This window comes from Hakea prostrata, chromosome 2 (genome assembly GCF_041222555.1).
Source record: "Hakea prostrata isolate BN-2017 chromosome 2, UWA_Hpros_2, whole genome shotgun sequence".
NCBI classification, from domain to species: Eukaryota; Viridiplantae; Streptophyta; class Magnoliopsida; order Proteales; family Proteaceae; genus Hakea; species Hakea prostrata.
Window position 1 is genome coordinate 37,033,401 of NC_142601.1, and position 72,089 is coordinate 37,105,489.

General features: G+C 39.2%; 1 protein-coding gene across 1 annotated transcript; it reads right to left on the reverse strand.

Annotated features, from left to right (window-relative positions):
• Nucleotides 1-2,080: 2,080 nt before the first annotated feature.
• Nucleotides 2,081-38,611, reverse strand: LOC149024287 (Prolyl oligopeptidase family protein). Its single transcript, XM_089144597.1, has 11 exons — nt 37,871-38,611; nt 36,540-36,823; nt 36,226-36,420; nt 35,515-35,861; nt 30,857-31,148; nt 25,923-26,081; nt 22,980-23,345; nt 22,407-22,472; nt 21,768-21,816; nt 14,620-14,743; nt 2,081-3,136 (listed from the first exon to the last, which is right to left on the reverse strand). The coding sequence occupies exons 1-11, from the start codon at nt 38,031-38,033 to the stop codon at nt 3,046-3,048; spliced, it is 2,136 nt and encodes a 711-aa protein (XP_089000723.1). The 5' UTR covers nt 38,034-38,611; the 3' UTR covers nt 2,081-3,045.
• Nucleotides 38,612-72,089: the final 33,478 nt, after the last annotated feature.

Below are 72,089 nucleotides of genomic sequence, written 5' to 3' on the forward strand. Positions count from 1 at the left end.
GCAAACGGAGTCTTTCGAATAACTGAATAAATATCATCATTTATCCTACCTCTTGCCAATTGCCCGAGCTTCTGATTGATACTAGCTAATTCCTGACCAATATGTGTCGATCGATCTTCAGCAACACGATCACGACCTCGAACAACACAATCATTATCACGAATAGCACGTCTAATAGTTGGTGAGTGAGTTCTTACTCCTGTAACCAACCTTGTATTTGAATCAGTAGTACTCCCTTGTGGTCTGTCGAACCGATCATCACACCTAGGGAGATTTTCAGTTCTCCTAGGTATTCGATCGCCTTCATGGAAGTTTTGACCGACACTTTGTTCATCAATCAGTCTCCGGTCCCATTGTGATGCGCGCCTTCCTGCATCACGACGATCGGGCTCTGGTGGTACCACCACTTGTCTGGTCAACGCACGAAGTGCCTGACTTACATCTAGCATCTGGAGTTTCAGTTGATCCAGTTGATGCTGGAGCGAATCTGGAAGATTATTACCTCATTGACCGCCATCTACTCCGAGCAGTCGACTTCCCTGAGGAATATCTGGATTGTTTACTCCAAGAATTTGGACGCCTTCGCAAAGATCAAGTCCTTAGTGGGTTCGCCTTGTATCTTGTTGTCCCTACTTCTTACAATGCTATGCCGCGATCTAGTCACCATAGCTTTCACCGCAAACGTTTCCCACGACGGCGCCAAATGATGCGTCCAAAATCTGCTCAGCCCTTAGATCTCCTGAGAATGACCTGCAAAACAAAGCGTCAGATGTGGCCCGACCACTGGGGTCAGGAGTCCACCTCCGAAGGCTAAGTCAGTTGATGAACTTAATCACAAACGGCTCTCCTAGAACATAGAGCTAAGGAATGAATAACTGAAATACGATTCAGATAGTAAGCATCTGGGTGTTTTCGTCCGTTCTCACCTTGTGAATAGGTGATGTCTTATATAGAGTGTACCTTCGAATCCTCTTCGTTGGACGTATTTGAGCCTTCTTCGGATAATCGTTGGATCTTAACAGATAGATCCGTTGAGTGATAGACTTCTACTAGTTTGGACTAGTAGAGGACTCCTAGGATAACCCGATCGTTACTTGATGGTTATCCATATGATAGCGATGATTGACAGCCGCCGAATTCTGCTAATTGTCATTAGGTTAATTAACCTGCTCCAAAGGTATCGGATTAGGGCGTGCTTGTGGCTGATTTAGTTTTCTTCCTCAGCAAGCTATCTCCTGAACCCGGCTCGCTCGGAAACGAGTCGATTCCCTTCATCTCAACCGGAGTCAAGGGTCGAACCAAGAATGAACCAAGTTCAATCATATTTTCTCCGTATCAACTAGGAAAGGAAATAATTTCCAAAACCCAAATACCGTGTAGGAAGAAGATGGAAGAGACCCGACCTCAACTTGCTCAGCTCGGATGAGTGGCATGGACAAGAGCCTTTCTTTATGAGAATGAATCGCATATGCTGGTTGAGAATTGCTGGGGAATTCATTGATAGTTTTGTTGCCAGGTTCTAGGGAGGCTACTCTTCTTTTTTGTCGATCGAGACGCTCTCCCTCATTCCACTCGTCCAGTAAAAAAAAAAAAGCAACACAACAGGGGATGACTTGAAGAAATTAGGGATTACCTTGGTGAAGAAATGCAAATTTCAAAGATTTTGCTCGTGTGATCTAAAGCAAAGGGAAGAAACCTCCAATGGGTTTCTCCTTGTGTTTCTTGGAGAAAGGGAGAGAGAGAGATGGAGCCACCTCTTTTCTGGAAAAACTCTTGTACGAATCAATCACTTACGTGATGCGGTGGTTACAAATATATATATACCTATAATCTGTAACCACCCTAATTGTGAGTTTCCAAATTTGTCCTTGGGCATTTAATTTATTAATTATATTAATAAATTCCAATACTTCAATATAAAACAAGCTCTCTATTAAAAGTTGAATGTCCAAGTCATGATTCATGCATGTAATATGAACACAATAGTGAGTCTTCTATGTAAAAACAGTAAGAGCAAGAGCAGAGCAAGGAAATTTAGGATTCGAACTCCTGTCCTTCCATTACTTCCCTTCCTCCTTTCCCAACCCTTGGCAAATGAACTTCCGGTTCTTGTTGTGACTGGTTTGATGAAAACCAAAAAAAATTAAAATAAAATTGTGACATACTTTGTTTGTGATTTCAGATTTGATTTCGAGTTAGTTTAGTGAAATAAGCAATAAATTGATTTTTAGTATGTGACCATAAAATAGTGGCATTGCAGTTGGTGGCTGTGATCATGGGGGTGGTGCTGGTGAGATTTATACATTGTGCCTATTAAAGAAGAGGAATACCAACAGAGACAACATTTCCTTTTTCACCCAAAACAACCCCAACTCTGAGATTCAAACTTTAGAGTCTGGTTCTATCTTGATTTGTACCCGCTTTTAGTCTGTCCACTGCACCAATATCGATCCATTTTGAGATAACAATTTTGCTGATCGTTTCATTCATTTTTTTAGCTTTCCAACAACATTGTTGGTCACAAAATACAATTTTAATGATTCTCTCCATTTTCCCCAGCTTTCAATTCCAAGCACTTGTGTAAAAACAGACACGACATTGATGATCTGAGAAAGGATTTCTACTTTTGGAACAGTACATACGTTTCTGTTTTGTTTCAGTGTCTGTCCAGTTCAACCCTAATTTCCTTGATACTGAACTTCCAACTGTTAAGTGCTTTGATTTATTCTACTCTTCTTGCAGAAAGCTATAGAGACTTCAAAACAGTCAACTGTTTGAGAAATTCAAAAAATATTTCCTCCTATCTCATGAGAAATTAATTTTATCAAAAGCGGAATACCAAGATCATTACCACAAAGCATGGGAATTGAACAATATTGGTCTGGTTAACAGTATACATACAATGACCTCATTCAAGAAGACATAGAGGATGAATCCCTGTAATTGCGTCCTCACCTTAAGGATAGGCCCCTGAATCCTTTTTCAACCTCAGCTGAGAACTAGAGGCTGTCATGCTGCAACCCCAAGCATTAAGAAAAACATTTGTCAATCCTGTCCATCTCCTGGGGCAGGAACCATGTCCAACATCTTAAGTATGAAAGTATAGGTGAAGGCATCTTCCTGGAGCTTCTCAAATCTAAAAGCAGAGCCAAGAGTAGTGTGTTAAAACAGTCTCACAGGAAAACAAAAGCGAGAAGACAAATGGTGCATGATCTTGACCACTTCTACAGCTTTGCCCACCCACTGGGTGGCATCACAGCTTATCAAACTTCTTTTTCATTTTTTTTTACTTTCAATAGCTCTGACATTCATGAGTTTGGGTATATCTAAGAGAGGTTGACCAACAAAGGAAGACACATGACACATAGCAATGGTTCTAAAGTGCCCTTTTTTTTCCGGGTGGGATGGGATGAGTAACAACAGCCAGATGAAAATGATGAAAATACAAAATTATATGTGGAAGATATTAACATTCACTGAGGTTCGTGGACTTTGTTTAGTTCACTAATTTCCCTGTGATGAGAAAGGTGACAGATTGGTCCATGTCACCAGTAATTTTCTGCCCATCAAATAAATTGGAAGGAATCATGGTTCTAACTTACAAACCACACTCTACACGAAAAAGAGCGATGAAGACTACAAGAATGCCATAAGGTCACTACCAGTGACTGTCCGTCCTGTACAGGGTCTTAGGAGGAGTGAGTTTGGTAATATTTGACATTTTTCCACAAAATGGCTACCACCAATACTGGAACCCAGCTATTTAACTTGGCAGCCTGAACCTTCTATCACTGTTCTAAACAGTGGACCCTTAGAAAGACAAGAATATTCTACACCTTCTGAATATACTTTTAACTGACAGAGCATGCTCATTTCTGGTTGAATTCAAGCAATGAGATGGGTTTACAGCCCCTTCTGACAGGAACCCACTTGCAATAAAATGCTTGCCAGTTGACAAGTTTGTAAGTTTAACCAACCCGTGAACATGATCTGGTCTATAAAAGAAGCATATTATAACTAAAATGCTGTTTTCCTACATAATCTGTGAAAATCATATTTACAGCCTTCATATTGAACCGAGCACTTAAGCAATCGTTCAAGGTTTCATAATTATTCTGGGTTGCACAAGCAGCCGAGTCAAAACCATTATCAAAATAGAAAATATCTATAGCTCAGGCCAAATGATACATAGCCGACACTTTAAATACCCAATCTTGACAAAACTAGGACAACATTTTGTTTTGGCTTTTGAAAAATTTCAACTAACCCCGTGATATAGCCTCATCTCAATGAGGGTCAATGCTGAGATCTCAAAATCAGAACCAACTCAAATAGGTAGAAAACTAGGGTTTCTAGGGATTTCTAGTTAGGGTGTATGGGATTGTATGATTTTGGTTTGGATGGAGGTCTTACAGTTGTGAGAGGTGGTTCGGGGGATTTACAAATTCTTGATTTTTAGGTTTTTGGGAACTCGAATTTCAAGAACCTGCTGGTTCCAGGGTTTAGGCTGAGGGCAGAGGTCTGGATCAAAGGTCAAGGGGAATATGTGTATGATGTTTGGTCCAAATCTGATTGAGGAATTGATGGGAATTAGGGTCTTTGTGATAAGGATTACAGTTAGAGTTGAGGAGGTTCTTGGTTCAATAAAATAGAAAGAATGAGGAAATAAAGAGGTCATGGGGGATGGGGGTGGGAGTTGGTTCTCCTTACTGTTGCAGTATTCAATGGCAGCAACTGTAGGGATGTAGACCAATTCCGGAGTCACAACAAGCCTTGCATGGTACCTTGCATGGAACTGGCAAATTGCTCGTGAATGGGGTACAAAAGGTAGAATACCTCGGGATAAAAGAGAAACAGCCAGAATGAGTGATGCTGGTCTCTACACTCATACTTGGGGGTAAGAAATGAATCTCTTCTGAAAAACTATATGTTTCACTTTCCACCTTCCTGAACTTCTTTACTCTTATTGCAGATGTTTTGGTGCTGCCTTCAATGCCTTTTCAGAGATTATTGAAAGAGAAAAAATTTTATCTATGGAAAATCAGGATTTTATCAACAAGAACATTGAATTGGCCACTAAGGTACAAGATCTCAGAAGTAACTTGAGACGTTCAACAAGAAAATTAGAAGCTGCTCAACTGAAAGAAAAAGAGTTGACTGATGAGATTGGTGATTTACAAGATGATTTTGCCACGTGTTCTGATTTTTGTCGTGATTTGCAGGAAGAGAATTCGAGTTTAAAATCTTCTTTAATGAAGTATAAGGAGGACTTGCTGCCAATGGAGATGTTGAAGAAGGATGCCCTGGAAAGAGCCAGGCTTGCCAAATTTGAGACAAAGGAATTACAAATGAAATTGGATAGGGCCTTCGCTTGGTCTAGGAGTGTTGAGAAAGAGAAAAATGAATCTCTGGTAAAGTTCCAAGGAATTGAAAAGGAAAACTAAACGACTTCAACAGATTGTTGATTCCCTTGCTCAGGACAAGTCTGACGTGGAATTTGAGAGAAACAACTTGAAGTTAAGTTTAGATGAAACTTCTCAAGAAAAGGCAGCTATGGTACAAGCTTACAAGAAAAAGGAAAAGCAGTTTGAGATTGAAAAGAAAAGAATGAATGATGATTATCAGCTTGCCTTTAATGTTGTTACTGCTGCTATAAACCAGGCGAAGGAGAATCCAACATTTCTAGAATTTTGCAAGGATGTGTTCAAGGTTTGCACTGATGAGATTTGGGGTGAAGTTCTCAAGGCGCATTCTGATTTCAACTTCAAAGTGGTTCCTTCCTGCTCTCTGCCTACCAAAATGTTCTTTGTTGCTCATAATTTGAAATACCCAATATCTGAAAGTTCTTCAGAAGAGATTGATGAAGAAGATTCCTCTAAGGAGTTAGCTTCAAGCTCTGCTGAATCTACTGAAGCCAGTGGTTCTGACAATGATCTTTCTGCTAACAGTGATAATGAAAATCCTCCCGTTTAGCTCTTCTTCTCTTTTACTTCTGACATTTTGACTTGTTGATCCTTTTGTGTTTGGATCACTTCTGACTTTAATATTTTGATCAATGAATCTCTTTTTACAAAAAAATTGTTGATTAGAAACTGGATTTCTATACAATTGATCAGAAACTTCTTTTGTCTCCAAAAAACAGCTGACGAGTGCCATAGCAATTTGATTAGGAACTTTATGTAACTTAGCTTGTTAAATATCTTTGATCAGTTTTAGAAAACATGATTAGGCCTCGGAAGGCTTGGCTTACAGCCTGACTTACAGAAAGTCTAGATCATCCTCGGAAGGTATGATCCTTGATCAGCTTCGGAAAGCATGATCAGGCCTCGGAAGGCTTGGCTCACTAAAAGCCTGACTTACGAAAAGTCTGGATCAACCTTGGAAGGCATGATCTTTGATCAGCTTCGGAAAGCGTGATCAGGCCTTAGAAGGCTTGGCTCACTGAAAGCCTAACTTACGGAAAGTCTGGATCATCCTCAAAAGGCATGATCCTGGATCATCCTCAAAAGGCATGATCCTTGATCAGCTTCGGAAAGCGTGATCAGGCCTCGGAAGACTTAATCTGTGATCAGCTTCGGAAAGCGTGATCAAGCCTCAGAAGGCTTGGCTTACTGAAAGCCTAACTTACGGAAAGTCTGGATTGTCCTCGGAAGGCATGATCCTTGATCAGCTTCGGAAAGCATGATCAAGCCTCGGAAGGCTTAGCTCACTGAAAGCTTGACTTACGGAAAGTCTGGATTGTCCTCGGAAGGCATGATCCTTGATCAGCTTCGGAAAGCATGATCAAGCCTCAGAAGGCTTAGCTCACTGAAAGCCTGACTTACGGAAAGTCTGGATTGTCCTCGGAAGGCTTAACTTGTGAAGAACCTCTTTTGTGGTGAAGAAAATCTTTTAGGCAGAATTTTGTTGATAGTAGACTTTCGGAAATAGTCAGAATCAATCTCTGCTTTTACTATTGATAATACTTTTTTAGGCGAATTACATTCCACAATCGCCTTAAACAGTTCCCATGTAAATCCTTAAGCCAATACGTGTTTTGAACTGACGACCATGATCACCACATATGGTCCTTCCCAATTTGCGACAACTTTCCCGCAGTTTCTTGGATCTAATGCTGACTTCTTCCTTAGAACCAAATCACCAACTCTGAAAGATCTCGGCCTAATACGAGCGTTGTAATACGCTATTGTTTTCTTTGATATTCAATATTTGATACAATGCATTTTCTCGAACTTCATCCAAAAATTCTAGATTAGCCCTCAATCCATCTTCATTTGTCATTGGAACGAATTCCTCTGATCTTTCAGATCTTGCCATTACCTCCACTGGGGCCAACGCTTCTGATCCATAGGCCAATTTAAAAGGTGTTTCCCCTGTTGGGATTCTAGTAGTAGTCCGATATGCCCATAATACGTAGGGCAACTCATCCACCCATAAACCATTTGCCTCGTCCAATCTCCTTTTGATCCCTTGCAACAGAGTTTTATTTGTTATCTAGATTTGACCATTGCATTGGGGGTAAGCAACAGAGGAATTTTTATACTCAATATGATAATGGGAAGAGAAAGTCAATCAATGTTGTGGTTGACAGGGCTAGAAGGGTCAATAATTTTATTTATAACCATGGTTATGTGCTGAAGATGATGAAGAACCACTGTAAGGATGATCTGATGACTAGATTCACCACCAACTATGTAGCTCTGGAAAGCTTCTAGAAGAAAGTGGTGGGTCTACGGCACATGTTTGCAAGTGTGGAATGGTTTAATTGGTGTGGATCTAGCCATCCTGATGCAGTACTAGTCCAACAAACCATTGCTAATGATTCCTTTTGGAGGTAGCTCAATAGGACAATGAGCATTTTAGAGCCTATTGTGTTTGTTTTTTCGGTGGATTTGGAGAAGAAGCCCACAATGCCCCCACATATATGTTGTCCTCCAGCAAATGAAAAAGTTGGTTAGAGTTGTTGCCCCTGGCTCCTTCAAATCCTACGAGAGGATCATCGATGATAGATCGGAGACGCATTTGACGCATCCTTTGCACTTGGCTAGTGAGTCACTTTTAAGTCTTTAAGTTTTTGTTGTACACTTTAATTTACATTGTTAATTTGTTATAACTTATAACTCATTATTAATAAACAAGTAAACAACCAAATCACTAACCAAATTTTTTATCTCCACAATACAAGCTTACTACCTCAACCCAAAGTACCATTACAAGAATGATTTGGGGCTTAATGTAAGGTTGATGAATGCGGTGCAAGACATGGTGGAGAAGCTTGTGCCAAATCCCATCATACAAGGGACAATTAATGGAGAGGTGATAACTTATTCAATTGTTTCTTCAACTACTTACATTAGTGCATATACAATAGTAAAAGTACAATAATTGAACAAACAGTGTACAGATCAAGGAGTTCAGGGATGCCTCTGGGAGTTTCGAAAAGCATTCTGCGGTTGCAACTAGGCAAAAAAATGATCCTGGTAAATAGTCCATTACTATAACTCTATAAGTGATAACTAATAAGTCCACAATACTATATAACCTATAAGTTATATAAGTATTAAGATTTACTTGCCTAATGCAGTCTTATATTTGGTTATGCAGCTGATTGGTGAGTGTGATATGGAACTAGTTCGCCAAATCTTAGGGACATAACAATTAAAGTACTCTCACAAACTTGCTCATCCTCTGGTTGCGAGAGGAACTGGAGCACCTTCTCGCTCATCCACAATAAGGTACAGAAGAGATTGGGGAGTAAAAGGCTCGAGGACTTAGTGTATGTGCATTACAACATGAGGTTGAGAGTAGGGCACATACAAGATGATATGGATGACAAAAATTAGGAACCAATTGAGTTAACTGATATATTCCATGAGCCCCCACAAAGGATGAGGAAGATGATGTTATATATCAATGGGTTAGGGATCGAAGTGAACTAGTGTTGGATGGGCTAGGAGGGCAGTCGGATCCTACCATTGCTACTGCCATTTGCCCAGAGGTTGTGGCTGACCACATGTCTTCTGATGATGGTTGGGCTGTTGTGGCAGCATCATTAGGGCCATGGGTACCGTGGTACCCTTTGTGGAGCCACCTGGTCGACTTGAAACAGCTAAGGTGATGTCTAGCAATGGGAGTTCAGTTGATGCCGATGATACCATCCCTCCAAGTCATCCATCGAGTCATGGAGGCAATCAGGCTGGTGGTGTTGCTGGTGGAAGTCGGGGTCAACAAAGGGAGTCACCTCCACCAAGTCCGAGTCCGACACATGCGAGCCACGGTTCTCCTATTGCCCGGACTTATCTAGGAGTAGGAAGAGCAGATCAAACCAGGGACAAACAAATCATGATGCGAGCATGCAAAATCTTGAATTGAACATGGGAAGTATGAGCCTAGATCATGGTCACAATGGTTCACAACAGCAAAGTTTAGGCCAGTTGGTAGCCATCGGAGTACCTATACAGGGATCATAGCACCGGGTCAGATTACACAGGGTATTCTTCTCATGGAGATCATATTATTCCTCAAGACCTTGCACCTGGAAAGTACACATATGGGAGTGAAGGTGGTCGTTGACTAACTGGTTTAGAAACCCTTACCCATATATTCAACAGCAACACGAACATCAAGAGCAACAATGGCTCTTTCAACCACCCACAATTGACGGTTACTACAGAGTGCTATTCTTCCAATATTCTGATATGGAGACGTATCAGTCCCACATAAACCGATATGTGACATACTACAGTGATGAGTTGACGTGGGAGTCATATGTGGCCACCGTTCACAATCAGTTGATGCAGAATGTTGAGTGATACTCTTACAGCCTTATCAACTTATGGATTATGATTTATGACTTACTAAAACTTCTTATGGTTGTAAATTTTGAAGACATTTAAGTTCTTTGATAGTTTGATGTATAATGTATTTGATACTTGATAGTTGATAACTTCAATCACTTAATATCTCTACATTACATGTTGTATAACCTTGCATTTCACAACATTTCGGTTTCATACATAAGGTCGACTTAGAAGACACACTCAGGGTAATTTTCTCACAAATCCAAGGCCACCAGTGTGTTCAAAAGGCCTTAAATTGGTCAGATACCAAGTTTCAGCCCAACCGGGATCCTAAAACCCACCAAGATGGGCCATTGAGTTTACGCTAGAAAATTGGTATATCTCAACCAAGATCTCGCCATCTCGGTATTTTGAAGTGGCGAGATCTCCCACCATGATTAAAATTGTGCACTATTGGAAGAAGGCTCTAGGGCAAGATATCTTATATCCGGATCATGGACATACTCATGTTGAAGAATTTTTTTTTATGCAGACAGGGTTGAGTCTCTAGTTGATAGGTCAACCACATGTTATTGCACTTCTATTGGTGGAAACCTTGTCCTCTTGGAAGGTTAAGAAATAGATAGTGGTGGCTAGATCGATGTTGAATTTGAGTATTGAACGTAGGCTGACATAAGGAAAAAATTTCAGTCGAAACCAAGATTTTGACCCAAGAAAAGGCAAAAAATTTAGGTTTCGGCCGAAATTTCGAACGAAATGTGATTTTTTTTTGAAATTTCGACCATAGGTTTCAAGCCTTATATGACGTCCATTTCATCTAATTTATTATCTCCTATCTATTTAAAGCACAATAAACACAATGGAACTAGTATTTTGCAAAAAAAAATAATAATAATAAAAAATAAAAACTAAAAATTGAGAATTTATCATTGAAGTATATTAACAAATGAATGGTTCTGACAAGTACAAACTATATTGCATACAGGCATAGAATCATCAACATAAATGAATTGTTTGGTAGAACCGTAGAATGGTTACATTATACAATAAGTCAACAAAATAAAATGACCAACTAGATCACGTGATGGTGTCTCATATTAAGATGAAGCCTATATATCATATATACATAAAATAAAAATACATAATTTTAGAAAAATAATTATAAAAATCAGAAAATAAAAAAAATGGTAGCAAATAATAAAAAAATAAGTTTAACAAAACACAATCATAGAACATAATACTAGGCTAAACATATATTAATTTCAAGGCAATACAAGATCATTTAAGGCATGAACAAAACAAAAATAAAAAAAGGGGAAAATTGTTGGGTATTGCTCATGCTTTACATTTTATTGCTACCGGTAGCTATTGTGGCTTAGGAGGTGTTTGGAGGCAAAAATTGAGCAAAAGATATGCTTAAAGGCAAAGGAGTTGTGAAAATTAGGTGAAGATATGATAGAAATTAACAAAAATTAAGGAAAAACAAGTTGAAATGGTCAAAATTTCGGTCAAAACCTCTGAAATGGTCGAAATCTGACACTTTTCCGAAATAATTGAAATTTTGTTTCATTTTTGAAAACTGCAGACATTTCAACCGAAATTTTCTATGGACTCACTTTGCTTTTGAACTCTTATGATTGAAACAACTCCTAACTGAAACTGGTGCTGATGAAATTGTTCTGATGGGGCTGTGGTGTGATAATAAAGCAACTGTCCATATTGCTTCTAATCCTATGGTTTCATGAGAGGACTAAACACATTGAAGTTGATTGTCACTCAAGGTTGAAAATCTCAATCTTGGGGCCCATCTCACCAACTCAATAAATGAGAGACGTCTTGAAATCTTGGCAAGGTTTCGTTAAGTCGGTGGAATTTCTTTCTCGAACTCGAGGGTCCAACTCGAGGGGCACTGGGGATCATTTGAGGTAGAAGCTTTTTGTCCAACCTATTTCAGCCATTTTGAACACATTGGTGACCTCAGCTTTATTGGGAAAAAAAGTGTAGATATGAGTTCTACTTTGGACTCCCAAGCAAGATGCATCTATGCTGAAGTGAAACCCTAAGATGGACCATTGTACACATCATATACTCATAGAGTAATACTCAAAGTTCAAAATTCAAAACAAGTGTAGTACGTTACAGATGTTAATAGTTCAAGTTACAAAGTTCAAATGATAATCTAATCATACAAAGTTACAACTTGCGAGTCAAGACGAGGTTTTATGTGCTAAGCACATCATCTATTCTCACTAAATGGAAAGAGAGAGAGATATCTCGCCAGATCTTGAGACTTCTCCTACCATGTTGTTGTTTTGTTTGAGAGAAGCTGCAACAAGGACTCATTTCTCCAAACATGTTCACACTAGAGTACAACTAGCAAATGTTTTTACTTTTAAGGTTTTGGGAAGTGGGAGGACTGATTATATTTGAAACAAGTTGGGCATGATTAACATCTATGCTCCAACTTGAAGGCTAGTGCTAAACTATATATTGAGATCCCTATGGAGTTTGGTGGTCAGCGGCAATATATAGATCGCTCTGGGAATCTCTTTGGGGCTTTATAGGCAAGTCCTTTTAGAGCTGTATTATTTTCTTCTTATTTGTTTCCTTTTGCACTACGTAGTTCTTCTATTCTATAGAATGAAAAATATTAGGGAGTTCAACTTATATGCTTGAACTCTGGAGTTGTAGTCTACACCTTTTTTCTCACTCTCTTCCTTTTTTTCTATTATCTGTTCTTTACACACAAAAAAGGAACAACCTGTATCTCAAATATTAAACCAGAAGTCATATCTCAGACACAAATAAGAGGGGGGGGGGAATGTGATTCCGTCTTGCAAGCCCAAACCAGCCTCAGAAAATATCAAAAATACAGCAAAGGGTGTAGTGTACTTTAACTGAAAACGCCAAAGAAGACAGAGACCAGTCCAATCAAAACTTTGTAGTAGTCCCCGATAGGCTGGCACATAAATTAGAGAAGAAAAGCAGAGAAGTATGAAGGAAGAGAATGTGAGAACCAAGGAAGGCTTCACAATAGATGTGAAGCACTCCAAAATTCATTAGGTAAGCATATAAATGATTGTGTAAAGTCGAAAAGATATACGGTAACAAGGGGGGCAAATAGCACTGGAAAGGCCTCTCGCGATTTCGTGCCTGATGCTAATCGTAGGAAGAGATTTCCTCACTTTTTATCCCACCACCACCCCACTTAAAAATCATATTGTAACAAATACCATTTGCTAATAGCGTCACCTATCATGATGTGATTTATGAAATTTCTCAGATTGAAGGAGGAAAAAACAAGTCTAACATTTGAAAGTTGTAAATCACCTCCACAACGAAAACACAGTTTAGGTTCTTGAAATGGGCGGGTGGGGGTTATTTTTATCTGAGTCTTAGTCTTATATATATACTAGTAATGAAGCACATGCACAAGCACATGTGATGTGTTCTCGAATGTTACTTTTTTATTTTGTACAATTTAATTTTTTTTTAATTGTAATTGACCATTGCTTCATGAATTGAACTTTAATGGATTGAACTTGTTATTGGTAATGGTTCAGCTTATTTATCAGGGAAACAAAAACAACTTACATGGGATTCTTAAATTGCAAAATCCCATGTAATTTTTGTGAGAGATTAAAAAATCTCATTGTTTTTAATGAAGTTTGTTTCCATCAATTAACATTTATTGAATAAATAATTTCTTTTAAATGATTGTAGCTATAATTGACCATTATAGACATCATTTATTATTAATGCAAAGATCTAATTGAGTGAACACAGAGGGGTATTGGAGGAAAACCAAATGTACAGTTTATTTACCAGGAAACGGAAAAAAAAACTTACATGGGATTCTTAAATTTACAGAATCCCATGTAATTTCTTTGGAGAGATTAAAAAATCTCATCATTTTTAATGAAGTTTGTTTTCATCAATTAATATTTTTTGAATAAATAATTTCTTTTAAATGATTGTAGTTGGAATTGACCATTATAGAAATCATTTATTATTAATGCAAAGATCTAATTGAGTGAATACAGAGGGGTATTGCTTACAAAAAAAAAAAATACAAAGGGGTATTGGAGGAAAACCAAATGTAGCCATGTCTCTTGAATTCATAATTTTATAATAGTAGTATGATATATATATATATATATAAACCAGAAGAAAAAGAAGAGGCTATTTTATTATATTCAAAAGACGTACTTGCTTATTAATGAATGATATCTTAAGTGATGTTTGATCACTTTGGAATCCCAACAACATCGAACTATGAATAGGGTCTGAGATAACACTTCGATTTTGAATGTGATCATAAACAATCTAATGGTTCTACCAATGTTTAAACGGCCTAAAATAGGTTCCAGCGCCAATTTCATGACCTACTTAAATCATATGGCCCTCAAAACCATAATTAGATATGTATTTATAAAGGGATGAATAAAAAATAAAAAACACAATATTGGCTGAAATCTCAATTATCAAGCATTACCAGAGCTGAGACCTTCAAGTATGCTTTAGCTTCATTTTCAGATAAGCTTTACACATATCCCTTATTAACCTTATCCTAACTAGTTTGGCTTAGCTACATAAATCCCATTCCACCTATTCCACAGTTTCCACTCTAAGGCCACATTCTCCTGTTATTTCATCTTCCTAGCAAAATTCCATCTCAGATTTCTCTAAAATTTTCTCGTCATCATAGTCAAACACTACTGCTAATTATGGTGCTGATCCAGTGTTGCTAATAGCTTTTAACACCAATGTAACACAGGTTGGTTCGAAGAATAAAAAATGCATCAAGTTAAATTGTTACCTTCCCGATTTTGAGAAGTGCCCAGCACCAAGTTCACATTTAAGCAAAAGTATGTTACCATCAGTCTTCATTTCCCTCAGCTTTGCCACAAATTTTGCAGGTTCAAAATAACCAACACGGGGATCTGTAGCAGCACAAAATATTCAGATGAACACTAAACAGGGATTTTTATGGATTCAGGGCCAAAAAAAAATGGAGCTGGATAAATTGCAGTGTCTAGCACATCAAGCTATAACAAAGACCTAAATTGGCATCTGATCTACCATGAAACAGACATCAAGGTTTGTGTACAAAACCTTACCTCCATCATAGATGGAGACATATGCCTATGCATTAGCACATATAAGTCAATATATGAAAAGGTGATGTGTATAACAGAAAAGGAAATGTCTTCGCTCTGATGCTACCAGACATGTGTCGTGCATTACTTTAAAGAAAGGTTTGAAATCTTGGTTTGGGGCATTTGTGCCAGCCTTGAAACCAAGATATGGCCGATATTTCAGCGAGATGGGCCAAAACCAGATACTTTAGACTAGAAATTTTGGTCCTTGGTTCCGGCCCTATGTCGGCTGTTTTTTGACATTGGTTTTGCAATACTCTATTTAAGGCCTAATAAACACAATGGGTGAGGTATTTTACATAAATAAAATTAATGAAAAGTACTCATTCATATCCTACTAATAAAGAGACATATAATATGTAAGCAAAGAGTTGTAAATTGTAATCAATGCATGGTAAGAACCCGTGAATCCAATCATAAAACTAATAGTATTTAACCATTTGAATGAAAACAAGAACAATAAACAATGATAAACCTGGTTAAAATGCTGCTAGTCATCCCCATAGCAAACAACGCTGCCCCCCAACCATAGGCTGCCCTAACACTCATATAAAACGTCTCATAATCTTCTCTCACACCTTCCTCTTATTATAACTCCCCATTCACTATTAATCCTCTTTTTCTCTCCTCCATGTTGTGAGATCTTGTGACCTAACACTACCAGCCACTCGAAATTCACCTTGTCCTCGAGGTGAAGGAAACTTGGGAACTAGGTCTTCACATGTTTACCACACAACCATGCAAGTTCAGCATCTTTAAGAACAAACCCCCTTGGAATCAAACGGATTTGGTGCCTGCAAAACTCCAAGCAGCCCGGTAAAGAAGAACCTTGGACACTTCAGCTGATGGAAGGAGCACACCAGGAATAGCCATTGGGACTGGATGCAGTTGAGAACCAATAACATATGGATCCATATAGAACACAACACCTGCTGCACAGATTTTTGCATCAATATGTGAATCAAGGAATTCCAGCAGAGTGGCAGCACTGATCTGCCAATTGTCATTGGAAACCATTTCCCATAGAGTAATGAAAATGATGCCTTTGTTTTCTTCAAATGTGCATAGTGTTTCCTTCTCAAGCAAAGGATTTGGTGGCCAGCGTTTGCTAGCAGAAGCCCAAAGAGAGGTTCCAATGACATAGAAGAGAAACTGCCTTGATGCAACTTCAAAATATCCAGCCTTCCCTAGCATATCAGTCTCGAAGAGTATCATCTTTCAGTTCTGCAATGCTGGCAGTCTCAAAAAAAAGAAGTCCCTCAAACACCACTCATACTTAAATAAGTAAATAATCCAATCAATGTCCTCCAAACGCTTTTTCTTATGCGAACTCAATGAATAAGATGTCTAATCCTCTTGCCTAGAGTTTCCTAATAGGCACATAGGAAAGAACTAAATGCCCAGCTACTCAATCCCAACTAGCACTTCATATTCAAAGGCAAGCCTTTATCTAGTCCTTTAAAATGAAAACAAACTGAACCAACTTACACAGTTGTCGATGGTGAATCTTTTCCCTTTCTGTAACATACCGAAGCACCCTCCTTTCCAATCACTAAGAAAAAAATCAATGCCAATCAAATCAAAGGCCAATATCTACTAATTAGGTATGAGTGGTATTTAATTATTCTTTTTATATTATCTAACTTTAAATCTCATATAAAGTTGTAGCTATAAAGGGATGTGACTTTAAATCTCAATATTGACAACTCAAGGTGATTCCTGTCTAAAGGGACGTGACATTGTGCCATGGCGCTTATTAGAGCATGTTACAAAACATTATAGATTTGCAAAATCCTGAGACAATGGGCTGAAGCAACCCCAATAGGTAGAAATCTCCAAAGACAAAATAAATTTCACACTATGTATGATTAGGCAAAATGTCGCAATCATTTTACAGTTTGGAAGACGATCTGAAAGCATTGTCTGTCCTGAAAAAATGAAGTCGAATGGGTTAGGATGCAAGGTGAGATGCACTTTGTCACCAACTATTGTGTTCAAAAGTCTTTCCACGTAACAACTTTTTCAACATTGAATTTTACCAACTAGTTTTTTTTTTTTTTTTTTTTTTTTTTGGGGGGGGGATAGATACGACTGAATTCTTTGTAAGATGCAACAAATATGACTAAAAATTGTGAAAATGACAATATATGACCAAAAGAGGAGCAAAGATGTTGGGGAGAACATAAAGTGATAGCCCTCCATGTTGAAGTAGTAATATGGCTTGGAAATGAAATTGTATGGGAAATGATGCAATGAATCCAATTGACATGTGGAAGGCCATGACAATTCCGACAATGTTGTGCAAGTTCAAAACATAGATGGGATCAAAAATAAAGATATTCAAGAAGGCACTGGAAAATCAACACTTGATGCAAATACTAGCCGTGTTCGTGGGAGGCCTCCATCAAATTCCACAAGTGGTAAAGGGGGAAAAAAAAGAAAAAGAAAGAAAGAGACAGAAAGACAGAAAGAAAGAGTTGTGATTTCTAACCCCTAAAAATGATTGCTAAGGCCACTAGTGAGATAGAAAAGAACCAATCAACATGAAATGATACCCAAAGTGCTATTGAAAAGAAGATTTGTGATGTTGTTAATGCACTTCCATCTCTTGATGTTGACACTCAATGCATGCCAAAACTCTATTGCTAAAGATGAGTCAAAGAATATATTTGTAAATGCAAGTATAGAACAGAAGCTGAAAGGACTATAGTTTATGTGAAAAGAACTAGAATTTAGCCAATGATTGTCGTATTGAGGGTACCGGTGCCGACATACTTTATGGGTTGGAACCTACTACAAGTCACAAGTTCTATTCTTATGGTAGAATGCTAATGGATTGTTTAGAACTTCTATTAATCGATTTTATTACAACTCAACGGTTAGAACATCTTTATTACTCTACTCATTATGTAAATCATATTCTATGCATTTTATCAAAAAAATATAATAATACTAACGTATAATAATGTACTTAGTGAAGGTTTGATTACTAAATTCTAAGATCATGTTGATGGAATCAGGGTAATCAAATAGCTTTTTTAGATAATTGAAACTCAAATCTAGAGTGATGAAAGACTTTTTCAAATAGATTCAAGTCCTAGACTCACAATAACCAAACAATTTTTCAAATAGATTTAATTCTCAGATTCAGACTAACAAAACAATTTTTATATTACAAATAGGATTCCACAAAACTAGATTGTACTGCACCAATATTACAAATCAAACCATGATTCTCCAGAACTACGCTTCCAAATGCTACCTTATATAAATCATCATACTTTTGGTCTTTGTGATTTGGATGATTACACCATTCGCCAAAACAGCGATTTTGGAACATACATAGAAAGCTTCTTGGTGTCAAAGTAAAGAAGCTTTAAAGAGGATGAAAGTAGGCATGGCACAAGGTCCTAATTAAATCCTAGAAGAAGTATGGAAGAACTTAGGAACCTATGGGCTAAATTGACTGACCAAGTTGTTTAATAATATTATGAGCAAATAGTAAATGCCAGATAAATGGAGGAGAAGTATTGTAGTCTTAATTTATAAAAATAAAGGAGATATTCAAAGCTATAAGAACTATAGAGCACAGTTGTCAAAGCTTCTGCCTAGGCACGCCTTGGCGCTGCCAGGTGCCTAGGCCCATCTTTAAGTCAAGGTGACTTGGTGTCGTCTAGGGGATACCTAATCGCCTTGCTTGGTGTCACCTTGATTTTCATTGCCTCATCTCGCCTTGTCGCCTTGACAACCATGCTATATATGCATAAAATTGATGAGTCATACTATGAAATTATTGGAGAAAGTAATTGAAACCCGTTTTAGATGAGTTACCACTGTTACAGGGAACCAATTTGGTTTATGCCAGGTAAATCCACGGTGGAAGCTATTTACCTTATTAAGAGACTTATTAAAAGCTGTAGAGAGTGGAATCCATGGAGCATTAATTTGGCAAGTACTATAGAAAAGAAATGTTGCAGTAATTTTATGGACATAGTTAAAGATATGTGTGATAGTTCAATGACAAGTATCAAAAAGATAAGGAATAAGGCGGCGAATTCCCGATTATATTGGGCTACATCAAGGATTAACTTAAAACCCACACTTATTTGCACTTATAGTGGACGATTTAACGAAAGGCATTCAAGATGAGGTTCCTTGGTGTATGTTTTTCTAATGAGCCACAAGTAAGGATTAATACCAAGTCAGAATCATAGAGAGCAGCTTTGGAATTAAAAGGCAATAAACTAAGTAGAACAAAGACTAAATATCTTTTGTGTAACTTTGGTCTTGATCGGAAAGAAGATGAGGTGGTGAAACCTAATAAGAAGAACATTCAGCAAAACAATTACTTTAGGTACCTTCTCTCAATCATAAATAAAAAAGGTGATATAGAGGATGATGTTTCCCAAAGAACTAAAATAGGGTGGATAAAGTGGAGAGGTGCGTTTAAAGAATTGTGTGATTGACGTATTCCTTTAAAGGTCAAAGGAAAATTCTATACGACCATTGTACGACCAACTATGATGTATGGTTCAAAGTGTTAGGATGTTAAAAAACATCATGTAGATAAACTCAATGTAGTAGAACCAACGATGCTGAGATGGATGAATGGCAAAACTATGAAGGATGAAGTAAGACATGATCATATTAGAGCTGGTCTAGGAATTGCTCCAATAAATGATAAGCTAATAGAAAGTTGATTGAGGTGGCACGGCCATATTCATTGGAGGCTTTTAAATGCCCTTATACAAGAAGCGATTTAATCCAGATTAAAGGAAGTTGAAGAACTACGAGTAGACCTAGGAAAGGCTACGCATAGCTTAGGCCTTCTATCTAGCGTAGTCTTAAATAGAGTTGATTGGAATGTAAGAATTCATGTAACTTGCCCAACTTAGTTGGAAGAAAGACTTATTAGTCACTATTGTTAAATGCTTTACATGGTGAGGCACAAAATACAAGCATTTTCTGACTGGCGCAAAGGATGATATTTTTTTTCTCACAAAAATTGTAATTAATGAGCATCGAACAGTTGAAATAGAGAAAGCCACAAACTATGGGAAGGAATCAGGACAGAAGGGGGGAAACTGTCACCTCCGTCTAGCATATGAATCAATACATTTAGTGAGCTTGAGACCCATGTGATATTGAATTCAAGAAAAAGGAATAACTAGGCTCAACCAGTGATTGATGTTGTCCTAATACAGGGCTGTAATGGAAGGAGAATTAGAGGAATAAGGAGGGGAAGAAGGGGGAAGGAAATCTCTTAACAACAAACAAAACTTTTCAATCTATTCAATTTGAAAATTCTATCCTAACACAATCTATATAATGGAAATAAAATGACCTAACCAAAGTCTAACTCACTCTTACGTAGGAATATTAGAACAAGTAAAAGACTAAAATTTAAAATTGAATTAGAATACCTAATTAAGTCCAACTCCAGTTGGACAAACCCCATACGACTGGTTCTTTTGGGGTTGGACTGGAAACAAAAAAACTGGTCGGCTACTGCTCTCCTCTGAGTTCTGACGAGTTCCTGTAAGGTCCAAGAATGCAGTTTGAGTCAAAACGCCATAGAAGTTATGTACCAGCAATCCTCTTAAGCTTTAATAGATGGACTGCAGTGATGGTTGGAGCTTCTAGATTCAGGTATGTCTTCTTTCTCTGCTTGATTTTTCTTCTTCTCTCTTATTCTGTCTCTCATTCTCTTTTCTATTTTTTCTTTCTTTTCTTTTCCTGCCTGTGCTCCTCTCTCAAATCTTTTCTCTCTGCTTGTTCTTTCTATTTTATTTTTTTCTTTTTCCTTGCTTATGTGCTTCTAGTTTCTCTGTTCTGCTCTGATTCTCTTTCCTTTCTGCGACTTCTTCTATTCTGCTTCTGCTTTTTTTTCCTTGAATTACTTCTCTCATTCTTTCACTTTCTCTTTTCTCTTTTCTAGTTGCTGCCAAAACACGGGACTTTTTGTTTCTTCTTCCAGTTGCTGCAGAAACACAGTGCTGGGGTCATGAGTTGTAGAAGAAAGAACAAAGGGAAGTGGGTTTTGTTAAGGGAATCGAAAGAGGTAGGATTGGGGTTATGCTGTACCTTTTTTTCCTTTTTGGTAACTGCTGTGTTGCACAGATAAAACAGTGGAGGAGAGTGAATAGAAGAAGATGATGGGGGTGGGAACCTTCAACTCTGATACCAACTGATGTTGTCTTAATATAGGGCAGCAATGGTGGGCTGTAATGGAGGGAGAATTAGAGGAATAGGGAGGAGAAGAAGGGGGAAGGAAACCTCTCAACAACAAACAGAACTCTTCAATCTATTCAATCTGAAAATTGTATCTTAATAAAATTCATTATAAGGAAATAAAATGCAAATCCTAATTGAAATCAAAATCTTAACCAAAGTCTAACTCACTCTTAAGTAGGAATATAAAAACAAGTAAAAGACTAGAATACTTAATTAAGTCCAGCTAAGGTTGGACCAAACCACCATAGGAACGCTTCTTTTGGGGTTGGACTGGAGCGATTAAACTGGTCTGATACCGTATCATTGATATGATGAGATTCTTCAATTTCACCTCAATTGCTCACCTATTTTTTACAGTCCAAGAAAACTTCTAGGCATTATATCAGTATACTACGACCATATATACGTTTCTGTAAAATATCCTTGGGGAGACAAATCAAGTGGTCAGAGGCATAGCAAACAAAAAGGGGTGCACAGGTGGCAGGAATACTTGTCTTCCCAAAATGAAACAAAGACTCACACTAAAATGAACAAACCATCATCTTAAACAGATTGTTACTATTATTATACTTACCATTTAAGCCAGCTGTAATGAGAATATGTGGATAGTTTTGTGCCTTAATCTACAAGAAAAGCAGATTGCAGAAGTTATGTTCCAAAAATATAATTTACCAAACAAACAAATTAAGAATATGTTGGATAGTTTTTTCTTGTCATACTCTGTGTGTGAAGGGGGATGGGGATGAGGGGAGGGGGAAGCGGGAATGCACAGAAGTGGGTAGGAGGATTAGGGGGTGGCGAGAAAAGGAATTCAGATGACCATTCAAGAGCTGGTTGACACAGCACAACCAGTTTCTGTTTAGCGTGAATAGTAACCAGTTGGGCTGCAGCACTGGTACTTTCAAGTTTCAATCAAATCCCCAAACTGAATAGTTTCTTTTCATTTTACTAATGCCAATTTCCATTTCACTTCACTTCTAAGCAGAACCCGTGTTTGGATGCATTTTGGTTTCGGCTTTATTCTTTGTGTGGGATATTCCCATGTTCTGTTGACATTCCTCTAGTGACCAGCTTGTACTTTTCATGATCTGGAATTTTTTTAGTGATCTCTTTATCCTTTTATATACCATTAATTAGTAAAATAGATTGTGATATTGCCTTTACCCCAAGATTGGCTTAATATTCAACAGCAGCAGAAGAAGTTGGTGCTTACATTATCAACAGGAGAATAGGACTTTATATAGAAATAGTATTCCTCCTTCCTTGGATCACCCCATTCCTGCAGATATAACAAAAGACTCAGCAAGTCATGTAACCATGTAAATATGACTTTTACATATTTTTCATAGTTTAATCAAAACATCACTTCAGAAAACATTAAGAATAAGTAATGAACTGAATACAATTTGTAAATGATCCAAGACCACTGTAGTCCTTTACTACCCTTTTAGTTCCTTTGCTTATCTAGGAATTCTACATCCAGATTCTTTTATTATTGATGACACTCTCACCTCTTAGAGCTTACTAAAGAAAATTGAAAGAAAAAAAGAGCCGCTTCCCGAAAAGCTCTGACAGAATTTTCTTGGCAAAAGCATGCAGAATCAAATTCAGAAAACAGTAATCATACAATTCCAAGCACATTGTATTGGAACCCAGACACCAGCTCTCATAAAAGGAACACAATAATAAATGGTCTGGATCCTGCTTCCAATGACTTTATTGGTAACACATTAACTTGAGTTGGATCAGGATTTTCAAGATGAAGAAAGGAAAGGAATTCATTCACCTCCCACTCTGAAGTTGTAAGAGGGATGGTTGGATCAAGCATTGTAGTCAGAACGTCAACAAATGGAACTCCTGCAACTGCTGCCCTGAACAAATCAGGCCGCATGTTGAGAACAGCACCCATAAGCAACCCTCCAGCACTTCGTCCGTTGATGCATAACTTATCCTTAGAGCAGTACTTGTTTTCTATCAAATATTCGGCACAAGTGATAAAGTCGGTAAAAGTATTTTTCTTCTGCAGCAGCTTGCCATTTTCATACCACTTCCTCCCCATTTCACCACCCCCACGAATGTGAGCTATTGCGTAAATAAAGCCCCGGTCCAACAAAGATAGCCTTGACGCCTTGAAACTGGGATCAATGTACATCTGTCATAAATATGGGTTATACTGGATTAACTTAGTAAAGAAAAATTATAAGACACGAAATAAACAAATAAAAAACAAGGATGTGGATCGTTATCATTATTCACACTGATTGATCAACACAGTCTTGCCTCTATAAACAAAACATTATTCCGAAAATACATAATGGACCTTCTTCAAATACTTCTAAATAGCTCCCTTAAAAGTGGTCAGGAAGTAATAATTGTCCATTCGGTGTAGCTATGAGCTAGAGAGATCCTCTTCTTTTTCTTTTTTATAGTAATTTTTCATTTTCTGTCCAGAAGAAAAAAAAATTACTAGGGAGAAATAAGCATTCTGTTTAATTCACATGCGAAGATCATAAACCCAAGGAAATGCAAGATCACAATCACCACTGGATCTGATTTGATCCTTTATTTTGCACCCTTGGTTAGTACCTTGTAAGCTGAAGGTATTGTAGTAGTGTGGGATGGATATGTTGGATAGTTTTTCCAAAGTTATCATGCTTCTTTTGTATTAGATGATATTGTGATATTGGGGGAAAGATAGTTTTAGTGTCTCACAGGGACCCATGTAGATCTTGTCTTCAATCATAGTATGTTGAGACATGGTTTCCTTATAACTAGTGTGGGGAGCTAACTGGATATTATCTTTCTTATTTTACTTAAATAGTTTGTTGGCCTAGACTAGGAAGAGGGTAGGGGTGAATGACTCTCTCAGCCTGGGTATCTCATTCACAGCTATCCCTTCTGTTGAAACAAGGATGCTCTCCCATAACTGATGGCATGCATGGCTGATGCAGTTCCCAGCAATAGAATAGGTGTAGAAGGTATAGGGATCCCAAGAAAAAAAAGAAAAAACCAGCACTAAAATCATGGGAGTGGTTTACAGTTATTTAATTTCTTTCATTTAGTTTAGTGAAGAATTGTAATTCCAATTGGAATTTGGCAGTGAATCATAGTACTATTTTGAGTCCTAGATTGAGTTTGAAAAATGCAATTACGGCAGGAAATCCCCTGAATCATCAAGAACTGGAAAGCATCCAGTCCTACCAAAGAACTTCTCTTCCCACCTTCAGCATTGCCTACAACTTATCTCTATCTCAGCCTGAACCTAGCCCTTGACATAACCCAGTTATCAAATCCTAGGTCGTACCAAATCCAGACCCAAATTTGACCTAAAACCACATTCTTAACCGAATTTACCAACATCTCACATACTGGTTGTTGGCTTCAAGTTGGATCTCTTGCAATCTAAAACTATAACATCAGCCAGAAATCCTGTTCTTCAAAAATCTGTTGATTCCTTGCAATAGGGAGATTAAAAGCTTAGGCAAGTTAAGAAATAGTAGATTCTAAAAGCCATAGTAACTTTGAATGGGGGAAAATCTTAATGCAAATAGAAACCAGGGTTTTTCTTAATTCAGCCAACACACAAGGGACAGTTAAAAAGGTAGTAAATTTCGTAACCACTACAGGCTGCACTTCTAATATTAAAAACCAAGGTGCAGAAATCCTACTTAACTAGTCAAGGAAAAGGCTGTGAAAATTGTAGAGCATCTTCGGCAGATTCTAGAAAGCCCCACCATGCTGGCTCAAGCTGGTCCAGTTTTGGCCCTAAGGTAACTGGCTTGATGGGGCTGGATTGGGTTCTTCCACTTCTTCTGGCCAGGATCTACGTCAAGACCAGGGTGATTAGTTCCATCAAACTTGATGGAGCTAGCTGCAAAAGGAAGTAACTTATTCCAAGTATGTCCCTCTTATCCGGGTGCAGCAGCAGCACTATCAGATGTGAAGATAGAACCAAATAATCAGTGGCAGTAAGTTGTGCAGATTGATGCAGGAAAAAACCCCGAAAGAAATCAGAGATCGATTTTCCCTAAAATCAACACTGAAACATGGATTGGGAGATCCTCAAAAATAAAACCCAGAAAAGGCTGAAACCAAGGTCCAGTTCTCCTCTAGGATGGGGTGGTGAATCAAAATTCCTTTAAAAATAAGAAAGGGGCTTACTATCTATTCCAAAGGGGGAACACATGTCCTAGTTGAAATATGAACCTCCAAAAATAAAGTACAATCTAACTTCATCCTACGTAGGTAACCCAAGATAAAGATAATACTTAATTAACTAGTTCCAACCCTTGTTGGACCACACACTCTTGGACCGGTTCTTGCTAGATTTGGGCTTCCAAAGTCTAGCATGCTGGTTCAACCAATAAGTGATCCAGCACCACTATGCCTCTTCCTATTAGTCTTGTAAAGGAATGCAGCTCACAATTAGGAGTACCATTTTTCAGAAGGTTAATAGCAGTGGAGGAATCAATTGATGGATAAGTAATAATGATTGAGAAGGCTATATTTCTGTTTATGATTTTGCCTACTTCAAGCTTCAGTAGAGGATATCTTTCTATTTGATTTCATTTCATTGCTAGAATTCTGCTCTAGTGAGGATTATTGGGGTACTCTATTCCAAGGACCCATGCAACATCAATATGTGTAACGCAAACTGAGCAGGTAAGAATTGCTTCATTGCAGTAATTGTTACTGTCACTGGTATATCCAAATTTACAAATTTCTTTACCTCATATGCACCATAGCCATAAAGTAGCAATGGATCAGATCCATCAAGCTTCACCAGACTCTTTCGATAGACAATTGATATTGGAACCTGAGTACCATCTGGAGCAGTGGCCCACTTTCTTTCAGTCGTATAATTTGATGCATCAAAGCCTCCTAAAACCTGAATAAAATGGTGAAAAACCAATGAGTAGCACAACATATTAACAAAGTCCCCATCAACCCACAAATACATAATACGACAAAGATACATCAATAAAAGGGCTTTGTCTGCTTGGAAGTAAATCTAAGGTTGGGTTGTATACATGCTGGGCCTATTGATCATGGGATTTTCAATGAAATAAACCATTTCAATGTCCTAAACCATGGCTATTAAGACTGTATACAGGATAAGGAAACCAATCACAATGATTAGATATAAATGCTTCCACATTTTTCCATTGTAGTTGTTCCATTGCATGACAAAGAATACTGCTATAATGTGCTATCTTGTCAAAGATTGATCTGATCTGGCTCTCCAGGTATAGTGTGTAAAAGTTAGTAGGTACACTGGAGTGTCCTGATTCCCTGTATATATGTTTAATGTGCTAATTATGCCTCTGCACTGTCATTTCATTTTTATAATATTCCCCATGATTAAGTAAAGTGGTAACTTCTGCCTTCTTTTTCTTTTCTTCTTGTTTCTTAACTCAACATTAGAGCTCTAAATCCTTTCTGGGAATGAACCTAGGAATGAACATCGTAGGACAAGTTTCCCTGCTAGGAATGAAGCTAGAAGTACAGCCTTGTTTTCTTTAGTTCATTCTGACATTTGGGAGCCTTGTTGCATTCCCATTCGGTTTGGTTTTAAGTAATTTATTATTTTTGTAGATGAATTCCCCAGATTTTACCCGGATATTTCTAATAAAGGATCAGAATAAAATTTTAAAAATAATTAATAGATTATTTTGCTGAAATTTCTACTCCATTCAATCTATCTGTCAAAGAAATTTGTACTAGTAATGCTTTAGAGTATATGCAAAATGCAATTTCTGATTTATGTTCTACTAAAGGCATTCTCCATCAATCTAGTTGTTCATACACACCACAGCAAAATGGTCTAGCCAAGCAGAAACATAGGCATTTGTTAGAAGTTACAAGGTCTCCTTATGCTCCATATGGATGTGTACCCACATAGTATTAGTGTGATGCAATACTTACGTGTACATTGATAATGATACGTCAAATGCCATCTTCAGTGTTGCAAAATGAGATACCGTTTCGAGTTGTTTATCCAGAGTCACCATTGTTCCCTATTTCACTCAAAGAATTTGGTTGTGGCTGTTATGCACATGTTTTACATCAACCAAAAGATAAGTTTTCAGCCAAGGCTTATAAGTGTATTTTTCTAGGCTATTCTTGGTTTTAAAAAGGATACAAAGTTTTTGCCCCTATAATTAAGCGCCAATTTATCACAGCTGATGTTACTTTCTTTGAAAATACTCCATATTATGATCCTAATCAGTTGTCTGAAGATGATAAATTTGACCCCCCCCCCCCCGTGGTGGTGCCATTTTCAACTAGGACACCTAGATCAATTGAGTTGCTTGAGGAAGAACTGGACTATTGTGACCCACAAGGAACCTCTTGTATTTCTAGGTCCAGACAAGGTGCTAGTTCAATTTCCATTGTTACAAGTCTATGAAAGAACAAAAATAGCTAGATGGTACAACAATCGATATCACTTGTTCTACACATCCTTCTCCAGCATCTAATAATCCTGATGATCTTTCCATTGCTTTGAGGAATGAGGAAAGGTAAGTGTTCTTGTTCTCAAAGGTCATATGTTATGTATCCTATCTCTTATTATATTACCACATCTCACTTGCATATTCATCTCCGTAGCCTTACCACGTCTCTATCTTCTATTACTATTCCATCTACATACTCAGAGGCTCTCTCTCTCTGATCCGGGCTGGAAAGCTATAATAGAGTCTGAAATTGAGGCCCTACATTCTAGGAATGCATGGACTCTTGGGGATCTGCCTCCAGCTAAGGACCTAGCTAAATGTCATTGGGTATTTGTGATTAAATATAATTCTCATGGTTCTATAGAGCGCCTTAAAGCATGGTTGGTTGCAAAATGGTATACCCGGACTTGTGGTAGAGATTTCTTTGAAACCTTCTCTCCAATAGCCCATTTAAATTCTATTTTGTTGTCCTTGGCGGCTAACTTAAGGTGGCCTCTTCATCAATTAGATGTCAAATGTTTTTCTATACAGATTGACTTCACAAGTCGATCTATGGAAGAAACAATCTCCAAAAGCATGGTTTGAAAAGTTTAGTTCAAAACTATCTGAAGGGGGTTTTCCCAATGCTATTTGGACCATTCTATCTAAAGTGTGACCAATTGTATGTGGATGACATTATTTTTTCTGGGAGTGATATTGCAAGCATTGATGAAGTGAAGAAACTTCTTAGTACTCGGTCTCAAATAAAAGACTTGAGACATTTGCAACATTTTCTTGGAATTGAGATTCTACAAAGTAGTCAAGGTATCAGTCTTTCCCAGCAAAAGTATGTGATGCACTTGTTGACAGAAACCGGCATGCGTGGGTGTAAGCTTGTTGCTACACCCATGGATCCTCATCTTAAATTAAGGATGGAGAGAGGATTTTTCGAATCCTCAAAGATACAAGCTGTTGATAGGTAAGCTTATATATCTCACAATGACTTGCCCAGACTTATCGTATGTTGTCGAAGTTGTTAGCCAGTACGCATTCTCCTAAGAAGCCACACTAGGATGTCGTGATTTCTATTTTATAGTCTTTAAAGAAGGCTCTAGGGAAAGGTCTTGTGTACAAAAGAAATGCACATCTGAAGTCATGTGCTTATTCAGATGCAAATTGGCAGGGTCACAAGATGATTGGAGATCCACATCTAGTTCCTGTACATTCCTAGGAGGGAATTTCGTCACTTGAAGGGGTAAGAAGCAGGTTATAATGGCTCGATCATGAGAAATTTTTGGGTCAAATCCTTCTTGAAAGAAATTGGCGTTGAGACTAACAGGCCTATTGAGATGTTTTTTGATAATCAAGCAGCAATCTACATCGCAAGTAATCCAGTGTTCCATGAGAGGACTAAACACGTTATGGTGCATTTGCATCTTATGCCTAATGCAAATAGGAGAGGAGTGATTATTACACCATGTTGCTTCTGCTGAACAAGTTGGAGATACCATTACGAAGTCCTTACCTGGTCCAGCCTTTGTAGAAGGCAAGCTGGGAGTTGGTGATCAATACTCTATAGCTTAAGGGGGGTGTTAACGGATTCATATTTTGCAATAAAGGAAAGATTAGGGAGAATATAACAAACTGATCAACGAGGAATTTGATTGGTCAAGCTGGCTGATTTGGTTGCATGTTGTCTTTCCTTTTTGGGTTTAATTAGATCTTTAGTTGATCGGATTTTATTCTGCTATGGAGGAAATCGATTAGAGGAATGGAAAAATGGATGTGTCTTTATAGGCCAGGCTAACTCACCAGTTCAGCCTACAGCCAACGTGATGAATAGCCAAAAACCAAAGACCTTGACCTAACTATCAAACAATGGAATTACGATGGGTAACTAATCCCGGTAGCGGGAAATCGTCTAATTAGCTTAGTACACCAGAAAGAAATTGGTGTTAGCTATGCCATAGAATCCCATCAAATAATGGGATCTGATTTTAGGCTTTTATCAAATTTAATGTAGTGTGAACTAACGGGGACGTGCTCTAGTTCTTGAATTGTCTCTCTCCCATGTCCTTCTCAATCTCTTCTCTCTCTCTCTCTCTCTCGTCTTCTTTCTTCTCCATCTGCGACTACAACTCAAAAGAGGTCCTGATTTCGTTACAATAAGAAAGCACCAATCAGCCGCTGGCTTCCTCCTTAGAAACCCATGACTCCAATTAATTCACCTTCAAATAATGTTTATTCAATAATCCAAACTGCCTTGGTACGAGTGTGGGGTTATATTTATAGCCTTAAATTGAAGGATTCCTACTAGGACTTCCACTTCACTTGGGACTCCTACTCCACTTTGGACTCGTACTTATATCATCCTAGAATGATTCAAATTACACAACAAGAGTAGGACTAGTCTCCTAGAAAAAATTGGACATCAACTAAAAGAAAATCCCACTTTAATGAGGACTTCTTCACAACAAATCAGAGTTGGACTCCTAGTAACATACCATATCCAACTAACCCTAATTGGGCTTGTTCAAGACTGCCCAAATTACCAAAATAGCCCTTACTTGTGTCTTTTTTCAGGCCGTAGGGTGCTGGGCAGCAACCCTAGGCCCTATTTTGGCCCTTGGTCCTATATTGAGATGACCCTATGTCCGGTACACATCACTCGTGGGATGGACCTACCGAGGAACTCATCATGGAATAAAGTTGAGATTTCTGCAAAAGTTTCTTTTTTCTTATTTAGTTTGTGGTTATAATGTTGCTTGTCATGAAATGTTGATTGTGTTTAACATTTAAAGTACACTGATTACATTTTGCAACTCTCTGTTTTTGTCATAATGGATTGTCTCCCAATTAGTAGGATATGAATGAGTACACTTTTTGATTGATTTTTTATACAAAATTGTTGTGTATATAAGGGTTTTAAATAAAGTGTATGCAAAAAGCCAAAAACCCAGGTCAAAAACTAGTAAAATTAAGTTCAAAACGAGATACCAAAATTTCCAGGGAAAATTCCCTGGTCCATCCCATCTCGCCAAGATTTCGAACCTTGATCAGCAGTCATTCTATGAATGGGTAGAACTTGTAATTCATAAACAGAAACGACGAAGAAAAAAAGGAAATAATTCTACAAGAAAACCACATACAGATCAAGTATACATAAGCAAAGTAGCAGCATCAGGAACCAAATTACAAGAAACAGAAGGGGGGAAAATAGAGAACTTACAGTCTCAATTTTCTTGAGAACAGAAATTCCTGTGCTCATATCATAATCATATGTGGAGGGAGGAGTCCTCATCGAGCTATAATCAAACCGTAAAATGCCAGATGAAAATTGTGATTCTGAAGGCTCCACTGAATATATAGGATCAATGAAATCAATAGTCTTGAAACCATGAAGGCTTCTAATCGGTTCTCCTTCAGCTGGAAGACTAAAAATTGTGACTTTAGGCAGACCACTTTCACGTTCATACACAACAAGATGATCTTTAAATGGTTGTATGTCCTGTATTTTCACACTGGATAAAATCTAAATCAGCACAAGTTGTCAGAAAACATAAAATACATGTATAAGAATCCAGCAGAAAAGTAAAGAAAAAAAATTCCATCAAATAATCTTTTGGCATAGACCACCACAATAAAGTTCAAAAAGATGAAACTAGACTGGCATTATATGTGGGCATTCCCAGACAGTCCCTACTACCTACCATGTGAACTGATGATTCAGACATTCTGACTGTTTGAGAGATTGCGACTTCTGTGGATAGCCACATATCAGAATTATTGGACTTATATCCGTGATCTTCAAAGATACTCAAGATTATTAGTTTCCTTTCTAAGACCTTTGAAACCCTTGAATTGAACATAAAATGGAAATCCATGTCTAATTCAAACTGACACCAAAACTGAGTCAAATATAAACATAAATAATTCAGCAACACAGAAGTGTTGGGGAATCCCGATCACCCTTATTAATTGGAACTTAAACCACTAAAGAAAGAAAATTGAAAAAGCTGTCTGGCCAACTTAACCTGACGCATCAGACGCAGTTTTCAACTCAAAAGAACCTACGTAAAGCCACAAACCCAGGCATATTGCAACTCAAGGAAGATCCCAGATGAGCCCAAACAGAAGGTCCACCCTCTTCAGTGGTGTGCCTAAAAATAAATTCCTGAATTTTCACTTCACATCATACTGCCAAAAGTAAGTGTCATGCACTTTGTTTACATGCCAGTGCCAAGAGGGAAGGAGGCTTATGTGCAAATTCCAACAAAATTGATTCTGGGGATCATCTGGAATGGCCACGTGTCGAGTTTCAAATTTAATCATTCACCTCCCATGTATGTCCATGCATCATCCTGATAGTTTCAGAGTCCAGGATTTTCAGTGCTTTGTATTTCCACATGGCCAGCTCCATTAGATGAAACTGATCGTGGGCAGGGGACCTTCAGGTCCACCTGATCACAAACTTTAATCCCACAGCCAATTTTCCATACAGCATGTATAATATAAAACTGCAAAGAAGAACAACAAATTCAGCCGTATCACCACTTAATGGGGTCGGCTACATGATCCAAACAAAATAAAAAATAAAAGAGGAATGTACAAATGGAAGAGATGGGTGGTACATGAAATGAATAAATGTAAAGGACAACTGCTCAATGGAAACTAAAGAATAAGAGGAAATAGGCAAAGCCTACTATGTCAAGAAAAGCTCAGCTCAACGGGGTCAACCACATAGATCTTTGCCTTGCTCAAGCTTTTTTAGCTTCTTAATCAAAATCACATCACTCCTAACTGCATTCCGGGATCCGATGAATATATACCACCTAAAATGACTTCCCATCGAACTTGTCATCAATCACAGCAACTCTCAAATACAAATTGCAAGGCGTATCGACGGAAAAGAAATTGCATGTGTCGAATGGACCAAAGAAGGTAGAGTTTCCCTACAAAGCATTCGAGCTAAAATTGATTATTGCGTCTATAAACGAGAATTGGATGGGCCCACTACCATATCTATAGAATAGCCCATTTATACAAAATGGTAAAGGGGGCCTAAGTTAGTTATAGGGCACTCCTTCCTTGCTTCCTAGTCTTTCCACATATCCATCTTAACATTATCATCTCTACTATATTTAGCATATCATCCTCGGATTCATCCGTTATTTGGCAAACATGATCATATCACTTGCTAAAGGTGATTGATCAGTTGTTAAATACCGAACTAGTCTCGTACTCAGATGGATAGGGGGGTTCAATCCCCCACCCCTGCTTTCACAAATGGTGCCAATCACAAATACTACCATTACAATATCTTACTCGATTGATCTTAGTGTTATCATTCCACGTTGGAATAAATTTTCACCTAAATGGTCAAAATTTTGGCCAAGATATCTACATTTTTCAAAATCGAAACGAAACTTCAGATATTTCGTTGCAGTACAATGTTTTGACTGAAACATACCAAAATTGGTCAATTATTCCTTAAAAAATCCAAGTTTCAACCTTTCTACACTAGTTTCGCAATTGAGGTTTCGACCTATATTTTGTTGCTTTCTCTTGTATTTGGTGATTTTTAACCCATTTCTACCCTATTTCCACAACTCCTTTGCCTTCAAACACCTTTTAAGCCACAACAGTTATTTATGGGCCCAAGACCAAACTACATAAGAAACTCCAAGGCCCAAAGTGATAAAAGGCTGCCACTGGATCCCCCATATCTGTCCACAATAGAATGTGAAGCATAAGCCATACCCAACAGTTCAAAACTTCCCTTTTTTTTACTTTTGTTTCATACACGCCTTTAATGAGCCATCAATTAATCTGGTTGGTCATTGAAATTTGTCGATTTGTCGATTTGTTGTATATGTAACCATTCTATCAAACAATTCATGTATGTTGATGATTCTACTATTTGTTGTATATGTAACCATTCTATCAAACAATTCATGTATGTTGATGATTTTATGACTGTTTACAATACGGTTTGTACTTCTAAGAACCAATCATTTGTTAGTATATTTGAATGATAACTTTTTTATTTTTTTTTTTGGGAAAATATTAGTTTCGTTTTATTTATTACGCTTTAAATAGGAAGGAGGCAAAAAATCAGATGAAATGGAGGTCATAAAAAAAAATTTTGACCAAAATTTTGGCGAAAACCTGGAGAATTCGGTTTTTGGCGACGTAGAATCCGGCCTAGAAACCGAAACCTCGATCCATGTCTACTACTACACATGGCTTATCAATAAGATCTTCGTAACTGCCCATACATTATAGCCAGCCATACAGCCTATACATTATAGCCAGCCATACAGTAGTTCAATAAAACTTCCCTTTGAGATTAAAGAAAAAAAGCAATTACAGAACTCCCGGATTGCACCTCACCATTCATTTCTCCCACTTTAATTTTTTCTAAACATATTCCTCGATTTCATCTTCTTTAGATATGAATATGTGATTGACCCCAAATATCTAAAAATGTCACTTTGTGATATCTCTCTATCCTCAGTCCACACCATGTCAATATCTCATAGTATGACAACATATTATAAATCATATACTACATCTTTGTTCTACTTATTCTTGAAGCCTCTTGTTTCCAGGGTTGATCTCCATAATTTAATGTTAATCCCCCTTCTGTCTTATCGACCAAAACAATATCATCAAAAAAGAGCATACACCATGGGATCTTCTCTTGAATGCTCTTGGTTAGGTCATCCATGATAAGCGCAACTAGATAAGGGCTCAGCATTGATCCCAGATGTAAACCAATCGTTTGAGATTCCTTGCCCTGACATCCTACAGATCTCACACCAGTCACCACACCTTCACACATACATCTAATCACATCTACATACACAATCCACACCCATCTCTTCACTAAACATGTTCAATCAGATCTCTATGGACATGGACTTAGGTTTTTCCTAGATCAACAAAGATCAAATAACTGGCCGCCAGAAATTTGACTGCACCAGCTGGACCATGAACCCCACCCTGATGCAGCACAACCAGTTAGTATTCATGCTATGGCAATGTGAACAGTAACCTAGAAGATTAGTCTTCCTATTTGGTTGGCTTCCCAAGTCCAGCTTGTGAGGAGACAAAATAGGAGGTGCTGTGTGGCATGGGAGTTCTAAGGATAATGTAGGATTTGTTATTTTTAATGGAATAATTATGTAATCAGATTTTTAACTCGGGTAGGATATTAGGATCAGTTTTAGTCAGTTTTAAATGCCAAGAGTCCTGCCACAGTTATCTGCTTATTGAAGTTTGTGTCTTCTTTTTTTTTTCCTGCTTTTTTCTTTTTTTTATTAAACACTCATAATCAGCTTATTGAGGATCGAATTGAAAAGATGAGTTAAATCTTGAGCTTTGTACGTTTGCAGCCCACACCCGTCTCTCTCCTCTTCTCTTCTCTCTCTTCTCCTGCTACAACTCTCAGTCTTCGCAGGTGTCTTTCTTGATTTCTTCTTCTCTATCCTATTCCCCATCACCGATGCTCCCTTATTTTCTATATCATTGCATACAGTAGCTTTAGGATAGGTTGTTAATTAAGATACTAGACTAGAGTCAATGGTTTTGCAACTTTAGTTTTATTTTTTCTCTTCAATTTCAATATTTCTGGGTTTCATTGCTTCTCAAGTTATAAAGCTATTTTTTATGATTTCCATATTAATATTAAAGGGGTAGAACCATAGAAGAAATGAATAGAGCTACAGCATACACAAAATAACTTGCAGCTGCAATGCATAATGATTAAGAGGAAAGACTACAAGAAAATGTGTCATCATCAATGCTGAAGATCCCATAAAGAATATTTTCATCAGAAAATCTGAGAAAAATGTGAACTTGTAATTGACAGAATGACTGTATTACCTTTCACGGTGTGGCAGCAAAACGTTTGTTTCAGATATGTTATCCAAAGGACAAGCAAGTAATTCTGAGTTAAAAAACTCATCACTCCTCCTCAGGATGAAAAAATGATTTCCACGATGGCTGACTGATGTGGCAATGTTATCTACACGAGGTGTCAAAACCTTAAGGCCATCTTCTTGCTTAAAAATGTCCAGATAGAAGACAAATTGTGTATTTTTACTAGAAGATGCGATAAACAAGAATCTCTTGCTCTCAGAAGCTTGAAGATCAAGAGAGAATGTATCATCCATTTCATGATAAAGGCAACAATCACTTGATTGATCAGAACCTAACTTATGTGACCAGACCTGTAAAATAAGACAAAATAGAATTTAAATCATCTCTACTGACACACCACTAGTGAGGTCTGGTTTCCTTTTTCCAAAATGAGTATGCCCCCACTAAAAAGAATGGCAAGTGAATGTAACCAATTACTAACAGTCATTCTGGGGATAAAATAGAAAAGCAATTCCTAATTACAATACAAATGCGACAACAATGGCAACTATGTGGTACTTAATGCAGGACAGATTATACTTGAAAGGAATTATGGGGTATAAAGCACCCTGCACCCAAGGCAGGTTGACCATTGGAAGAATACTTTTCACGTGGGCAATATAAGTTAGCATAAATTTCAAAACACAGGATTCAACTGGAAACAGCATGACCAACCTTGTCAGGTCTAAGAATCTCATCCATTGTGATGTAAACGAGTGTCTCATCACCAGCCCATTCAAGGGATGACGTCACACCTACCAAAGGCTTCCCAACAGGAGCTCGAGTCTCAGCATCAATTACAAAAACAGTGTAGATTTCATCACCTTTGGTATCTTCGGCATAGGCTACCAACTTATTGTTTGGACTGACCTAGAAGGCAATTTGAGGGGGGGGAAGGGCAAAAAGGATAAGCATACGTAAGGTACTACAAAAACAATAAAGAATAGCGTTTGAACTGATCGAATTTGACATGAAAGAGACAGGGTTACCTTGAAAGCACCAATGCTATAGTATTTGTGCTCCTGAGCCTTTATATTCTCATCTAAGATAATGTGCTCTTGAGGAGCATCAGGTCCAGTCGGCATTGTGTCATACACTGAAGGAGGGGCCTCAGCACTTGATATAAGGCGCCTACAGTACTGAACATACTCCTTTCCCTCTAAAGTCCTTTCATAGTAATAATAAGACCCTCTGCGTATAGGTGCAGATATGTCATCTTCCTTAATTCGTCCTCGTATCTCAGCATAAATCTGATCTTCAAAGTCCTTGGTCCCTATATGAATGAAACATCCATCTCAACAGCAAGACACACACGCTAAATGTAATCTGAAATGTCCAGTTCAGAGAACCGCCACAACAAGGAGGACATCAAAAGAATCATCTGAAAAAAAGAGTACAATCCAGCAACATGCAACTCAAATAAAGCTCGACAGTGTAGTTGACAAGGTGCTGCCTTGGTGTCCAGTAAGGTACGCAAACATGGTTCCCACCCTGGTTTCAACCAGTCAGAAACTAAGATATGGTCAAAATTGGTCGAAACCATGGCATTTCCAGCCAACTCATGGTAGTGGTTTTAAGGAAGTATGAATCAAATACCCTATACAGCTAATTTCTGAAATAAAATAAAATAAAATAACACTACTCCCGAAGGGTTGCTGATCTAATAGAAGTTCTGGATCGGGATCAGAACCCCTCCAAGTGAAATGGACCAAATATAACAACCACAGACTATAACGGCCAATCATGTTTGCAAACATCAGTACCTGATCAGTCAATATGGCCATATCTATACTTGCAGATCTATTACCGTAACCGTTCGTGGCAAGGGGCATATGTAGCACTACTGATATAATATTGGAAGAGATGGATACTGATTTCAATGTCGAAATTTAAAGCTATGCGATGTGCCAAAAACACGAGGATTGTTAAATAATTGACTGAGACAGTCAAGCCTTTATTGACATCTCGAACTCATGCCAGATATGCCTTCTATTTCCTTACCTTTAATTTTCAGTATCCAAATCTTGTGGTTCTAGATGTTTCATTTTTATTCTACAATGCTTGTAATTGTATTCGTTGGGTATAACTCACACTTCAGAACCATACCAATGCAGTACACTCAGCAAATTTTTTCTGGGTGTAGTATTGAGTACAAAATAATTCAACATTTCATGAAACAGATAAGGGGATACTAAAGTGGCTGCCGACCAATTAATAAACCGACAAAACCAAATCAAAACAAGAAAAGAAAAAAAAAGAAATTAAACATCCATGTGAGATCAATTAGAAGATCCAGAAAGACTGTGAAGCCAAAGACTACCTGTCATGACATAATCTGTATACGAATTTTCCTCCTCCAAGTGAGAAAGCACCTCCGGATTGGATCGAGAGTCGTCACGGAGCCAGTAATAGTTATCTATCCTCACATCACCGAACAATTCCATTTCGAGCTTCACTTTCTTGGCTACTGGAGGAGCCTTCATGGCTGCTTCTACGGAGAAGGATGAATAGCGCTTAGGGTTTACAAGGTAAAAGAAGAACAGATGACGAAATGAGCTTAGACCCGAACCGGAGAGCAGACGAGGGAGGAAAGCCAGTTCACTAAGAACAGATCAAACCATTTCTCTCATTGGTTGCCTTTTTATTTATGGCTGAAAGAAGCAGCGTGATACGATTCAGGCCACGTCACCAGAACAGCAGGTCACGCATGGGATACAACCGGAGGCGGATCGCACGAAAGTGGCGGGCATAACCACGTTCGAACCTCCAGAATTTGGAAACCACCTACATTTAAAGAATTAGCGTAACAAGGGAAGAGAAACAATTAGCGGAACAAGGGGAGAGAAACTTCAAACAAAAATGCTGGTGTTAGAATGAATTTCATTGGGTTGGGATGATTTCAATTCAGTCAAGACCCATAATGATCTTAGCACTAAGAATGCACAAAAGAGAAAATCATATTAATGATTTGAAACTCTCTTTTTTATCAATCAGAATAATGATTATTCTTCTGTTCATTAAGGTGTTTCTAAAAGAATTCATTTTTTTCCTTTTGAAATTTCAGACTTGGGAATCACGCAATAAAGGTGCGTGAGTTACAATCATCAAATTTATTTTGTCCTTGGTATCTCATCATACAACAAGTTTAACTTTATCTAGACAAAGCCATGTGTAAATCAAGGTTTGTTTCTGATACAGGAGAAATCGTAATAAAATCGGGTTCGCCCTTGATTCGACCGTCAACCCCAGGTCGGGAAGAAAGAAACCGACTCGCATCCAAGCGGGCCAGGTTTTAAAGCTAACTTGCTGAGGAAGTAAACTGACTCAGTCAATAAGCACGCCCGAATCCGTGATAATCGAAGTGGACGAATCGTCAAGTAGACGGTTAAACGGCACTTACGGGAGCAAACGATCGTGCTTACTTGGATAACTGCCACGCTATGATCGTGCAGTTATCCATTATCCTACCGCAAATAGATCTATCAGCAACGGATCTAATCGTTAAGATTGGACTACCACCCGAAGAAGGTTTGAGTAAATCCAATGAAGAAGATTCGAAGGTAAACACTATATAAACATAACCTACTTACAAGAGAGATATTTGAATCGTATTCTCAATATTAGTATTCATACTTTTGCTCTGTGCTCAAACAGAGCCGTTTATGATCAGTTCATCAACGGACTTAGCCTTTGAAGGTGGACTCCCGACCCCAGCGGTCGAGCCACATCTAACGATTGTTTTTGCAGGTCATCCATTGGAGATCTAAGGGCTGAGCAGATTTTGGACTCATCTTTTGGCGCCGTCTGTGGAAACACTTCAAAAAGCCATGGTGACCAGATCATTGGCTGTAGCGGCAACGGCTCAGCGAGAAGCTGACGCTCAACTTCCTGGAGGGAATAATCCAGAGGATATCCCTGAAGGAAGTCAACCCCATGAAGTTCGAGAAGATGTTGGTCTAGGGGGCAATGATCAGTTGCATTCTCCTAATCCACTCCAGCAGCAATTGGATCAACTAAAGCTCCAATTTCTGGAGATGAATCAAACCATCGTACGTTGGCTAGGCAAGAGGTGGCACCGCAGGCTCCTGATCAATGCGAAGTGGCAAGGTGTATAAGAGAAAGGGAGGAAATAATTACCTCTCTTCCACCAGGACGTTCCCCACAAAGGGAAAGAAGGCTTCTAGAGGACCAGAATGTTGGTCAAAATTTTTGAGAAGATGCCCGGAGACAAAACGGAGAACCAAGAAGAACGGGAGAACTCCCCAGAAGAGACGAGCGATTTGAAAGACCGCAAGGAAGCACAACTCATTCAACGACAAGGTTGGGTGCAGGAGTGCGAACTCATTCACCAACTCCTAGGCATGCAGTACGGGACAATGCTCGCATCATTGTTGACCGTGCGATGCATATTGGTCAAGAGTTGGCTAGTATTAATCAGAGACTCGGACAACTATCCAGAGGGAGAATAACCGATGACATTTATTTGGTCATTAGAAAGACCCCGTTCGCCGAGGCAATAGCCGAATATCAATTTCCTCATAATTTATGGTTACTAACCTTTTCTCTTTGTTCGACAGTTCGGGAGATCCTATCGCTTACATCAACTATTATCAGCAAACTATGGTTATTGCTGGTAATTCAGATGAAATCCTTTGCAGGGTATTTGGTTCATCTTTGACTAGAGCAGCACATAAGTGGTTCTCGAATCTTCCCTGAGGAAGGATCGTGGACTTTGAGGAGCTGGCGCGAAAATTCATCGGTCGATTCCAAAGCTGAATACAGATCAAGAAGACCGAGGAGACCTTGTTCACCATCAGATAAGGGAAAAGTGAATCAATTCGGGAATACCTGAAAAGATTCAATAGGGTCACAATGGAGATTGAGAATCTAGATGAACAGGTAGCTAAAACTGCTTTGTTCAATGGACTCACCAACCGAAGACTCTTAGAATTATTACTTCAAGACATGCCTACCACCTATGTTGAACTAGTGCAAAGGTGTCAAAAGCAAACGGAGGTAACAAAGATCCTGGATGCACATCAAGGAGACACCAAGGCCCTTGCAAAAGAATAGAAAGCTCCTGAGAAAAGGCAAAAGCCTAGCAAAATGTTCGGGATCAAGTTGGAAGGCCTCATACGGCATGGCGACAGAGGTCTCCCGATCAAAGTGAGTATACACCATTGAATACTCCTCGAGCAGACATCTTGAATATTATCAAGAGGCAGAATATCCTAAAATGGCCACCAAAGCTTCCAACAAAGCTTGGGGAGCAAAATAGGGAGAAGTATTGCCGTTTCCATAAGGATTACTGTCACTATACCAATGATTGCAGGCATTTAAAGGCCGATATCGAGATATTGATATCGCAAGGTCACTTATCCGGCTTCATCAAAGGGAGATGGACGGAACCTCGAGGAACAGGTGACAAGAGGGAGCGTTCGGTAAGTCAAGAATAATCGACCGGAGCTCCTAAGTCTAAGAAAGGTAAAGAAGTGATCGATGCTATGAAACCCAGCCCTAACTTTGACCCGGAAACCCTGTTGTTTGTAGGTCCGACAACCTGAAGTAAGGCAAGAAGTCAATTATGGGCCATCTCAGTGGAAGACTTGGTGTTTGGCTTAGAATCCATGAGTCTTGATGACAGTGTTCCATTTATGGAGACTGCAGCCTGATGAAGAAGGAATTAGTTGATGGACTTGGAGTACTCTCTAACTTGGTTCGAAGGCATTTCTATCTATTAGGTAAGCCACTTGGTGTGTGTGCAAAACCCCTTCATGTTTGGATTTGATCTGACCTTCAATTCCCTGTTTTGGAATTGCTGTCCTGCTTGGTCGACTGGGCGAGTCGACCAATCAATCGACCAATGGGTCCTGTTTTGTTGAATTAGGTCTTGGCTTCTCTATTTAGCCCAACTTCAAATCTAATTTGTCTTTTGTGCCTCCAAACTCTTTGGAACGAACCAGAGCCCTTCTCAAGTCATCTCCTCTGCATCCTTGGTGATTTTCTTGACGGATCTTTGTCAAATCTCTTGCATTTACACAAAAAGGTATGTGATCATCCTCTTCTATGCTTCATCTTTGATTCTCCATTGTTTTTCTGTCCTTTTCTGTTTGAGGACAGTAGAGATGATGTTGCATCTCTGTTGCAACCATAACTCTACTCATCTTCTCTCTTTTCCTAAGGATCTAAAGCTTGGTGGATGATCTTCATCAAGATCATCACTCGCTTTTGAAGGAAACCATGTATTCATCCTCTTTCTTTTTTTAGATTGATGTTCTTCATTCTTAGATCTATTTTTCTAGAAGATCTATGCATGCTTTTCATGAATCCTTTATCAGATTAGTAACCCATCATCCTATAGTTTCTCGTCCATGATTTTGCTATGATTTCTTCAAGAACCATGATTGATCTAATTATGGTAAGTTTTTGTTTCCTAATTTGTAACTTGAAAACTTGATATTACTAGGGTTTTGAAGTCCTCTATATACCAACATATTATCCTTGCATATTCCCTTTTGTTTGAAGTCCTTTTGAATCACCAAAATCGGATTTGTAATCAGAAATCTCTGATTTTTATCAGTCACTGTCTCTATTGGTCGACTGCTTTGTCGATTGAGGCAGTAGACCAATCAATCGACCAATGAGGACAACAACCTCATGTTTGGTCTGTTTTGGATGATTTGATCTCTTTCCTTCTAGGTATCTTTCCTAATATGTTATATATACTTGTTTAGGACTTTCTTTCCAAGTTTAGACAAGATCTTACTTGATTCCCAAGATCCTTTGTGAAGTAATTAAGGTAAGGATAGTTATTTCCTTAACTACATAGATTGCATGATTTAGTTTCCATATTTGAATCTCTTTGATTTACTTCTATAAATAAATTCTTATATTGACTTACTACTGATGCAACTACTTGATTTCAATAGCAATAATTGTTTATGCTAATTAGTTCATGTATGATTTACTTACCATTTATATACAACTTGGATGTTGTTATCGATCTCTTTCCATAAAAGAAGTTACTATATTTGTGATATGAATGGTTTATGGTTGTGAATGATTAGGTATGGTTTGGAAAGGGGAGGTGTCCTTTTGACACTTCTGTCCTTGGACACCTACGGGAATATTATGGGATGTTTCCGGAGATGCCCTTTGGACACCTTCCTAAACTGTTGGTTGACATATCTAGGGTTGTCTAGTAGTGTTTGGCTAGGATGTCCCGTTATATCGACCCTAATCGGAGGGGGTATTGAGACCGAACGACCGTGGTAGCAATGGGGATTTGTGGGCGCTCAAGATGGGTAACCAACCTGTGAGAGGACAGGAATCACATTGTGGGGGCCATTTATTGGTAGGGTTGCATATGAATAGACTTGGGCTCACGGGCGCTCAAGACCGGTAACCAACCCGTGAGGGGACGTGAGAGCTTCCCGTTTACCATATGTGGATAACCAATAGGGTTGATGAGTCCGTAGTCAGGGACTATGAGGACTCTAGTGTGAAGGATACCATAAAGGATCGCCAGGGGCGAGGAATGGACGTATCTGGATCTGAGTTGATGTGACTAAGTAGATGACTTGCATTGGGCTAGGTTTTACCTTGACATGCGCCAGTACTTAGACCAATGGTGATGTGAGAGAGCGGTGACCTAAACCTCAGCCATGGAATGTCCCGAGGGATACCGGACCCACTACCAAAAGGCGTTGTGTGATGAGACCTTCCTAAAGAAGTACGGTGCCATGACTTAAAGCATGTCTGCCAATAGAGACCAGCATACATAGAGTTAGAATCATATGGCATCACATGTTTCATATCATATTGCATCTTACTTTGCTTTGAAATCCTGCTATTTCTGTTATTATGGATTAACTGCCTTACTGGGTTTCTTTTGAAACTCATTCCTTTTGTGCTATGTATTGTTAGATTTCCCTACAGGTTTTGAGTGTCATGACTGCTCGTATGAAGAAGCGCAAGGAGAATAGACATATCTCCAGGAAGGTGATTGCGGTTACGACAATTACACTGAAGATTCCGCGGGTGGTTATGTTGCGTACGATGCTTAGTCCAACCATAGAGTGGAAGCTCCCCTGCGCCATTTTTGAGATTTATACTTATAGAGGTGTCATCTATAAGATTGAGAACAAATTAGTTACTTATTGTACTTGCTACTAGGATTAGTTTTTGTAATATCCAGCCCTATTCTAACCTTGACCCTAACCCGGATCTACTGTTGTATTTAGGTCCGAAGACCCGAAGCCGTGGTAGAAGAGACTTATGGACCCTTTTGATTGATAATTATGAGTCGGAGACCGAGCCCATGGACATTGACGATGATACCCCTTGCTTGAGTACATTGTCGGTGTTTAAGGAAAGTCTGCGCATCGGAGAAGAATGATCTAGTTGAAGTACCTAATGACCTCCCATGCACAATCCGAAGGTATTTCCCGAAACTAGACTTCTTGATTGAATTGTAGAAGAAAACCCCACTCAATTTGATCTTGTATAGCCTTTCAAAACCCTGTGTGAAGTTGCTGAACCAAGGCTGACTTTTCTGTTGATTTATATTTTGGTCGATCCTCTTTGGTCGATGCCATAAACCAAGGACCATCGACCAAAGTTTCCCAGTCAGCCAAGTTAATGATTCTTTGGAATATTCCCTAATCTATTTATACTAGCCTCCTGTTTTGATCCCTATTGCAATCATTTTCACTCCTAAGAACATGGGGGGAGATTCCCAAAGCAACTCCTAGGCATTTGTGAAGGATACTCCACCAAAACTCATTGTTAATCATTGTTTCTTGTCTCCATCTACAACTACAAGGTATGATTCATCATTCCATTCTCTATTCTATCTTTTTCTATTCTTTTCTACCCCTCTTTTGCTATTGAGACCTTGGAGATGGTGCTGCAACCTTGCAACCATCACTCCAAGTGTCCACCCTTGCTTAACCTATGATCCTCTTAGCTATCTATTGATGCTATGCCTCCATCTCAAGCCTAGCATATGCATTCTTTGATTTTCCTCTTAACATCATGCCATTTTGTACAAAACTGAGTTGTATAGTATGCTATGTACATGTTTATCACTAGCATATGATTCTAATTGAATTTCTATATGTTCCCTTAGCTAATGCATGCCTTTTCAATGTCAATGCAACTAGTTCCAATCCATGCTATGATGCTTGTCTCTTGAACTTGGTAGCTCAATTGGGGTTTTCTATTTAGACCATTGGATTATGTTAATTCCTTGATTTGTAGTGTCCTCATACTGTTCTTAAGCATTCCTCCAAGTTCCGGATTGATCCGAATCCCGGAAAACCAATTTCGGATCAAAACCCCCAAAATCCACTATTCTGTCCCGAAGAAGTTTTAGTCGATCCTCTTTGGTCGATGCCATCGACCAAAGACCATCGACCAAAGTTGTTGCTGATAGCAACCTTAGCCAGTTTTGACCCGTTTAACATTCGATCTTCCCGATTTCTTCTCTAACTTATTATTGATGTTTGTCTAGGGTCTTAACATTTCTTTTGGACCATTTCTTGGTAATTCTCAATTCATCATCAACTCAACCTAAGGTAAGGATGGTTATCTCCATAAACATATAGGTCATAAACTTGTGATTTATGCTCATACTTAAGGAATATAATCTCTTGATTGCTTTTAATTATTATAAAATTGTTATACATGTGTTAGGACAGTAGTATTGCAATTCATATACTCTTGTCATATTAATTTATTATTCTTGATTACTTGTGTCTATGATGAATCATTTCAATATTATGATTTAACTTCTATCATGAAGATGTATTGAATGCATGAGAAATGATGAACTTGAATATGTGATTGCTTACGTATAACTTGGGATTGGGGAGTGTCCTATTGACACTTCTATCCTTGGGCATCGGAGGGAATAGTATGGGATGTTCTCCGAAGGTGCCTATTGACACTTTCCCGGGTTATTGGATGACATACATAGGATTGTCTAGTTGTGTGGCTAGGATTGTCCTTGTCGTGTCAGACCTGAATCGGAAGGGCATTGAGACTGAACGACCCGTGGTAGTGTATGGTTTGATGGGCGCTCAACACCGGTAACCAACCCGGTAGGGGACATAAACCATGCTACGGATACCCGAAAGGGGCCATTTATTGGTAGGGTTGCAAATAGCTAGACTTGGGCTCACGGGCGCTCAAGACCGGTAACCAATCCTTGAGAGGACGTGAGAGCTTCCCGTTTATTATTTGTGGATGACCAATAGGGTTGATGAGTCCGTAATCTGGAATTACACTGACTCTAGTGTGAAGGATACCGGAAAGGATCGCCGGGAGCGAGGAATGGACGTATCTGGATCTGAATTGATATGACTGAGTAGATGACTTGCATTGGGCTAGGCTTTACTGTGACATGTGTCAGTACTTATACCAAACGGTGATGTGAGAGAGTGGTGACCGATTCCCCTACCATGGTTTGAGAGGACTTTACCCAATTACCACGGCATTCCCAAGATACGGAATGGGTTGAGGGAGAGTGACTGACAACCCAAAGAAGTATGGTGCTATGACTTAAAGCATGTCTACCATAGAGACTAGTATTCATAGAGTTAGAATCATATTTGCATCATATGTTTCATGTCACATTGCATTATGTTATGTTTTATATATATATATATATATATATATATATATATATATATATATATATATATATATATATATATATATATATATATATATATATATATATATATATATATATATATATATATATATGATTTTAAATTATGGAATAACTACCTTGTTGAATTCTTCGAACTCATTCCTTTTGTGCAAATGTTGTTAGATTATCCTGCAGGTACCGAAGATTCTGATGGCACCTTCTTTGAGACGGACTTTGATCCCGCATACTACCCTCCGGGTGGTAGCTTCAGTGAAGATCAGAGTTTTGGTGCCGAAGAGGATTACTCTTCGTACCAGGGTTAGCCCCATGATAGTGCGGGAGCGGCAGAGCCGGGCTTTCTTCATCCACACCTATGAGGAGACGATCATTAGGATAGAAGAAACCCTAGTCTAGTGCCCCATTTCCCTGGTTTATTATGGAACAATTGGATATGTAATTAACTTTCTCTGGATTACTTGTTAAAACATGGGATTGTAATTAACTAGATTATTGCTACTTTTCCGCTACTTTGAGAGAGTGATTATCACTTATTCTCTCATCCTCATGATTACACTTATACACTGACTGTCACATCCACCCAGCCGGTACCCCATTTGGAATACCCGGGATGTGATCCACAGTCCAAGGATCATTGATCTGAGGTCCATGCCTCCCACATACACGGTAACATAATCATGAACAGTAATAATCAATGGTAAAAACAATTAATACTAAACAATATGTATAAGATAGGATTAAATATATATCAGAGTGCGGAAGATAGATAATATCAGAATGTGGTCAAAATCATATCAGGGAGAGAAGGTGTGGTAGCCACTCTCTCAAAGTAGCGGAAAGTAAAAGTAGTTAAGTACATGTCCAAGTATTAAAGATAATTCCGAAAAGTTAATTAATTACAGGTCCAAGTATTCCAAAAATACACCAGGGGAATGGGGCACTAAGCTAGGGTTTCTTCTATACTAATAGTAGTCTCCTCAACAGTATGGATGAAGTAAACCCAACGCTGCGCTCCCGCACAATTGTGGGGCTAACCTTGGTGCGAATAGTAATCCTCCTCGGCTCCAATATACGGATCCTCACCGACCCCACTACCCGGAGGGTAGTATGTGGAATCATAGTCCGCCTCAAAGGAGGTGCCATCGTAGTCCTCGGTACCTGGAATATAATCTAAAACATTTGCACAAAAAGGAATGAGTTCGAAGAACTCAGCAAGGCAGTTATTCCATAATTAGAAATCATACACATTCAGAACATATTATAATGCAATGCGATATGGAACATATGATGCAAATATGAGTCTAACTCTATGAATGCTAGTCTCTAGGGTAGACATGCTTTAAGTCATAGCACCGTACTTCTTTGGGTCGTCAGTCACTCTCCCATTTCCATATCTTGGGAATGCCTGGGGAAGATCGGTAAAGTCATCAAAAAACCGTGGTAAGGGGATCGGTCACCGCTCTCTCACATCACCATTTGGTCAAGTATCGGCGCATGTCACAAGAAAGCCTAGCCCAATGCAAGTCATCTACTCAGTCGGTCAAGTCAGATTCAGATACGTCCATTCCTCGCCCCCTGCGATCCTTTCCGGTATCCTTCACACTAGAGTCAGCGAAATCCCGGATTTCGGACTCATCAACCCTATTGGTCATCCACATATAGTAAACGGGAAGCTCTCACGTCCTCTCACGGATTGGTTACCGGTCTTGAGCGCCCGTGAGCCCAAGTCTATCCATATGCAACTCTACCAATAAATGGCCCCTTTCAGGTATCCGTAGCATGGTTTATGTCCCCTACCGGATTGGTTACCGGCCTAGAGCGCCCATGCAACCATACACTACCACGGGTTGTTCAGTCTCAATGCCCTTCCAATTTGGGTCTGACACGACAAGGATAAACCTAGCCAACCAACTAGACAGTCCTATGTATGTCATCCAATAACCCCGAGAGAGTGTCGATAGGCACCATCGGAGAACATACCATACTATTCCCTCCGATGCCTAAGGACAGAAGTGTCAATAGAACACTGCCCAATCCCAAGTCAATACGTAAGCAATCACATATTCAAGTTCATTATCTTTCATGCATCCAATACATCTTATCATAAAAGTTAAAACATGATATTGAAATGAATCATCATAGACATAAGTAAACAAGAATAGTAATGTAACATGACAAGAGTATAAAGATGTCAATACTACTGTTCTAACACATATATAACAATCTTATAAAGATTTAAAAGTAATCAAAAGGTTCCATTCATAAACAAGAATATAAATCATAAGTTGGTGATCTATATGTTTATGGAGATAACCATCCTTACCTTGGGTTGAATTGATGATGAATTGAGAGTACCAAGAAATAGTCCAAAATAATTGTTAAGGCCCTAAACAAACATCAATAATAAGTTAGAGAAGGGATTAAGAAGATTGGATATCAATTGGATCAAAACTGGCCAAGGTTGCTGTCAGCAACAACTTTGGTCGATGGTTTTGGTTGATGGTATTGACCAAAAGGATCGACCAAAATTTCCTTCGGGACAGAATGATGGATTTTTGGGTGTTTCATCCTAAATTGGTTTTCCGGTGTTCGGATCAATCTGAAACTTGGAGAAACACTTAACAACAGTAGTAGGACACTATAAGTCAAGAAAATTACCCAATCCAATGGTCCAAACAAAAAGCCCCAATTTGAGTTAACAAGTTCAAGTGATAAACATCATGGCATGAGTTGGAATTGATTGCATTGATGAGGAATGGCATGTAATAGTTAGAGGAACTAATAGAAATTCGATTGGAATCATATAAAAGTGATAAACATGAACATAGCATGCCCTACAACTCAGTTTGTTACAAAGTGACATGATGTTAATAGAAGAATAGAGGAATACATAAGCTAGGCATGAGGTGGAGGCATAGCATCAATGGATGGCTAAGAAACTCATAGGTTAATCATGTGTAGACACTTGGAGTGGTGGTTGCAAGGTTGCAGCACCATTTCCAATGTCTCACCAGCAAGAAAGGAAAAGAAAAGAGTAGAGAATGGTAGGGTAGAGAGTGGAATGGTGATTCATATCTTAGTGTGGAAGATGTAGACAATAATCAATAGTAAACAATGAGTTTTTGATGAGGTGCCCTTCACATTAGCCAAGGAGGTGCCTTGGGAAGCTCTCCCCACGATTTCAGGTGAGAAAAATGATTGCATAAGGCTCAAGGCTCTAGGTCATAATAAATAGAATAGGAATATTCCATGAAATCTTTAACTTGGCAGACTGGGAAACTTTGGTCGATGGTTTTGGTCGATGGTTTTGGTCGATGGTATCGACTAAAAGGATCGACCAAAATGTTTCTCAGCAGAAAAACAGGTTTAGTTCAGCAACTTCAAGTAGGGATTTGAAAGGCTATACAAGGTCAATTTGAGTGAGGTTTTCTTCCACAAATCAATCAAGAAGTCTAGTTTCGGGGGATACCTTCGGATTGTGCACATGAGGTCATTATGTACATCAACGAGATTAATCTTCTCCGATGCGCAGACTTTCCTTAAACACTGATAATGCATTTAAGCAAGGGGTATCATCATCAATGTCCATAGGCTCAGTCTCCGAATCATGATCATCAATCAGAATGGTCCATAGGTCTCTTCTACCACCGCTTCGGGTCTTCGGACCTGAATACAACAGTGGATCCGGGTTAGGGTCAGGGTTAGAATAGGGCTGGATATTACACTGACATTATCTATTTTCCGCACTCTGATTTATTGAATCTTATCTTATTCATGATATCTATTAGTAGTTGCTTTTACCTTGGTTATTATTGTTCATGATTGTGTTATCATGTATGTGGGAGGCATGGTCCCTCGATTCTTGATCCTTGGACTGTGGATCACATTCCCGGGTATGCCAGATAGGGTACCGGCTGGGTGGATGTGACAGAACATTTTGATTGTCTTTCGTACTTTGATGATATTGGGTTTTATTCCTTCCTTATTTGGATCTCTCTCTTTTATACTTTACACATTGATTATTTATGTTCATGATTATGTTATTGTCTATGTGGGAGGTTGATTACCTCGATACTTGATCTTCGGGGCTGTGGATCACACACTCAGGTATGCCAGGTAGGGTACCGGCTGGGTGGATGTGACATATGCCACTTGATCACCCATACTGACAATATTTGGAGGACCCGAACCTGAGTCGCTCCGAAAATTGAAAGCCAAATCCAAGTTCATTGGAACTGGAGAAACCCAGAAGCGGAAGAGATCGAATGGTGAGGGTTCTATTACCTTCGGTGAAGAAGATGAAAGAGACGTCTGTATATCTCATGATGATGCCATAGTCATCAAGGTAGAAATTGCACACCGGGAGGTGCATAGAGTGTTAATTGACACAGGGTCTGTTGCAGACCTTATATCTTATGAGGCTTATCAAAAGCTGAAAGTCGAAGAGGATCTAATGGAGCCGTCATCTACGCATCTTTACGGCTTTGCTAGATCGTCAGCTATAGCCGAAGGATCGGTACAACTGGATTTATCAATTGGAAGCTTCCCCAAAGAAGCTACTATTCGGGTGAACTTCTTGGTGGTTTGGGAACTTCCAAACCATACTTAATCATTCACAAACCTTACTTAATCATTCACAAACATAAATCCATTATATCACATATATGGTAACTTCTTAGATGGAAAGAAATCAATAACAACATCCAACTTGTATATAATTGGTAAGTAAATCATACATGAATCAATTAACATAAACAAGTAATGCTACTGTAATCAAGGTAGTTGCAGCAGTAGTATATCAGTGTACGAGTCTAATTAAGGAAATAAATCAAAGTGATTCAAATATAGAAACTAGATCATGCAATCTATATAATTAAGGAAATAACCATCCTTACCTTATATAACTCGCAAAGGATCTTGGGGAATCAAGTAAGACCTTGTCTAAACTTGGAAAGAAAGTCCTAAACAAGTATATATAACATATTAAGAAAGATACCTAAAAGGAAAGAAATCAAATCATCCAAAACAGGCAAAATATGAGGTTGCTGTCCTCATTGGTCAATTGATTGGTCTACTGCCTTAGTTGACCAATGAGTTGACCAACAGAGACAGTGGCCTACAAAATTAGAGATTTTTGAATACAAAACCGAATTTGGTGGTTAAAAAGGGTACCAAACAAGGGGGAAACTACAAGGATAGTATGTTAGTATATAGAGGACTTCAAAACTCTAATCATATCAAGTCTTCAAGTTACAAATTAGGAAACAAAAACTTACCATAATTAGATCAATCATGGTTCTTGAAGAATTCATAGCAAAAATCATAGACGAGGAACTATAGGACGATGGATTACTAATCCGATAAAGAATTCATGAAAAGCATGCATAGATCCTCAAGAAAAATAGATCTAAGACTGAAGAACATCAATCTAAATAAGGAAAGAGAATAGATACATGTTTTCCTTCAAAAGCGAGTGATGACCTTGATGAAGATCATCCACCAAGCTTTAGATCCTTAGGAAAAGAGAGGGAATGAGTAAAGTGATAGTTGCAACAGAGATGCAACATCATCTCTACTATCCTCAAACAGAAAAGGAAAGAAAAGTAATGAAGAATCTGTCACATCCTCCCAGCCGGTACCCTAACTGGCATACCCGAGAGTGTGATCCACAGCCCCGAAGATCAAGTATCGAGGAAATCATCCTCCCAAATATACAATAACATAATCATAAACAGGAAATAATCAAGGTTTAATATTATAAACAAAGGTTCAAAACAATAATGGATAATCAGTATAATCAGAGTGCGGAAAAGATACCAGATATCCAATGATATCAAAAGGAGTAAAGTGAGGCGGAAACTCACTCCACCAATATAGCGGAACGTAGTATGAAAGTCAAAAGGAAATACAACTGAAACAAATGTACTAGGAAATAAACTAAGATCAAGTGTCTTCTAGTTTATAGATAACGTCTTCATAAGTATGGACTTTCGTCAATCCAATGAATCCGTTCTAACTCTATGTTGTTTTCAAAAGTAGTACGCAGCTTGATCCGCTGGGGGATCATCAGAGTAATCTTGATCGTCGCCGGCACCTTGCGTGTAATACGCTTCATCGGCTTGCGCTTCACTGTACTGCTCGTCATAATAATCTGTTCCTGCAGGATAATCTAAACAAGGAATATACAAAAAGGAATGAGTTTCGAAGAAACTCAGTAAGGTAGTTAATCCATAACATCGTAGATAACATGTGGCAAAACATAACAAGATGCAATGCAATATGAAACAGATAATGTATGAATGCATCTAAACTCTATGTATGCTGGTCTCTATGGCAGACATGCTTTAAGTCATAGCACCGTACTTCTTTGGGAAGGTCCGCTCACACCCTCAACCATTTAAGATATCTTGGGTTCCCTCAACCATTTAAGATATCTTGGGCAGCCGGTTGGTAATGGGTCCTGCATCCCTCTCGGACAAACCATGGTAGGGGGTTAAGTCAACACACTCTTTCATAACCATTTGGCATAAGTATTGGCGCATGTTAGGGAAAAGCCTAGCCCAATGCAAGTCATCTAGTCAGTTACATCAAGTCAGTTCCAGATACTTCCATTTCTCCCCTCTCGGGATCCTTTCCGGTATTCTTCACACTAGAGTCACGGATATTACTCACCGAACTCATCAACCCTATTGGTTATCCACATATGGTAAACGGGAAGCTCTCATGTCCTCTCACGGATATAACTCACGGGTCTTGAGCGCCCATGAGCCCAAGTCTAACCATATGCAACCCTCCAATAAATGGCCTCTTTCGAGTATCCACAATGTGATCCATGTCCTCTCACGGATTGGTTACCGGTCTTGAGCACCCACGAATCCCCATTGCTACCACGGGTCGTTCGGTCTCAATACCCTTCCGAATCGGGTCTAATATAACAGGGGTATATCCTAGCCAAAACACTGCTAGACATCCCTAGGTATGACAACCATCGATTCGGGAAAGCGTCGATGGGCATCTTCCGAGAACATCCCATACTATTCCCTCCGATGTCCAAGGACAGAAGCATCAAAAGGATACTCCCCAATCCCAAACCAAACTTAAGCAAACACATTCTCAGAACAGTCATGACATACACAACCAGCAGTTCATCATATTCAAGAGAATGTAAAAGCAAAAATCAGATTAGGCAATAATAAGTAATTCATATATCATGAATAATAAAAAGACAATATAAACAAGTCCTACTGTTCCCACAGTAGGAGATCAGAATTAAAGTACAACAACAGTAGGTAATCTCATAATTTCATAAAGTAGAAACCAGAGAACAAGCAATCTATGTAGTTAAGGAATTAACTGTCCTTACCTTCTAACTTGGATAGGATCTTAAAGAATCAAGTATGATCTTGACTAAACCTGAGAAGACAGTCCTAAACAAGTGCATACAACATGTTAGGAAAGATGCATAAAGGAAAAGATCATAAATCAATCGAAACAGACCAAGAATGAGGTTGCTGTACTCATTGGTCGATTGATTGGTCTGCTGGACCAGTCGACCAATGAGTCGACCAATGCAGACAGTGGCCTACAAGAATCCGAATTTTGAGAATCAAGAACCGAATTTGATGGTTCAAAAGGGTACAAATCAGAGGGGATTATCATGGTAGTATTCTAGGGTATAGAGGATATCAAATCATAAATCAAATCAAGTTCCCAAGTTGTAACCTAGGAAGAAAAAGGTTAACCTACTAGGTTAAACATAGATTATGAGGGAAAATATTAAAATCAAAGATTCAAGAACTAGGATATGAGGATTACAGATATAGTAAAGAAAACACATTGATTGGGTTACCATGATCAAACTAGGGGTTCTTGATCTTACCCAAGAAATTAGGGTTTTACCCTTTTTGGTTCCCTCGGAAAATAATTGAGAGCTCTGGATGAAGGGAGATAAATTATTAGCCAAAAATAACAAGAAGGGTTATTCAATGATGAAGTTTAGGTTAACACAATGTCACCCAAGAGGATTTTCCTTCACAAGGGAGGTTACCAAAAGCTCTCCAGACGATCACACAGGTTAGGGTTTCAAAGGATTAGGGTTAGGGTTTCGAAGATTCCACTGGCTGAGGTTAAGATCATGATGATGATCATGGATCTTAAAGAACATGATGAGATCATGGAATAGATGGTTGCAAGAGTGCATCATCTTCTTCCTGATCTCAACGAAGAACAGAATTAAAGAAAGAAAATCAGAGATAGAAGAAAGAGTGAGTGAAATCATACCTTTGCTGTAGGAGGATGAAGAATTCTTCAAGTCTTTGCGAGAGATCACCAAAGAATGCAAGGGAATGGGTTAGATTAGGGTTCTAACTCGTTCCAGAGGCTTAGGAGGCAGAGGAGGCGGAGTATTCCCGAGATTAGACTTAAATAGAAGAGACAGGATTCAAATTTCAAAAAACAGAATCAATTGGTCGATTGGTTCAATCGACCAATGAGTCGACCAATCAAGACAGCAACTTCAAAACAGGGATTTGAAGGCTCAGATCAAGTCCAAACATCAAGGGGTTTTGCACACACCTAGAGTGACATACCTAGGAGTTAGAAATGCCTTTGAATCAATACAGAGACCACTCCAAGACCATCAACTAATCCAATCTTCATCCGGTGCAGTTTCCACCATTGGGACACTCGGCGTCAACACTCATGGATTCCAATCCAGCCATCAAGTCTTCAACAGAAATGGCCCAAAGATGACTTCTTGCCTTACTTCGGGTCACTGGACCTACAAATAACAAAGTTTCCGGATTAGGGTCAGGGTTGGGTTTCACATTCTCCCCCCCTTAAAGAAATTTCGTCCTCAAAATTGAAAGCGTACCTGTGCTTCCAAAGAGGTGAGGAAACTTCTCCTTCATATCTTCTTCCTTCTCCCAAGAAGCTTCTTCAGGGGTATGGTCCTTCCAACGAATCTTTACCAAAGGGATGGTGTGATTTCCCAATTGCTTGTCTTTCTTATCCAAAATTTCAGCTGGCTCTTCATCATAGGTAAGATCAGCACTAAGTCCTTCAGGTGCTTGCTGTAAGACATGTTCCGGATTTTCAATATATTTCCGGAGCATCGAAACGTGGAACACATTATGCACAACAGCAATAGCCGGAGGTAATGCCAATCGATAAGCAACGGGTCCAACCTTTTCCAAAATCTCAAAAGGTCCAATGAAATGAGGGCTAAGCTTTCCTTTAACATTAAATCTCATCACACCCTTCATTGGTGAAACCTTCAAGAAAACCTTCTCTCCAACTTGAAATTCCAGACCAGTCCTTCTCTTGTCAGCATAGGATTTCTGTCTTGACAGAGCAGACTTAATCCTTTCTCTTATCATATCCACCATTGCGCTTGTAGCTTCGATCATCTCAGGACCTAAGACTTTTCTTTCACCCGTCTAAGTCCAATACAATGGTGTTCTACAAGTGCAACCATACAAAGCCTTAAATGGAGCCATGCCTATCGTTGCTTGATAACTGTTATTATAGGCAAAGTAAGAATCTCTATCTATGTCCCAACCCATAAGGCTATTTCTTTGGCCAGACTCGATGACTATCCCGGTTGGGCATTTTTTATGGGTGGGAAAAAGGGTTCGGAAATGGCCGGATTAGCAGGAGGTTTTTATCCCTGAAACAAAGGTGCAAGAACTATGCCATATGATCTATGCCTTGCGATTTGAGTGAGTGCCATGACCTATACCATGGAGCTATTCCACCGCTGAATGTGTTGTTCTCATCAATGCTATGCTCTTCAGAAGAATAAAGAGATTTGAAGTAGTCAACTGCCAAGTTTTGAAAAGCGGGATCGTTCCAACGCGCCCAACAAACGGAGGGTGGTCTACGATCAGGCAACTGTCCGCTTGCTTTCATGTACATCTTCTTCTCTCCTGGCTTGCGGAGGTTACACGTTCCACTGTGCCGAGATGTGAGGTGCAGGTGGTGATGATCACCCCGGGGTATGCGCTAGCCCCCTTGACGAGGCACTGGGTGCGGAGTCACCCTTCCTTCAGAAAGAAAGCTCAACCAAAGCTAAGTGTTCATCCCAATTTCCACCCATATCCACCAAGCAAGATCTGAGCATGTCTTCCAAAGTCTGAATTATCCGCTCAGATTGTCCATCTGACTATGGATGATGAGCTGTACTCAAGTTCAATTGGGTTCCCAAGGCCTTCTGTAAACTGTTCCAAAACCTTGAGGTGAACCTAGGATCACGATCGAACACAATACTCATTGGTACACCATGTAGACGAACCACATTATCCACATAAAGTCTAGCTAGCTTATCCAAAGTATGAGTGATCTTCATAGGAATGAAATGGGCTGATTTGGTCAACCTATCAACAATCACCCACACAGTGTCATTGCCTTTACTTGTCCGAGGCAAGCTAGTCACGAAGTCCATAGAGATATCTTCCCACTTCCAACTAGGAACAGGAAGGGGCTGAAGCAATCCAGATGGAGGTTGATGAACGGCCTTCACACGCTGGCAAGTCTCACACTTGGCAACAAAATCATCAACATCAGCCTTCAAACCAATCCACCAAAAATGTTCCTTCAAGTCCTTGTACATCTTGGTGCTTCCAAGGTGTATTGTAAAGATTGATTGGTGTGCTTCCTTCAATATTTCCTTCTTAAGATCTTCATTTTCTGGCACACACAATCTACCTCTAAACAATAAAGCACCATCCAAAGATATACCAAAGTCGGGATCCGACTCAAGATTCGAAGAAATCTTCTCAACTTTGTCCTTAAGTTCTGGATCAGAACTCTGCAAAGCAACAATCTTATCTCTAAGACCAGACCTTACAGTCATAGCAGAAAGAACAACATCAGAATTCTCAAGAACAACTTCCAAATCAAAACTCTCAATAGAAGACAACAAGGGTAGACTCAAAGCATTCAAATCCAAAGCCTTCTTCTGAATCTTCCTACTAAGAGCATCAGCAACAACGTTTGCCTTACCAGGATGATACTGAATATCACAATCATAATCAGAGACTAGTTCCAACCATCTTCTTTGCCTCATGTTTAACTCTTTCTGGGTAAAGAAGTATTTCAAACTCTTATGATCCGTGAATATGGCAATTTTCTCACCATAGAGGTAATGTCTCCAAATCTTCAAAGCAAAAACAACAGCGGCAAGCTCTAAATCATGAGTGGGGTAATTCCGCTCATAATCCTTCAATTGCAGAGAGGCATAGGCTACAACCGTACCGTGCTGCATCAGTACACAACCCAAACCAATCTTCGACGCATCAGTATAGACTGTCATACCGCCAGAACCATCAGGTATAGTCAAAACCGGGGCTGTGACACCCAGCCCAAATCTAGCCCGAAGACCCGATCTATTTTGGGTGAAGTCGGGTTTTGTTTAATGTTGACTTTGAAGTTTGACCGTGATTTCAGTTTTACTATCTTTTAAAATCTTAGGAAGCCATGTCAGATCTTTCCCTTAGGTTTGATCCAATGTCCCAAAATGAGGACGATGTCTTTGTGGGCCGTCTTAGTAGAAGATATGGTGTTTGACCCAAAACCCATGGATATTGATGATGGTGTTTCCTTATGGAAACCTTACTTGATTTGGTGTTGAACTATTTATTTGTGAAGAAGAACTTAGTTGATGGACCTAAAGCTTAGTTGGACCTGGTTTGAAGACATCCCTCCATACTAGGTAAGTAGTATGATGTGTTGAAAGAAGCCCATCCAAAAATATTGAAGTTAGGCCCATTAAATCCCTATTTTTGAATAAGTTGTCCGAGCAGTGGCATTTTGGTAAATATCTGTTTTGAAGGTTTTCAAAAGCTTTATTTCTTTTAATTTCGTGGTAAACTATTCCCACCATGTTTCTAAACCTCTTGATAGTGTGGGATCGACCTTTGAACTTCCTCTTTGGCAACCAATCAACCAACAGGGTAAGTTTGGTCAGTTTGGTGAAACCCTAGTAACTCTTGAACTCTTTGTGCTATTTAAAAGGGGGAACTCCATGTGTTTCACTCTCAATCTGTTTCTAAGCCTTGGGAGAACGTGGGAAGATCCCTAGAACCTCTCCTTCGAAGCCAAGGAAGATCCTCAAGTATCTGTTCAGGTTTCTTCAGCGGTTTCTCTTCTAAAAGGTTGGTATGCAATTCGTTTCTTCTTTAATTCATTCTTTCTTCTCTACTTCTGATATTCTGATTTTGAGAAGGGTATTACACTGCTGTAATGACCTCTTCTTTAATTCTTTTAGCCCTAGAGTGAATTCCACAATTCACTCTATGATCTTGAAGCCATATGGCGATGATCCTCAAATTTGATTCCACCAAAGCTCTTAATGATACTTTCCCTAATTTTCTACCTATCTTTATTATTGTGGGGAAGGTCTCATATTATTACCATGACCTTCCCTTGTGTCCTCATGATTGAGGGGTTGATCCTTGTTATTCCTTGGACCATTGGAAACCAAAAGGGTGAGATTTTGAGGGGAAATTCTTGGGTAACTTTCATGAGAGGGTAACCAATTGGCAACCCTTTTATTTTCTATTAATTCGTTGGACTCTCCCCAAAACCTTTCTTGATTGTAAATTCTTTGTCCTAAGGGTGAATCTTTATTCTCCTTAGTCTTTCCGTGGGATACACGGATTCTTGTTAGTAATCCCTAATTGTATGATTTGAATTTCTTTCCCTTCACTTTAATTTAGAACCTTATTTTCTCTCATTAGTAGACCCTTCCTAATTCCATTCTTTATTTTGAAATACTAATGAGATATTCCTTTATCTATCTTGGGTTGTTTTTGTGAGAATTAATTATGGGTAACTCTCATGGGAGGTAACCAACTCTCATGAGAGGTAACCATATATGAAACCCTATTGTTCTTTTATCTATTGGAAACTTCCCAACACTTTTTCAGATTGTGCATTCTTTGTTTCTCTTTCCCATGGGTGAATCTTGATTTGTTGTTTCTCTTTCCCTTGGGTGATATTTGTGTTAACCTAAACTTGATCACTATATTTTCTTCATCATCCATGTTTAACCTAATTAGGATTTCTAATTATTCTTTCTTCGTTCTTGTTCTTGATTGAGATCAGGAAGAAGATGATGCATTCTTGCAACCATCTATTCCATGATCTCATCCTATTCTTTGAGATCTATGATCATCATCATGATCTTAACCCTAGCCAATAGATTCTTGAAACCTTAACACTAACTCTTGAATGATCTTTCTGGAAACCTTTTGTAACCTTCCATGTGAGGAAACCTCATGGGTAATGTTTCTATTAACCTAAACTATATTTCCTATGATTTCTTGTTATTTCTTGATAACAATCATTCCCTCTCTTTCCGTGATCATAACCTTTTCATGAGCCATATGTTATGATGAAACCCTAACCCCTTTATTATTGACCTATTGAGATTTATTTTTCGGACTATGATCTCCCCCATGTCTTCATTTGGGTTAGGTTGTACTTGGTCTTCAACCCCATGAGCAAAGCACCCTTGTATAGCAATATACATGGGGCGGTTGCTAGTGGCGGTCGATTGAACCAAGCGACCGCCTGGAGCGACCGCCCGGTTCTGTTTTCGGGGTTTTGCTCTATTTTGCCCCCTGTTCATTATAAATAGCATCCCTCGCCCTATTAATGCATTATTATGTTCGGGATTGCTATTTTGGGCGATTAGGCGGCTGTGGAAACGTACGGGATTCAACTCTGAAGTGTTGTTAATGATATGAAACCTTTTCTCTTCTATTCTTGGTGATTCTGATTAAGGTAATGAATCTCCATCTGCAATTCTCTTCTTTTTAACCTCTAATTGATATGAACCCATCCCCTTTTTGTTAGTGGTTACCCATTTGATTTGTTGTACTCCCTTTCCAATGTTCTTGATGAGATCCTGTCCAGAAACGAATCCCTGCATTTGTTAATGGATAAATCCAGTCAAGGGGAGTGTTTCTGGGTAATCCATTTATGATAATTGTTAGGTTCCTTTTCACCTAGTGTCTCTTGGAGTGTTAGATTCGAGACTTTGGCCATGATCACTCGAAAACCGGATTGAAAACGGATGATCAGAAGCCTGAGTTTCGGATTTGAAACTCTCTGTTTTTGGGGCAGTCACTAGTGGCGGTCGCTCAACCTAAGCGACCGGCCGGTTTCTAGTATCTGTATAGGTTTGATTTTTGAATTGTTATGACTCTTGACTCTTATATATTCTTGTAACCCTATGCCTAGGTGTTCTCTGTTTCAAGTAAAAGTCTTATAATAGTTTCTGGAATTCAAGTTAGAAGGATTTTACATAATTACAGGTAAGGACATGCATTCTTATTTATATGCAATTACATATACATGATGATTCTGTTGTTCTATTTACTATTCTTTGATCATGTAACTTGTTGTAATTGTATAAAGCATGTGAATCTTATTGTACACTTGCTGTTTGTGGTGTTCCTTGATGTACTTCATCTTTTATGATATTGCACAATTGTTCATGATATGATAAAGAGTGATGTAGTGTGATTGTGATGGAAGGGGTATTCCTTTGGGATATCTTAGCTTGGGATATCAGAAGGCTGTGGAATGGGACACATGCATGCTGATGTCTCAAGCACTATCATGATTACTTGATGACATACTTAGGGAGTCTAGAATTGCATGGCTAGGTACCCCACATGCTATTACCCTTTCGGCAGGGGAATTGAAGCCGGGTGACCCGTGACAATGGTGACGTGACTATGTTTCATCCTATAGCGGTAACCAGTCCGTGCGGAGACTCAGTGGTCCACTATTGGTCATGTAATGGTAGGGTTGCATATGTTAGGGTTGGGCTCATGGACGTCCAAGGAGCGGACCGGGTGTCGCGAGGAGTCATGAGAGCATCCGCCCCAATAATATGTGGATGACCATAGGGTTAAGGAGTGGAGCCCAACAGAGGTAGCCAGTCCGTGAGGATTCTTACTCCTAGGTTGCGAAGGATACTGAACCGAGTTGGTTGGTGCCATAGGGGAAGTATCTGGACTTCATATAGTATGTTACCATTATGACCTTGCATTGGATTAGAAACCCCGACATGCGCCAGTACTCATTGCCAATGGTTGTGGTAAGAGAGTGTTGACTTAACCCCCAGCCACGGTTTTGTGAGCCAGGTGTGGACTTACCCCTTTGCCCAGGATCCCTACAGAGGTAACCAGTCCTTGCCGGATCAGAGTGATGAGACTTACCCAGAGGAGGGCTGGTGTATATCTTAAAGCATGTCAGCTTATAGAGACTTGCATAGTTAGATCTTAGTAGCATTCATATTTCTGCATACCATCCATATCATTTCATCTATGCATTCGTGGATTGTATTGACATATATATGAGAATTGCTTGTTCCTTACTGAGTTCGTTGGAACTCATTCCTTTCATTGTATGTATTATATAAACTGTACAGATGGTTGCACAATGTCGGAAGTTGGAGATGAATCATATGAAAGAGCCTTCTCGTATGAAGCTGATGTGGCACAGACAGTGATACATGGACTTGCAGAGCATGAAGCCTCCTGAAGATAAAGATTATTTAGTTATTCTTTTTGCTTCCGCTGAACTCGATATTACATTTGATTCTTGATTCTTTCCTTTGATTATTTCTTGGATATTTATCGGAGTATTTGGACTCCTGTAACCTTTTTATTAATTATTGCACTTTTCTTGCTCTTGATTATCTGTATTTGTATTTATTATTATTGATAGACTAAAACCATGGATCCTGTGACGGTTCGCACCCACGGGTTGTCGGGCGGTTAACCGGGCCCGGCGGGCGGGGTGTGACAGGGGCACTTGTCAGTCTATCCTTCAATTCTTGGAAATTCTTCTCACAAGCGTTAGACCAAACAAACTTCTCTTCTTTCCGGGTTAACTTAGTCATAGGAGCAGCTAACCGAGAAAAGTTCTCAATAAACCTTCTGTAGTAACCTGCCAGACCAAGGAAACTTCTTATTTCCGTTACAGTCTTCGGTCTTTCCCAATCAGCAACTGCTTGGACTTTCTCAGGATCAACACGAATACCTTTAGCATAAACCACATGGCCGAGGAATACTACACTCTTGAGCCAGAAATCACACTTGCTAAACTTAGCATAAAGTTTCTTTTCTCGTAGTCGTTGCAAAGTGAAATCTAGATGCCTTTCATGCTCTTCTTCACTTTTCGAATAAATCAGAATATCGTCAATGAAGACAATCACAAACTTATCGAGCACATCATGAAAGACTCGGTTCATGAGGTCCATGAACACAGCAGGAGCATTAGTCAATCCAAAAGGCATGACTCGGAATTCATAATGGCCGTACCTTGTTTGGAAAGCTGTCTTGAAGATATCACTTGACTTCACTTTCAACTGGTGATATCCAGACCTTAAGTCGATCTTTGAGAACACAGCTGCACCCTTCAATTGATCAAAGAGATCATCAATCCGGGGCAGCAGGTATCTATTCTTGATAGTCAGCTTATTCAACTCACGGTAATCAATGCACAGACGCATACTACCATCCTTTTTCTTGACGAACAAGACCGGAGCTCCCCAAGGTGACACACTAGGTTGTATGAAACCTCTTTCAATGAGCTCATTTAACTGGTTTTGCAACTCTTTTAACTCAGTAGGAGCCATCCTATACGGAGCCTTAGATATCGGAGCGGCACCAGGGACGAGATCAATAGAAAACTCAACATCCCTATCTGGAGGCACTCCTGATAGATCATCAGGGAAGACATCAACAAAGTCACAGACAACTTTGACTTCGTCAACTCTTTTCTCCACTTTTCTCTTGCCTTCAGAAGAAGCATCATCTACTATGGTATAGATTTGCATTAGTGCGAACAATATCTTTTTACAAACTCTTCTTTTCTCACCTTGAAATTCAAAAATTGAACCTACGCAAATATGGAATTGAATCTTTCTCGAGGAGCAAAGAAATACAGCTTTTTGAGCTGTCAACCAGTCAATTCCCAAAATAACATCGAAGTCTTTCATATCAAGAAGTACCAAATTAGCTTCCAAGTTCATCTTACCAACCAACACAGGACATTTAACTAATCCTTTATCTAGGTTCACAATAGGACCAGTAGGTGTACTAATCAATAAACAACTAGACAATTTCTCAGGGATTAGGTCAGTCTTCTTAATGAATGCAAATGATATGAACGAATGAGATGCACCTGTATCAAATAAAACAAATGCAGGAAAAGAAGCGACTGACAATGTACCTGTGATCACATCATGGCTTCCATCTTGCACAGTACTAGAGATACTGAACACTCTACCAGAGGGAGGAGTAGGAGCACTCTTCACTACTAGGGTAGGCCGCTGGACAGGCTTCTTCGGACATTCGTGAGCAAAATGACCGGACTGCTTACGGTAGAAGCAAACAAAATTGCTCGGTCCTACCGGAGTAGCTGCAACAGGAGGCTTCTGAACAAAAGGCGTAGGATTCGCATTCACTGGCCTAGCACTTGCATTCACTGGTGGTCGATTCCCGCCATACCTTGGCCGACCAGCCGTCGAAAACCAGGGCTTTGACCTATACTCCTAGGCTGAAAAGCAGGAGTGGGATAGGGTGTAGGTCTCACAAAGCGCCGATCATTACGATCCACCAAACTAGGGTTTCTAGACTGCCAAGGCCTTTGCACGCGAGCATTCTCCTTTTCATTTTCTTCCAACTTCTTCGAGTTCTGCACTACTTGGGCATAGCTCTCTATAGGCTGGACAGTGAGATAGCCTTTAATGGTAGGGCGCAATCCCTTAAAGAACTTCTTCGCCTTAGCAATATCAGGCTTCAGAGAATCAGGAGCAAAGAAATGAAGTTCCTCAAACTTCTGTTGGTACTCTAACACAGACAAGGATCCTTGTGCGAGAACCATGAACTCAGCTTCCTTCGCATCCTTCACCACCTCAGGGAAATAATTCATGCAAAAAGCCTCTTTGAACAAGTCCCAAGTTACAACACATGCATGCAAACCTTCCAAAACAGGCTAAGTGGAAGTCCACCAAGCATCGGCTTCATGCTGCAACTTCTGTTCAGCAAACAAAATCTTTTGAGCTTTGGAGCATTGCAGATGACCAAAAGTCTTTTCCAACTCACGAATCCACTTGTTAGGGAACAAGAGATCCTTGGTAACACCAGTAAAGCTGGGCACTTGCGTCTTCAGAAAACTCTCCATCAGGCGAGTATGAGGAGTTCCAGCAAGGCCACCTGTATTCAGAACTGCGGCATGAGGATTCACATTAACACCAGCACGAGTCTCATTATGCAGTGTCATGAAACCCTTCAACATCTGATTAAACTGGGCTGCTTGCTGTTGCATCATATTGCCCATGATGTTGGCAATATCATGAAAGCTTCCGACATTCGGGGCACCTGGTATGTCATGGGTACCTTGGTCACCAGTCTGCTAATCATGACTACCTTCAGGTATCTCACCACGACCACTTCCATGACCACTGGATTCGCCACACCCACTTCTCAGAGTAACCATTCTGCAAGAACCGGAAACGTCAAAATACCAAATTTCGAAGTTTCAATACAATTAACATGTTCAAATGATTTGAAAATTTTAAATCATGCTCAAATACATCCATTTAGTCATCCAACAACAATTCATAGGACAAAAATCACATTTTCCAACATTTCAACCAAAAATGGAGTTATTGGGTCCATTGTTCGGTTGATTGGTCGATTGACCCAATCGACCAATGAGTCGACCAATGCTCACAGAATACGAAAATTCGCATTATAAGCCTCATTTTCACATCCAAACTTCATTTTAACTTCTTCCACAAGTGAGTGAGCTCTGGGGAAACATCTTCTAAGGTTCTTCCAAGCATCCTTGGGTGATTCAAGTGCTTCAACAACAACACCACAACTCACATTCATCAAACACAAGGTAAAACTAACATTTTCCCTTTCACTTTCATCTTCTCATGCTTGCATTTCAATCAAATCCATGTTTTACTTGTATCCATTGTTAGAAATCATGTTTAGGAATACTTAGAAACATATTCCCTAGGTTTTAAACACAATGCCATGCATAGACAACAAGTTCTAACACCTTCTTGCACTTCTCGCAAGGTTTTCGTACCGAAATCGTTAACTTTAGAAAAATTTCAATTTCTCACAAACCACTTGGAGTTTTCGCATGAAATCAATTGCTACATGCTCAAAATGATACTGTAGATATGTCCATATAGTTTGATTTAACCAATTTCAACTTTTCAAAAATTCAATTTTGACCTAGAATGCAAAATCCCCAAATTCCTTCTTGCTGAATTTTTCGCTTTAGATTAAGTTTTCGATCGAATTTCATCAAATGAATTTATAGACATGCAATTCCAAGTATTATGCACATGCTAGTATCTTCAAATCAAATTTCCCCCAAATTTGAAATTTTCCGAAAAATTACGAAAATACCCTTTTGGCTTAAATCTTGAAATATTATTTAACCAACAATGTCATTGTATCTTCTACAGATATTCACTATGCCGAGAGGAGTACGCGGATGAGGTAGAGGTCGCATGGTAGGGGCACTCAGAGGTAGAGGTCAGGTTCCTTCAGAGCCTAGACAATATGTCCGGAGGTCAGAGCGCTTTGACACTCCACAGGCCGAGTTTCTGTATGAGGCCTACTTCAGCTACTGCCAGATCAAGCTAGAACGTCTATTACACCTTCGCCAACTCCTAGTCTTTAGGATACAGCAGAGGTTCGACACCTTGCAGTGGACTCATCTCTTCACAGATAATTTGCCTGTATATCCTCAGCTAGTGAGGTTGTTCTTCAGCAACCTTACATACACCGAGGAGGCTAGAGGTCCAGGGCATCCACTTAGACTTGTCCTCAGGAGCAGGGTCTTCTAGACTCAGATTCGCTTTTCCACCAGATCACTAGCCGAGATCTTGCGGGTCCCTCACTACCCAGATCAGTGCGTATGGATACATGCAAGAGCAGATATAAATAGCTACTTGATGCCATACAAGTTGCGCGAGATATGCAACACACTGTGGGACAGCCGCCGGTGCTCTACTCCTAGGAACAGTGGACAGATGATAGATTCTGCACGAGTTATCGGTCGCATCATTGGTCGAAACATAATGCCGAAGGTTGGACATCACCATAGGGTCACAGTGATGGAGGCCATAGTCATCTACCGCATCTACATGGGCTTCGAGATCGACCTTTCCTACATCATACAGCAGGTCATGCTAGATCTGGTTCTGCGGCCTAGCATGCGGAATCTTTGCTACGGGAAGTTACTGACTTTGATCTTCAGGCATTTTGGGGTCAGTTTCAAGGATACACCAGTGGACACTGGTCCACGAGGATACGTCATGGGGACTAGGATGGTACGTCAGATGGGACTGACACAGACAGTGAGATCTCCTGGTCCAGAGGGTGAGGAGGATGATGAAACAGAGGATGAGCAGGAGTGAGGATGGTGGAGAGGATATCGGTCCTAACAGTGATGATGATCAGGCCGGAGATGATACTGAGATGCAAGAGATTGTGCCAGAGCATCACGATTTCCCTTCCTCGCACTTCGAGACAGGTGGTCCTTCTCATGCGGTTCCAGAGACTTCGGATCTCAGTGCACAGATGAGATCGATGACTTCCATCTTTGGAGAGGATGGAGGTCGGACAGGAGCAGCTATATGAGAGGATGGAGTCACGACAGGATAGGATAGAGTATCAGGTGACTCAACTTTCAGAGGAGTTCCGAGCTTACAGAGATCAGAGGAGATCACCTGGATAGACTGTACTAGGATTTTCTTTTATGCTTTTCAGATGTAGTCATTGTAAAATTTTTCTTAAAGTTAATGAAGTTCTCTTTGTTTCACTTTATTATTGTGTATTATGCACTTTTCTTTTATTGCATTAAGTGACAATTGTTTAAGTATAATTATTGTGCATTATTCAGAAGTATTCAGTTATGCTTCATTAATAGTTTCTAGTCCAAGTGTTCTATTATTCACTTCTAAGAGTAGATGAGTCATTTCTGGATCTATGACTCAGAAATGTTCTGTTACTGTTTTTTGTGGTTAGGATTTCCTTGAACTTTGGGCTCTGATACCAATTTGTCACATCCTCCCAGCTGGTACGCTAACTGGCATACCTGAGAGTGTGATCCACAGCCTCGAAGATCAAGTATCGAGGAAATCATCCTCCCACATATACAATAACATAATCATAAACAGGAAATAATCAAGGTTTAATATTATAAACAAAGGTTCAAAATAATAATGGATAATCAGTATAATCAGAGTGCGGAAAAGATACCAGATATCCAATGATATCAAAAGGAGTAAAGTGAGGCGGAAACTCACTCCACCAATATAGCGGAATGCAGTATGAAAGTCAAAAGGAAATATAACTGAAACAAATGTACTAGGAAATAAACTAAGATCAAGCGTCTTCTAGTTTATAGATAACGTCTTCATAAGTATGGATTTCATCAATCCAATGAATCCGTTCTAACTCTATGTTGTTTTCAAAAGTAGTACGCAGCTTGATCCGCCGGGGGATCATCAGAGTAATCTTGATTGTCGCCAGCACCTTGCGTGTAATACGCTTTATCGGCTTGCGCTTCACTGTACTGCTCGTCATAATAATCTGTTCCCTGCAGGATAATCTAAACAAGGAATATACAAAAAGGAATGAGTTTCGAAGAAACTCAGTAAGGTAGTTAATCCATAACATCATAGATAACATGTGGCAAAACATAACAAGATGCAATGCAATATGAAACAGATAATGTATGAATGCATCTAAACTCTATGTATGCTGGTCTCTGTGGCAGACATGCTTTAAGTCATAGCACCGTACTTCTTTGGGAAGGTCTGCTCACACCCTCAACCATTTAAGATATCTTGGGTTCCCTCAACCATTTAAGATATCTTGGGCAGCCGGTTGGTAATGGGTCCTGCATCCCTCTCGGACAAACCATGGTAGGGGGTTAAATCAACACACTCTTTCACAACCATTTGGCATAAGTACTAGCGCATGTCAGGGAAAAGCCTAGCCCAATGCAAGTCATCTAGTCAGTTACATCAAGTCAATTCCAGATACTTCCATTCCTCCCCTCTCGGGATCCTTTCCGGTATCCTTCACACTAGAGTCACGGATATTACTCACCGGACTCATCAACCCTATTGGTTATCCACATATGGTAAACGGGAAGCTCTCATGTCCTCTCACGGATACAACTCACCGGTCTTGAGCGCCCATGAGCCCAAGTCTAACCATATGCAACCCTCCAATAAATGGCCTCTTTCGAGTATCCACAATGTGATCCATGTCCTCTCACGGATTGGTTACTGGTCTTGAGCACCCACGAATCCCCATTGCTACCACGGGTCGTTCGGTCTCAATACTCTGGGTATCATCTTGGCGACCTTGATCATATTATGAGGACTCACATTCGCAGCTGCATCATTTGAATCAACTTGCATATCAAAGTTTTCATCTACAATGTTCTCTTGATCCTCAAGACCAATTTGGGGATCAGCTAGCACATTAACTTCTTGGGGAGCAACATTAATTTCTTGGGGGACAACTTCAAAGACTTCTTCATGTGGTAGGATAATCTGAACATTTTCTTCAGGAACGGGAGCTATGTTAATGTCAGGGATGGCATTATTCACAACAAGATTTGGTAAAGGCAAAACAAAAACATGGGGTTCATTCACAACAATATTTTCATTCTGAGGAATATTTCAGACATATTTTCTTCAGCAACAATTTCCAAAGGAGGATCGGGCACGTCAACATTCACATCAAATAATTGATCAGCAATCTGTTCAATAATTTCAACTGCAGCATTAGCGAGTATATCTTTAACAATTTTCTTCAAATGATCAAAAGAATAATTAGGAATTTCCTTACCTTGACATTTATTCTCAACCATCTCTTCTGGGAGAATAGAAGTGTCATGGGGTAATTCGGCTGATGTAGGGAGAAGTGTATGTTCTGTGGCTTCTTCAACAATGTTTTCAGTGGCTGTGGGGGCTTCTTCTTGAGGATTACTTTTTTCAATGGGGACTTCAACGGGAGCAGAGTCAAATTCTTTCTTCTTCTTTTTCTTGGAGCCAGATAACCCCTGACCAGAGGCAAGACTTGTTGACTGGAGTCTACATCTTAAAGTATTGGAGGTTCTGGAAGTTCTTTTCTTAACAACAGGAGTGGCACTGGCAACAATTTTAATGAGCTGCACATCAGGATTTTCTTCAACAGCAGTTTTTTCTTTAACAATATCTTCTGATGCCTGGTCCACTTTTTTCGGATCAGGAGAAGATTCTTTCTCAACAGACTTTTTCTTGGAGGAACGGAGGGCAATATGCTTTCTCTTCTTAGTAGGTTTGGCGAGCTTGGGATCATATTTCTCTTCTTCTGAAACAGCTTTTCGAAGTTCAGCGACAATGGGAATTTGGTGAGCAACAGTTCCTATATATGTATATACATGGAGTGAATATAAGGTTTTGTAAAAAAGAAGAAAGAAAAAGGAAGAAGGAAAAAGTAAATCAATATTATTGTCCTTTACCTGGAAAAAGACCGTGGTTGGCTAGGCCTGCGTCAGTTTTCAGGTCAGCCGCATCAATCGGAGCTCCAGTAGAAATTAAACCCCAGGTCTCTTGATCATACTCATTGAGTTCAGGACGCTTGTTCAGAGGAAAAAGAGAGTTCAAGAAATGCAGACACCAACGGGAGCAGAAATTTGGATTTGGAATGGCACAAAAAAAATATTTCTCTCGCCACTGCTTCTTATCTTGAGGGATGGAAGAGTCAATGAAAATCTGGGACTCTCTACCCAGTTCATTTGCAATGCATGTTCTTCTTGCAAATGAATGTATCCATGTTTGCGAGATACTTTCAAAGTATAGTAGTTTCTAAAAAGTTCAACGAAGGAAAAGAGCTTCATTCTAAGAATAAAGGCAGAAAAGCAATATACTAACCTCCAACTATTTGGAGTGAGCTGAGAAGGCAAACATGATAGTAATCCAATAGGGACTGGACTATCGGGATTAAAGGGATTCTGAAACCAGATTCAAGGTGGTCAAGATAGATAATGATAACTCCAAGATCAACAGTATATGGACGGTCAGAAGGTTCGGGAACCCATATTTTGGCATTGGAAGGAAAGTAATAATCTTCTAAGTAAGATGATAGATGAGACTTCTTTATCTTGGTAGGATACCACTCTGGACCAGCGTATTTCGGGTCTTTCTTCTCCTTGGACATGTCCACAGGCGTATAAGCGATGATAACTTTGTCATGAGCGTAAGGAGAGGGTTTCCAATCCGGAGGATTCTGACCGGAAGAAGTACCTGAGATATTCCTCGGTTGTTTGGTACTTGGAGGCATAGTAGGCTGTGCAGAAGTACTGGGTGCTGAAGGGATGGTTGCAGGATCCATAGTTGAGACAAGAAGGAAAGAGGAGGAAAATTTGCAGGATGAAACTTAGAAGGAAACTTGAAGAAGAGTGATAGAAAATGGCGGATGGATATATTTGATATTCTCAGAGAAAGCGGACAGAGTACGGATGACAGTTGATGAATAAATATAAAGAATAAAGAGAGGCGAAAGAGGTTTCTTGAAAAGTGGAGGGAAATACACGATGTTTCAAGATCAATGGTCATTACTCTTCGTAACTGACGCGTGGAGTCCATCATGGATTTAAGGTTATTGCGGTTGAGAACACGAGGATGATATAAGAGAAATGGGGGAGGACATAGTAACCGTACGTTGGGAAGAGACAAAATTTATGATCAAACGGCATGAGAGGGGATAACGTCAAGGAAGATGAAAAGTTATATTTAAGAATGTATAAAAAGTCTGACAAGAAAAAGATTTCTGGTGGTCTACAAGATGATTTGGGGGCTGAGCACAGAAGCATAATGATTACGGAAGATGGTTTGATTATCGAGAAAATCACCATTTTATAAAGAAGATGAACCACAGATCAATGTTCGAGTTAATAATGATTTGACGACCTGATATTATAGTTTTTGAAAATCATAAATTCTTGGGAAAAGATATAAGGTATTGATCCATTGAAGATTAACTGCATAGAAAAAGCGGAGCAAGGGTTGATGAGACACATCAAAAATCGATAAATCAAGAAGGAGAAATATGAAAGGAGATCTTTATTCTGATTGAACGATTCAGATTTAACGTATATAGCCTTTTGATCAGAGCTCAACATGGTATTCTGGAGTTCCTTGGAAGAAAGAATCAAACCTCCTGACCAGAGTCTCGTATGAGTTCGACTTGATTAGCGGCTTGGGGGCTTGTGTTATGACTAAAATATCCTCAATGATGGTTTAAATAAGTTTGATTGTTTCAACAAAGAAATCTATGGGTCTGCCCAAGATTATAAAGAAAGGATGATCATCACCATCCAATCAGAAGCTATGACCCGATAGTCATGGTTGAAAACATTATAGGTGGGAAAATTTATATAAGAGAAAAAAGACTCGTCGAAGGTAAGTCTCTCAGATCATTTCAAACACTGGATTCATTCCTAATTTTACTCCATTAGAACAGCTCAGAAGCTCCTTCAAGCTCAAAAGAACTGTCTTCACATACCTAACTAGACCGTCGGAGACGCGACGCCGATCAAGACGATCGGCTCCGTTTCTAACCGGTGTGTTTCATTTTCCAGTGAACGAGAGATTGATAGAGGAATCAAATCAACCAGATCAATCTAGATTTGAGGAGTTCGGTGCGAAGGCTGCGGTTCAAAGCTATTGGCAAAATTAGCACCAACACATATAAACATCATTTACATAATACATTCAACTACCAATCATTGAATTATACAACTAAAGCAAGTT

What these genes read in the sequence shown, in the direction of transcription:
- LOC149024287 (XM_089144597.1), bottom strand. Translation starts at nt 38,033, where the DNA reads ATGAAGGCTCCTCCAGTAGCCAAGAAAGTGAAGCTCGAAATGGAATTG. An exon ending in TACAGATTATGTCATGACAG is followed by an intron (nt 36,824 to 37,870) that starts GTAGTCTTTGGC and finishes TCATTCATATAG; the next exon opens with GGACCAAGGACTTTGAAGAT. An exon ending in TTACAACTTCAGAGTGGGAG is followed by an intron (nt 22,473 to 22,979) that starts GTGAATGAATTC and finishes TTATATCTGCAG; the next exon opens with GAATGGGGTGATCCAAGGAA.